The following is a 72,089-nucleotide window of genomic DNA, read 5'->3' as shown; positions in this document are numbered from 1 at the left end:
ATTGAGATTATGGATAATTATCAACAGACTACTTTTTATGACTTTTTATTTATTTTACGCCGTGGGTCCCAGGCTCGAATCCTGGGTCTGGCAAGTCACATATTGTTTTTAAATTTGTGTGTGAGTCAGGGAATGGACCTAATGGGTTGAGCTAGTGGCTGACATCCATTTCTCGTAAAAAACAAAATCTGTTAATACAAACCTCTACTATGTGGAGGCCCATAATATGATCTTATTATTACCGGACATGGTCGAAAAAAAAACTTTTTATGAGGAACGGTTGTGTCAGTGACGTCCTTAAGCAAAGTGCTGACTTTATGCAGACTTAGAATACCACCCCTTTTCATTTTTACATTTGGGTAGATAGATACGACCTATTGTATAAGTCAGCATCTAGGGATGATTAGAGCATTTTCACGAAACAAATATCACAAATAATTACAAGATCAAATGGACTTTTTATATACTTACCACATTTTTAAATGTTCTGTTAAATCATATAAACTTCAATTCTATGTATTAATAAAAAAAATATTGCAAGTACTTGATAGAAATAACTGAATAAATATTATAGAATACTGAAATGACATTTTGACATTTCATAATGATTTCCATAGTAACGCACGTATGTATTAATAATTTAGTTGCTAGGACCCACTTAGCAACCAATAATAGTGAGTGGTAAATATTACTTTTAACGATTTTTTTCCGAAACATAGGAAATAGAATTAACTGAAAATGTTCAATTCTGCTTAAAGATGGCCAAAAGTATTAAGAGAATGCATTGTCGCCGTGTTCTGATATATTCTAAAAGCTTCAAATGTCTAGCTAGTCGGGAAGTTAGTTAAAAATCTTGGACAAACAAGAAAAACTCTGTACCGGACAAACAAGAATACGAGCTAATAAAAACGTGGTTAAATCAGCGGTGTTTTTAGGAACGAGGAGGTCTAAGGCGTTGTCAGGCTTGGAGCCCCCCTCGTGATTTTCATGCATTGTACCGCCATTGTGTATAACAAGTAAAATAGGAATACTAGCATATTATGTTATTAAGATATCGGTACTTTCTAACGAATCGACCGCATCGACTGGTTCATGGAAAACCGCCGCTGCTTTCAAAAGTTGTAATTCTCGTGTTCAGTCTTTCATTTTCCTACTCCCACCCCCACCCGCACGGGACTTATCTGGTTGTTGTTATTCGCTCAATACTTTGGGTTCTTCAACTCTTAGTATGTACCTAGGTACTTGTACATTTTCAAGCCTTGGCCTCATGTAAGTAGATAGGTAGATACTACTTAATATTTATATTCGATGTGATGGATATCATCGAAACAGCTTTATCGCAGGAGATTTAACATTTCCCAGAGACTTGAAATATTCATTTCACATAATATAAGTTGGTACATAAAATACAGAAACTTTTCAAATCAAAAAATCCGTACCTGGGTACTTAACAGTAAAATGTAAATAAACATGATATATTATAATATACCTACTACTAAATATATCGTTAAAATAAAACCGAAAGTTAAAAATATGCTGTTAATACTTATAGAGGGGTGGTCACACTTTTTTTTCTAGGATCGACTAGTTGAAAAAAGTGTTCTTCACATGAGTGTATTTTCTTGATAATGATAATATGTTGCGGGGCGTTTTACGTGGGCGAAGTCACGCGAAACGTTGAGTGGCACGCCAACTCAAACGTATAACCGTGTGTGAAAATTTTTGTAAATAGTCTTTTTTGGTTGTACGTTTATACGGTTCGTTTGAGTTGCGCGCGCTGCTCATCGCTTCGCTGACGTCGCTCACGTAAGACGTCGAGCCGTAATGGTACGTTTACATCTGACACTTATACCGTTATACTTATTTTATGTGTCTGACATAAAAATTCACTTACTGTTTACACCTGCATGGATCTGACATAAAATGCTCGTATACTTCTCGTTGAAATAAAGTCTCGACACTTTATTCAATGGCAACATTTGGAATAAATATATGCGGTGTTTACATATGGTAATGTAACTTATTCGGACACTTATTTCGTATACTTCTCAAAAACGTTATGTCAGTTGTCAATATGGGAATGTTAAAAAAGAAAGCAGCGAGTGTTATTATTTTCTATCGTTCTATTTGGCAACAAAAAGGAGGAAAAAATGGTCTAGATGGATGCGGGAATGGATTCAGCGACGAGAAGAACTAGGTGCCTTCCGTTTAATGTCAGAGTTTAAAATCGAAGATCCAACTCAATTTGTGAACTTTAGTTTGCAAGATTGGACCTTTTGCCAAAAAACAAGACACACAATTCAGAAATGCGTAGAAGAACGATTAACAGTAACATTGCGATATCTAGCACTTGATCGTCATTGCATATTCAATATAATATTATCGTACCTAATACGAGTGCAGGTGTGGGCCAAAATGAATTAGGTAATACCATTTGAAGGGCATTTTTTCTTCACAGAGTGCATCAGAATTAATCGTATGTGCCGAGAACAAGCGATATTTTATTTTCGAACAAAATCCATAGAACACGGCACATCCGATTTATTTCTCATTGTCTATGATTTTTGACAGATCGCTAAAGTACATTTATTAACGTAAACGTTGGGCATACATTTATGGTGTACCTATGATAATTGATTGTCCGTTGTTTTAGAAATATACATATGCAATTCACTAGGTACCTGTCAAACTACGAATAATGTGTCAGGTACTTGACATAAAAGTAGACGGTGGTCCAACTTCGGTGATATATCGCTCCAAGTTCGAACTTGTCGAATACGCGGTGTTTACATTTGCGTATATCGTAGATTGAATAAGTGGCAGGTGAGAGTCGACACACGCAAAATAAGTGGCAGATACAAATATACTTACTGTTTACACTTAAGTGAATATGGTGTCATACATAAATATGACGATATTAGTGTCAAATGTAAACGTACCATAAGAGAAGAGAATAGATAAGAACTAGCTGATTTTAAGAGCTGGAACATCGAGTAGTTTTGACTCGTTTGAACAATAAATACTACAATATTATTATTATGTCCGAGATCGACCAAAAACAACTTCGCGATCGACGCACTGGCCATCTTTGACTTATAGGAACCTACCTATTGTGCAAACACGATTTCAAATGTTAACAAAGCCCAAATACAATTTCACTGCTGGCAATGTTTGTTTTATAATAATTAATGCTGCAATGTCAGGACACGTGGCTTAAGAAATTAGTTTTTTATAAAATCTCATATTGGTTAGTTTTTCTTATAATTTGTAAGGATGCAAGGAAGAAATTTCCCCAATTATATTTTCTGTCACCGTCTCTATGTTATTTGAATCGGTTGTTAGTCATTCTCTAAATCAGTGGTTACCAAATTTTATGTTACTACGCCTCCCTATTTAAAAAATCTAATCTTGGCGCCTCCCCCCCTTTATTTCATTAAATAATACAGACAACTTTTGAAATAACCAAAAAATGTACTAGGTACATACAACAAAGAAAAAAAACTTAATTAAGTATAAAAATAAACAAGATTTTAGTAAGTATTTTTATTATAGTATTTTTAAATTAATTTGTTTTTAATGCGGTGGATGTGCTTGTTTCTTAGCACAAAGTGCTCTTTTTCTACTAAACGGGGTCGATTTTTGGATTTCATTGCAGCTAATGCAGAAAATCCCGTTTCGCATAAAAATAATATGATGTTACAAATGGTATAGCAGTACCTAGTTTACTTACAACTTGCATTGCTTTTCTTGACAAAGTATTACATTACTTCTTCACTCCAGTTCAATCAAAATTGGACTAAGTAGGGTTTTTGTTTCAATCCTTTTTTTCCTCTTCAATAGTAGTCAATTAAAATTCATCACCGTTCAATGACAAATGGATTCTATCATGGGCCACACATGATAGAATCGGGCCCTCAGGCCAAAATCTTTGGCGGGCCCACCTACCTATCGCTGAGGTTAAGGGCAGTGTGGTGCTCTAAAGTAGTGGTTCCTAAATTATACACGGGAGTTATCATTTAAGTACCTATAGCAATCATCATATTATTATAGCTATCACATCAAATTGCAATGCACACCTACATATTTAAAATATTTAATAGTCTTAAAACGAATTAGCGCCGCTGGCGATTTTTTTAAACTATTGGATTAAATTTGTGATGTCTGTTATGCTCGGGTCCCAGACTCTTTATAAACTATGCTTTTGCAATCTGCAAACCTATGGCTACATTTGTGTTAACTTTTCGCCCCTCCCTTCGCAACACTCCGCGCCTCCCAGTTTGGAAATCACTGATCTAGCGATTGCTTGCGCTTGTCGCGCGACAGACGTCATGCTGTGAGTGCATGTGGACGGGTCACATGTACCTACTTACCTGAAATGCACGCAAGTTTTTACGCGCGGATCAAATCGCGCCATCTGGACAAGGCCTTAGCATGCGTCGACGCAGGTCTTATTTGATTCTAAATGCATCAAATTTATTGGATTATTGGTGTGTCTTAGCCCTTAATTGCGATCTGTCAAATGTCCTTCAATAGTACCTACTGTAACATAGTTTTGATACGTCATGCTCGATTGTAATGAGTCTGGTTATATTTACAGGACACGTACTTACTTATGGGTGGAATTGAAACTGATTAACGGCCCACATGCTCGTCGTAGGCTAAAATTGAGTTTTTATTGTATTTTCAAACCATGATCCTGGACACTCCTTAAACGTTGTAGATAATCTATTTTTATAATTTTGAAGCCTTATTATCTCTCATATTTATTTTAAACATTTGATGACTGTCTCAACAATAATTAATAGTTGGTTTATATATAGATAAGTAGCACTCGGTGGTGTCCCGTGGGGGGAGGGGTCATCTCTTTCCGATAATAAAGCTCATCGAGAACTGTGCCACGGTGAAATGTTTTACGTACAATTTACATGTAATCAGTGATCAAGGGGATCGGAACAGCCACAATGCATTATGAACGGCTCCAACATTTCGATGTAGGAGGTTGAGGAGGTGACGGACCACCATATCAAAATCCACGAAAACCACATGAAATGCAACATCAAGATATGTAACTACTTATTAAAAACTAATTTATAATTGTTATCTAATAAATAAATTAATAATAAATAAGTATTTGGCCCACAGACTGCGACAGAGCCTAATGCGAATGATAGATACCTAGTAAATGTGTTCTTACAATAACCTCGATGATTTTATTTTACTAAATGGTTATCCTAATGTTCAATAATAAATGCTAAAATTATTCATATTATAAAATAGGATTTTTAACTGAACGGGTGTAGGTACCTACTCGAGTGGCGAAAAAGAGGTCGTACAAATATTATTAATACCTATCATTTATGACAAGATTCATCCGACTCAAATCGTTAAAATAACAGTTGAGCTTTCAAACCCAAAGAAATATCTAATACCTACTCTTTGAAATCATTCGAATGAATATTAATTATTCATGATGGATGAAATTCACTAAATACTCATTATTATGATGCATCGCTATTATATTATGCATAATATCATCTGGCAATTTCATTGTAACATGTGACAGAATAAAAGTTAAATAAATTTACCTCTTCACCCTTTCTGTTATCCGGATCATTCCTGTATATTTTCAACGAGCTGTTGCTATGCAGTCTGTACTTTGAGTTTTACTCGTGTTACCGGAGTGTAGCAATTCTCGGAAATCAAATAAGTACATAAATATTACGAAACATTCTACATTATTATTATTATTATTATAATTATCATGCAGTCAAGCGAAGTGATGTCCCATGTGGGTAGGCAGATTGAGCGTTGCTTGGGGGCGGCAGTTACTCGAAGGGCGGCCGAGGAGAATCATTTGGTATATATAGAAATAGCTACGTAAGCTGAGTACCTACTTAATAACGAAGATATCTTTCCTTATAAAAAATCAGCTCACTGGTTGGAAACAAAGCGTATTGATTAACATAAAAGGTTTTACACGACTGTATTTTTTTGTCGGGTTTGCGATGTCTAGTTTACTTCCGTTGCCCTTCGATGCCATTTGTGACCATAAACGACATGAGCACGGATGATAAAAAATATTGTATAAAAAATAGGGTGGCATTTTGTCTAGGGACGTCCCGTGGTGGTAGGCAGATCGAGCGTCGCTTGGCGGCGGTAGTTACTCGAAGGGCGGCAAATCGACATTTGGATAAAAATAGCTAAACATATTTTGTTTACATGTTGTACCTACCTACCTACAATAAAAGCTTTGTAAAAATGGTGTGGAAATAACCAATCTGTGTATTGCTAAATGGCACAAACCAAATGTGTCAGAAATATCAACCAAATACGACATCAGACATTGATGATTTGGATAAGTGTCTAATCTAATTATATTTTTATTCGCTTTTAATATCTAGATTTAATTTTGTATGCTACATTGGTGTATATTTTGTTGGCAATGTATCAATACATCACATTTTTTAGATACTGGAGTCATAAAAGGGTGATAAAAATACTGTAAGTATACAAAATGGGACGGCTTTTTGGCGCTGCCTAGGTGCGGCATTTTACATAGGTAGGTACGTCACTTAAATAAAAATAATGCCTGCATTCGCCGGTACATAAAATTTTAACCCGGCCTAAGCTTAACTTTACTTTCCGTCACACTAAATTATTGAAACTACGCGTATTATTTCTCCGAATGTTTTTTTTTGCCGTATAGGAATGAATAAGCTCGTTAAAAATATTTGGTGTTTATTTAACGTCTTTCTTTGGTTGCATTGTATCTGCGGACTAGAAAATAATAATTATCAACGCTTTGAAAGAAACATGGAACGAAAAATTTAATACATTATTTTGAGAGGTCGTTTTTTTACTTATTCACATACCTAAGCACCCCGCGATCATAAATATAAGTAATTTATTTCACCCACAGAAATCCACGTGCATAAACATTATGTTTGAAGCAAAGGGTATGTGTACAACTGTAAACATAGTTATTAAAATATATTATGTAGGTAGGTTATAAATAAAGTAGAGGATACCGAGATGGTTTGACACATTTTTTTACATTTCTGGTCATAACTTGCTCAGTTTCACTACTAAGGCTATGAAAATGTACTTTTTGGATAGCATAATATTTATTTCATCCATCAAAGCAGTACAGTTGCAATTAATTACTTATTAGTGAAAAACCCATTTCGAGTGAAGCGTTCCAACATGGTTCCAACTGTTTCAGCCCACTTAGTACGGAGGTGAGTTGAAACAGCAAGAAAGGTGGGTTGACGTATTAAATGTTAAGTATATAATATATATTTACATCATAATTAGGCTTTTTAGTCGAAAAAATGGTTTTATTTAATTTTCTGCACTTCTTTGACATCCATTAACGCAGCACATAAATCAATTAACATAACAGTCAAAACAATTCTATGCGATCAATAAATTCTAAAAAAAATGAACAATTTAATCAAAATTTATTTCTAGTTCAAATTATTTATTTCTGGTCTAGTCATAGTATACCAACACCCAAATGAGTAGTCTGCACTACCACAAGAATCTGATACCAGTATACCTACATGTTTAATGATCATCTCGCATAATATTGTATGTACCTACCTAATATTCACAACCGAGCTGAGTTGAAACAAAGTGTTTCAACTCAGCTAAATACGGTACAGTTTGGTTATGAGGAATACAGCGGAAAATACATTTCGTAAATACCCGATATACTGGATTATTTGTTAGTTTGGGTTAGTTTAGGTTAGGTTGGGTAAGGTTTGGTTAGGTTAATCTAACAAATAATCCAGTATATCGGGTATTTTCAAAATGTGTTTTCTGCTGTATTCCTCGTAACCGAACTGTACCCAAAATAATGTACAGAAAAAAAAAATATTTTCATCAAAAAAGTGGCCGAAAATTTACTTTTAGTAGATTTTGCAGCAGATAGGTTATATTATCATTACAACCGCTTGTCACACAGACTTGGCATGTACCAACAGGTCGGTTCACTTGTTAATAAAAGGGTTCAAACTGCAATATTGTTATACATTTTGAGATACGTCGTTGTATCAACCCACTTGTCTTGTTCTCTCCTTAGCAAAAAATAGGGTTGACACACAATATTATCAAAGTTTCCAAAAGCAATACGTTGGTAAAACGTTAAACGGTAGGTGGTAGAGATGATAAGAGATGTCAGCCATGTGGCACGATGTCACGTGACAAGATTTATCTCCTTTTTATCGTTAGAATAGCCCTGCTGAATTCAGAGCCAATTCACACGGCGCTGTAAGTTCGCCAATAATTTTATTGGTGTCAGGCAAGATCGGTGTTGCGGTGCCGGTAGGTACCTACCAGTGGCGAAGGGTGGATGTAGGCTGTTAAGATCTGCCATAAATAGTGCACATTAAACTTTGTCAGTCATACATATTTGTTTTTATTGAACTAAGACTACAATTTATAGATGATGTTGTTTAGTTTTTAAAAATCAATTAAACCGTACCTAAACCATAGGTACTGTAATAGTTTTGGTAGGTATATCTTGGGCGATACGACAAAATTGTGCACACGTTTTCATTCATAATTATTTGTTTTCGTTGGATTAAGAATACATAATACTACACATAATATTGTTAGTTATTTTTTTTAAATTCGTTAAACCCTGCCTAAACCAAACTAAAATAGATAAAAATATTATTCTATCAGTTTCAGTATTGTATTCAGACAAGTATTTTTGACTATTATCTATTATGGCTTGGATTTCGCAGGGTTTAATTGAATATTGAAAACTAACCAGCATCATCTGTAAATTGTAGTATTATTTCAATGAAAACAAATACGTATTACTGACGAAATTTAATGTGCACTATTTATGGCGGATCTTAACGGTTCCACGACAAAACAGAACATGACAAAACAGAACGATAAATATAACTATGACCTTTCAGGAAAAATATAAATTTAATATTGAAGTTGTCCTATCTCTATTATGTTTATAGATTTTTAATAGCACAGATTTTCAATACGCCATAATAAATCAAATTATATAAGTAGGTAGGTACTTAATTTATGTATTCCTAATCGCTAGAAAGCCTCAAATAAACGGGACTTAAATCGGTGTTGCCGGCAAGCTTAGAATATCTCATCTTAATCAATAAAATATGTACCTATCAAAATCTAAAAAATATGGGGAAATCACAAATGTATTTTTTTTAACAATATCGATTTTTGCGCAAAGCGTAGCCACACTCTATTCTCAGGTATAATACATATCATGTTTACAGACCTACAAACTTATCTGTAGAATGGTCAAAAATCGAACTACAAACTACCATAGGACACAATTTTGAAAATTTCATTCGAATGTCAGATTTTGTCCAGTTTCGAGTTTTGATTGGGTAGTTTTCGACAGTGGCTCCCCCATCCCATTCTTCAGATAAGTTTGTAGCTCTGTAAGTAGGCATATGTAGTTAACCATTCCAAATTCAAAACGCATTATTCTGATATCCGCTCATTTTAAACAAGATTTTTAAAAAGAAAACCGAATGATTACCAGATTACCTATGTATTCCTATCTTATCTTCTGTCACTTTCATACAAACTTTGTTTATAAAAATATGACGAATCTATCGTCAGAAAGTGCCATTTAAAAAGTATTTTTGTTTATTGATTGCTACGAATTTGAAAACCTACCAGAACAATGGAATTTATTAAGTGTATTTTCTCCCTCTACTCTACTTATGACAAAACCGACAAGAACCGTGTTTTATTTAGACATGAATTGTATGTCAGTACTATACGACCCAAAGAGGTTGGACGGTCTTTAATATACGGTCATATACATATTTCCGATACAACATTTCACGGTTAAGTGTGTTATGGCGAACTGTAGACGTACAAGTTTCCGGACACGATATGGAAGGCAATTTTCGCGTCTACATCGATGTAGTTTTTGGCGACCGTATTTCAACATCGCCCATACGGACTATAGCTAGCCCCTGCTTATATTATGAAGAAGTATTAAGTATATTATTATCGCAGTAGCCTTTGGGGCGAACCACATCACGCGTCCAAACCCATGGTGCGGGGATGTGAGTTGTTCGAGCCTCGATTCGACCGTTGAGTACTGCATATACGGAACGCCCAAATTTGTGTTTTTGATAATCGATTTTCAAATGCAAATTACACGTTAATTACAAAATAATTTCCCGAAAGCATTGTTTAAATAATTACAAGATAAAAAGGACTTTTTATATACTACGTTTTTAAAATTTCTGTTAAATCATATAAACTATTATATGTTAAACTTTTTATTGTACTTGATAGAAATACTGAATAAATATTATAGAACACAGAAATGTCATTTTGACATTTCATATTGATTTCCATAGTAAAGCACGTATATATTAATAATTTAGTTGCTAGGACCCACTTAGCAACCAATAATAGTGAGTAGTAAATATCACTTTTAACGAATTTTTTTCCGAAACATGCAAAACAGAATGAACTGAAAATGAATCCAATTCTACTTAAAGATGGCCAAAAGTATTAAAAGAATGCATTGTCGTCGTGTTCTGATATATTCTAAAAGTTTCAAATGTCTAGCTAGTTGGGAAGTTAATTAAAAGTCTTGGACAAACAAGAAAAAAATTGTACTGCACAATAAAAAATCTGTGCCGGAAAAAGAAGAATACGAGCTAATAAAAACGTAGTAAAAAATAAAATTAATTGTGTGTGTTTTTCAAATGGCCAGCGATCATAATATAACATTTTATAAACCGAAGCGCTCGATAACTTATTGAAAATATTATTAATTTATCAAATTGTATGTGTATTATATAAAAATATATATTTTTATATAGGTATGTAGGTAACCTACCTAACTCAAACGGTTAAATACAATATAAGTCTACGTGTTGCATGTTGTTATGTAGCTATTGCAATTTTTAATTTTGCTTCTATGTGCGCCTCTCTCCCATCTTCTTCTTTTTTAACCATTTCCGCTGGAGACCACGCGACGTCTCCAAGAAAATCTGTCGCTCGCTTGTCTCTCTTGTGTCATATTCTTAACTCAAACACACGAGTCAGTGACGTGCCTAGGCTTTGTGTCGCCTTTAATCAGGTTGTTTGTTAATGCTTTGGCATTTTATTAGATCACGTCCGATCATAATACGATCATATGGGCCTCCACAGGGTGACCGTTTTGCATAACAGATTTTTGTTTTTACAGAAAATGAATTTTAGACACTTGCTCAACTTAGTAGGTCCATAATCTGAATTGAAAAACAATGTGTGTATTTGTCAGACTCAGGATTCGAACTTGGGACCCACAACATTATAAACCGATGCGTAAAACCGTCCACTTATGTAGGTACTACTCTATGGCAACATCTTCTTGGCTACGGGTTAAAACTGTGAACTAACATGCTCCTCCCATTTTAACCTCACTTCCATTATAAACTAACAAGCTCCTCCCATTTAGCTGACAACAGCGCCTTCCTTCACGTAGCCAAGAAGATGTTGTCGTACAATACTTGTTTTATTATTGTTTTCGGCTTTCAGGACTATAAACAAACAAAATTTAAAAATTACTCTACACCAGGGTTGGCGAATCTTTTTACGTACGTATGCCAAAATTTCCCAAATATTATTTTTCGACTCTTTGACATGCCGAGCAGTTTTTTATGTGGAAAAAATATTTTTTTTAGAATTCTATTAAAAAAAAAGTTTAAAAATTACAATCGAGTTGTTGAGATTCTTTCTATCTTTCGTCGTGTTTCTAGCCTTTGTAGGTATATCTTTTATTCTTTGAATAATTTTTATATGTTCAAAAGAATGGAAGCATTTTAACCACGCTTCCTTCATATACTCTTCTTCCATTTTTAGCGATTATTTTTGAGGCAAAATAACAATCAGCTGTTTGTATTTGAATAACTGCCGATAAATTTTATCAGGTTTGATGATTGAATATTTTTATTTTAAATTGCCTGATTAGTCTCAAGCATTGTAAATTGATCGAAATCAGAGGTTCACGGCGCGGCTTCTTCCGCCGCCCGAGGAGGTCAGTGCGATAATGTTATGTGTGACGCATAAAGCTTCAGGACCGACCTATAAAATTATTTATATTTACATTAATTTTACAAGAATAATGCTTATTTTAGTATTTGGCTGCTATTTTTTATATAGCTAATGCGATCTGTCATTTATGCATTTCGTCGTTTCCGTTTGCTCACCGATCGGTAAATATTATACCTAAAAATAATATAAAAAACCGAAGAAAATATGCATGGGTTTGTCGTCATTATTTTGTATCTAATATTAGTGTCATTATTTTTGTAAAACTCTTGTATTTTTTAATAGGTCATTTTTTTCTTCAAAATAAAACATTCGCCTGCCATTCAAAATCATGTCGCTCGCCACTTGTGGCACGCGTGTCATAGGTTCGCCATCCCTGCTCTACACAATCTACTAAGAATTAGAATTAGAGTAGGGTAAGAGCTACTATTATGGGCCAGCTTCAATTATTGGCCACTTGCAGATAAAATCTAGTTTTTTAAGATATTAAATCAACATTGCCATTTGTTAAGTTATTAAAAAATCTCGTCAATTATTCCTCCGTTGGTAAAACAGATAATTGTTACTTTTAGCATTATAAAACAACCTCAAAACCGCATTTGTATCTGACAGTTTAAGCGAAACCGTGAAATAAGTGCGATTTGTTGTAAATTGTACAAGGACATGACTTCTGTTAAAAGGTATGTTAAACATTTAATATCATACAAAATGCTAATCCAATTGACAAGTATCTATGTATTTGATTTATGTATACATCATTAGACATATATTTTGGAAAAAATAGGTGGGTAGGTATATTATGATGGTGGCCAATAACTGATTCCAAAATACGTCGATTTTCCTTTATCGGCCGGCCTTGCTAATAATAGAATAATATGTGACTAATTAGTAAAGTATTACATTTATTTTTATTAGTTGAATAGTGTTTTAACAGTATTATTAATCATCTTTGTTTTTATTAAATTTCTCCGACATTCGTAGATAAATGTTGGCCACCTGGCCCACAATTGTAGCTTTGATGGCCGATAATAGAAACTTTTTTCTTGATTGTTCCAGAATAAAAATGCATCAAAATAAACGAATGAAATATAGTCAAGAACTGAAGAATTAAAGAAGCAATAGAGTATATGAAAGACCATAGTGAAGAGTCTTTGCGTTCAGTAACAAGAAGATTTGAAATACCAAGAAGCACACTAAAATTCAAAACTAAAATTCCTTCCGCAAAAATTCTCTACTGAAACTTCAATGATTCTCATTTATCCTTTATGCTACGTCAAGATGTTTGTTAACTTCTATTAGCTAGGTATTAGATTTCTTTTGAATTTTTGAAATCAATTTTCAACAAGCTCTACGTATTTAATTAAATATGCCTATCTCACTGTAACTCAATGTGAATGTGTTCTTTGTATTTTTAAGTAATATGTTACGTATGTCTAATAAAATGACGATAAAGTTGCATTAAGTACTTGATTGAACACTTAATAATGATGTGTGATCATAATATTACATAAACTGTTTTTTTTAATTTTTGTTTAAATAATGTTATTACAGCAATTTCGGGGTGGCCAATAATTGCATTTTTGGTGGCCAATAATTGAAAAAAGTGGCCAATAATTGTAGATTTCTGCCTTTTTTTTTGATTATTTTTTTTATGGTGTAAAATATATTTTTTTAAATGTTCTGATAATTGATTATTATAAATAAATAAACAATTTAACAAATAATATTTTTTTATTTCACCTTCCTAATGATATCTGTCCACAAAAAATTAACAAAGTTGAAAAAATCCTTAACTGGCCAATAATTGTAGCTCTTCCCCTATTTCCACTAAATCTACTCTTAAACAGTAGTAGTTTTATGTATGTGCAGGTCTGTGGCACTGATAAGTTTGCAGGCACCCTTGTGAAAAATTTCCCGGTGGCATAAACTGCCATTAGGTACTGTTTTAGGTACAATACAACAACAATAGATTAACAGGATCTTTTATAATTCAATATTTTTTTAAATAAGATGTCGATACCTTTAATGTAGCAACCGGATCAGTTGGTTTATGGAAAACTGCCACTGCCACAGGAATGCTCTCAAAAGTTTTAATATTTGTATTCGTTCCTTTATGAGCCACCATTTATAAGTTTATAATATGCCGCCCATGTGCAACGCATAACCTGTCCAGGGCTCGAAATGGAACGGAACGCACCGGAGCGCCGTTCCGGCTCGTGAAATTTGTAAAATTATCGCTCCGTCTCGTGGAAAAAATATGTTGACCGTCTGAGCTACTCGTAGATAGGCCATAGAATAGAAAATCTGACACACTTATTTTTATAAAATACACATACGATTTAATGACAATGTAAATATCTTCAGAAAATTTGTCGAGCCCTCCGATTCGTAAACTTTTCCATTTCGAGCGCTGAATCTGTCTCCATGTATCATTGTGTAAGCAAGGCATTGCAAACAGTTTTTTTTTTTATACTAATTAGTTTTATTCGTAACTTTGGTAAGCTATAATATACTCGTACCTAGTTTATTTGACAAAAATGTTCGTTGATGCTATAGATATGTAGGTAATTCTAAGTTCTCTGTGTGTTTTGAGCAGATTCGCGAGGCTATAATACACCAGTGCCTTCGATGTCATCAGCATACAACAACGACTCTAATCGGCTACCCAAAATGGGCGAAGACCGATCCAACTATTTTGGACATCCTATTACCTCCATCATACAGACAGCGCCAAAAATTGAGAATCGCGATAGGGAGAGTTCAAACAGGTAAGTACCTACATAATATACTAATTAATTACTATTAATTACTAGGTCACCAAAGCGCATTCTCACCCCACTGACTGCGTGCGAACCCCTGTTTCTCGTTTGACTTTAAGCCTTTATGAGTCTGACATACCTACGCAAATAGTTAATTACTATGCTTACAAAAATATCTTTATTCAGATTTGCCTACATACCGAAGAAACCTAATGTTTCTTCAAACGGATTCATGAATGGGCGATTCGTTTAAAACAAAGTTCAATTATTCAACACAGAAAAATGATTGTGGAAGGTTCCAATTTGGAAAAAAAATCATATAATTTTAAGGCGGTAAGAGGGCAAGCAGCAAGTGCTACTCACGTCTACATTTACCCCACCTACTACGCATGGCTACTCGAAGATTCAACTGCGGAATACCGCAATTTCCGGGAACATTTCCTATACCCAAACACTCCGGCGTTTGAGTCTATATTCTATAAACACTCGGTCTGCATGTATAACTAAAGGTGTTCACTTAGGGCTATTGCGAGCTGTCGTAATCACAAGTGTTTATCGGATATGCATGACATAATAATTATTTGGATCATTTAGAAGGCTGTTCGATAGTCAAATCATCCTGGTCACGGCCCTCACTTAATCATGAGGTTGTTCTAGTATTAAGTATTATTCCATTTACCTAAATTATTTCACCTGGTTCCAGTCGATAGTTCCGACCTGCCGTTCTACTGTAGGTACCTAATGCATTGCCTACTATTTTTTCAGCGCGTCGTCCAACTCCAACATCCCTTCGGCGACAGACCAGCCACCGTCGTCCTTCTGCGTCGAAAAGATCGCCAGTCCATCAGATCCTCTCCTCGCGAGCCTGGAGACCGGCGCGACTAATAAACCCCCCTATTCCTACGTCGCCTTGATAGCTATGGCTATTCAGAACCAGTCGACCAAGAAGGCGACACTCAGTGAGATCTATGCATTCATCACATCAAAGTTTCCATACTTTCAAAATAATACAAAGGGTTGGCAGAACTCCATTAGGCATAATCTGTCTTTGAACGAATGCTTTGTGAAGCAGCCAAGAGAAGGCGGTGCTGAAAGGAAAGGAAACTTTTGGGTGCTCGGTAAGTCATTTTTATTAAAAAAAAAAAAACACACACAAATTTCTCAACCATTTTTAGTAGAAACTAAAGCACCTATATTGTATTATTCAACATTGTAATACCATGTCCAGACCAAGCTACATATTGTGTATGTGATGTGCCTTGTAAGTTAGTATGTAAATTTGGCGGCTCTCGTGGAGCTGTGCGTAAGATCCGGGTCACACCGGGCGACTCTCGTCTTGAGACCAGTCGCCAAGACGAGACCGATGTATGCAGTTATATGGACCATGCCACTAATTGGGCTTCACGGCCTGTTGTGAAGAAACAATATTAAAAAAATGCATAATACAGATTATGCACCGTAGGTTGGTACATTTAAAATCTATTTTTTTTAAATCATGTTCAATACATAGATGATCATAAATGGACGGGACTCCACTGAGTATTACGAGAAATGGATGTTGGACACTTTTCGAGGTTCACAATCTGGGTCCAAACACACATTGGAAACCAACATGTGAATGTTGCCAAAACTGAGATTAGAACCCGGGACCCGTGTCATTAGAAGCATTGTTAGAAGCTCGGCCATCGTGGGGTAGTTATACTTGATAAAATTAGCAATCAAATAGAAATCTGGATATCTCCATTCATGTATCTATGTGTGTAAGGAATGCAAGCAATGAATGGTCTTTCAAAATCCGTACCTAAATATTGGATTTATATCACGTTCATTTTCATTTTTGATTGTCAATAGTTTGGGAGGTCTATAAATACTTTCCTACTTACCTGCGTAATGTAGACTAATAAAGTATGTACTCATCAGCAACATCTTGGCTACGTGTTAAAACTATGAATTAACATGCTCCGCCCATTTTTAACCGCACTTCCATTATAAACTAACAAGCTCCTCCCATTTAGTAGACAACAGCGCTTAAAAGCGTAGCCAAGATATTGCAGAAGAGTAGGTATTGTCATTGTACCATGGCCCCCACATCATGAAACGGGCCCCCAGGCTAGGATGTTTGGCAGGGACCCTTACCTATCGCTAAGGGTAAAGTCAGTGTGACGCTGCAGTATCGTTATCCATATGGTGTATTTTTAGTTTTTTTATATTTTTAATATGTACGAGTACATCCATTTGAATTATGGAGCTGTCGAGTATCGGCACATAGTAAAAATTTGCATCATACAACCAAATAGTTTTAATTATTTATATTATCAAGTAAAATAGCGCCGTAGGCGAATTTTTTTACTATTAAAGCAAATTTGTGATCTGTGTTTATCTCACTTATCTGGTCGGTTCGCCACGCCGGACCCTTCCTGAGCCCGGGCACCCAGGCTAGAGCCCTGTCAGCCCCCCCCCCCCTTGTGGGGGCCATGCATTGTACCTACACAATATGACTATTGTATTGTATTGTCAATTTTTTTCCCTACTCCATCGTATATTAATAATTAATAATACTCAGGGAACAATCTGTTCTGTGATTCTGATTATAGTGATTATCAGTAGCGAAGAGTGGAGGTGGGCTGTTAAGATTCACCATAAATAGTGCACATTATACTTTTTTAGTCATCCCGCATCCGTATTTGTTTTTATTGAGCTAAGACTACAATTTACAGATGGTATTGGTTAGTTTTTAAAAATCAAGTAAACCCTGCCGCAGACCAAACCATAATAGTTTTGGTATATTTCTGGCGTAACGACAAAATTGGGCACACTTTTTCATTAAATTTGTACTTATTTGTTTTCCAAGTTATTTTTTTTTTAATTTTAAGCCCTGCCTAAACCAAACTATAATAGATAAAAAATATTATTCTATCTATAAAATATTCAAAGGTATGTATGATTTAATTGAGAAATACGAGTATTTTTTGACTATTATGGCTTGGTTTTCTCAGGGTTTAATTGAATTTTAAAAACTAACCAACACCATCTGTAAATTGTAATCTTATTTCAATGAAAACAAATACGTTTGACTGACAACGTTTGGTGTGCACCATTTATGGCGGATCTTAAAAGCCTACCTCCACCCTTCGCCACTGGTGATTATAAGTACATACTAATATAATTGATATTTTGTCCCTGACGAAATAAAATGACGAGCTGCAACTGCTGGGCAATATGTAATTTATTAGCGTGCCGCTAGGCGTGTTCTATTGGTACATTACCTACAAACTTTGATAGAGGGGCGCGGTAAAAACAAAAATATGGAGTGGGTGCTCAAGATACGCAACGCATTATGTAATAAAATTAATTAAATCTATTATTTAATAATTACAAGATTAAAAGAACTTTTTATATATTTACAAGATTTTCAAATTGTCTGTTGAATTATTATGCTCAATATGCTCAAACTTGTACTTGATATGAAGTAAATAAAAAACAAACACATATAGAATACTGAAATGTCTTTTTGATTTCCGTAGTAACGCATGTATATATTAATAATTTAGTTGCTAGGACCACCCCTTAGCAACCAATAATAGTCTTTTACTTTTTACGGATTTTTCTGATATAACTTTCTATACAAAACAGAATTAACTGAACATGAATTCAATTCTGCTTAACGGCCCACATGCTCGGCGTAGGTCAAAATTGAGTTTTTATTGTATTTTCAAACCATCATCCTGGACACTCCTTAAACGTTGTAGATAATCTATTTATATAATTTTGAGGCCTTATTATCCTTTATATTTATTTTAAACATTTCATGACTGCATAACGTATTTTTGTTACATAAAATAGTATTCTTTTAAACCTCTCGCTCTAATCTAATGTTTTGGAATATAGTCATATTTCGGTACATGAATTGGTGTTAAGATTTTTTACATTTATTAATTTTTAAACGCATTTATAAAACCATTAGTATAATTTACGACGAGATAATTTTAGTAAAATATTAACGTTAAAAAATTATATTGATAATCTCTGTGATCCCAAATTTGACAAGAATTAGGCATTTTATTATTCAAAAAATCGGCAAGATTAACACATTTGAAGATGATTCTAAAGATATTTATTATAATCTATGTCTTTGACCATTCAAGTGTAATAAACACATTACGAATAATGATTGCTTTATAATAATTATTGACCTAAGAATAAGGTAGTGTTTTTTTGAAATACGCCATTTCTTTTGTCATTTCCCAGTGGTTAAGCTACAACATACGGCCGTAGCCATACATTGAAAAACTATAATTAAAGTAGGGAGTAAAATGATATTGACGCGCGTGTTTGAACATGTACTGTTTAAAAAAATAAAACAATTTGGTTAGGTACATGTTCAATCACGCGCGTTAACATAATTTTACTCCCTACTTAAATTATAGTTTGTCAATTAATGGCTACAGCCGTATGTTGTAGCTTAACCACCGGGTAATGCCAAAAAATTGGCGTATTTCAAAAAAACACTACCTTATTCTTAGGTCAATAATTATTATAAAGCAATCAATATTCGTAGGATGTTTATCAAACATAGCTTACAATTAATATCTTTAGAATTATCTTCAAATGTTGCTTATCTTCAATTTTTTGAATAATAAAATGCCTAATTCTTGTCAAATTTGGGATCACAGAGATTATCAATATAATTTTTTATCGTAAATATTTTACTAAAATTATCTCGTCGTAAATTATACTAATGGTTTTATAAATGCGTTTAAAAATTAATAAATGTAAAAAATCTTAACACCACCGCACATTCATGTACCGAAATATGACTATATTCTAAAACATTAGAGCGAGAGGTTTAAAAGAATACTATTTTATGTAACAAAAATACGTTATGCAGTCATGAAATGTTTAAAATAAATATAAAGGATAATAAGGCCTCAAAATTATATAAATAGATTATCTACAACGTTTAAGGAGTGTCCAGGATGATGGTTTGAAAATACAATAAAAACTCAATTTTGACCTACGCCGAGCATGTGGGCCGTTAAGCAGAATTGAATTCATGTTCAGTTAATTCTGTTTTGTATAGAAAGTTATATCAGAAAAATCCGTAAAAAGTAAAAGACTATTATTGGTTGCTAAGGGGTGGTCCTAGCAACTAAATTATTAATATATACATGCGTTACTACGGAAATCAAAAAGACATTTCAGTATTCTACAGTATACATCAATCGATTTATCTGTAATTGGTAACTATCTACCTACCTAGAGCTACAAGTTTTAAAAAGAAAACTTTGATTTTAGTAGGAGTGTCTGTCTTTCTTTATTTTTATTTATTAATTATCAAGTAGGTACAGTAAAAATAAAACAATGATTCGGTTCGTGGATTGTATGCGTACGTAGTATTTGTTAAAAATGATATTTTCTTATGAAACGCCAACACTTTTTGATTTTTGAAAACTGAAGATGATAGGCACTTACTTGATAATATGAAGTAATTATATACGTCCGTATAGGTAGTGATATGTAGGGGGTTTATTTATACTTATTAAAACCCCAGATTCAGGGGTCATTCAATTAATTATTATGAACATTTTTTTTACGTTCACGTACATTTTGTCGCGAAAAGGTGGCAAATTGAATTCAGACGCGATGGTCAAGGCTCGAGGGTATGTTACTATAGTGCGAAAACATCTTCTTGGCTGCGTGTTAAAACTGTAAACTAACATGCTCCCCCCATTTTTAACCGCACTTCCATTATAAACTAACAAGCTCTTCCCATTTAGTCGCCAACAGCGCTTCCTTACGTAGCCAAGAAGATGTTTTCGCAGAGCTACTAGTACCTACTTTCGGTCCTTAGTCCACTCAGAAACAAATAACGGTATCTTTCTTTTTGATTGTTTCGCTGTCCATTTTGGTCTAGCCTTGACACATTTACAGTTAAAATAATAGTATTATCTTCCCAACTCTCTGGATTGCAGGATATTTTATGGGGGATTTAGGCATTGTGATATTTGGTATCAGTAGGTACTAAAATATATAGACTAGTCACTACTCAGCAGCAACATCTTCTTGGCTACGTGTTAAAAATGTGAACTAACATGCTCCGCCCATTTTTAACCGCACTTCTATCATAAACTAACAAGCTCCTCCCATTTAGAAGCGTAGCCAAGAATATGTTGCAGAATAATAGACTGAGGACTCTATTCTCTAGTGTAGTCAATAGAGAATAGAGAACTCAGTATGTATGTACATTGTACATGGATGCCGTTATTACAAAAACAATAAATTGAAGCCGAATTTTGAAACGCTTAGGCTTAGATTATCTGCACCAGGTTATCGTTATTCCTTTTTTTCACCAGACAACCATTGCCTAGGTATGTAGGTATACAAATTGTATAACACAAAATATCTTGTTATACATAAATAATAAACAGGTTTCTGTCCCCTCCCATTTTACCTGTAAGATACCTGTGGTGAGACAAGAATACCTGAGTTGCCTTATTCCTTATTGGCTGTTGTCCTATAAGTGATGGACTGTATCTACCTATTATAGCAGTGGTTCTTAACCGGTGCACCGCTAGCTTGTTGCAAGTGCATCGCGAAAAAATGATTAAAGCAGAAAAATTCGCGAAATAGTGAAAATCGAAAAAGTCCTTTGCGAAATTGTGAAAGCCGACGAAAGATTTAACAGCTTAACGTCCGCGGACTCGTATTTGAGTCCTTGAAAAACATAGGGTTACTGTCCGTGGACGCGTATATGCGTCCTACGTCATACATTACATTCTATTGAAAAAATACTGGGTTATAATTGAGTTTGCTTTCAAATGTCGATGAGAGATGGTGGTGTACACATCAACGTATTATTTAACAAAAAATTAAATATTATTTTTACTAAATAGTTTTGTAAAAATAATGCTAGATGGTACACTGACGTGTGTGAGAATAACACGTGCCTTTTCATTATAATATTTTTGTATTTTTAAATTTTGCTGGTGTAGTTCACTGCTTAGCGAGGTTACACAATAATATGCGTAATACATACAAGCATACGATGCATATGCATAGCGTGCACCTAGGGGCCCCATACGCAACATCGTAGTATTGGTTAGCAACACTTTGCGTAGTGATTTATGACTAGGCCGAACCATATGGCAATTTTTTATGGTGCTCCGAGTCATTCCGAAAACAATTATTGACGTGTTTATGGGGAAGTTGATAATAGTATCGTATGACCTATTCAAACGTGGCAGAGGTTCTCAACATATGTTTACGAAACAAATTAAAAAATATTTCTTTGAAATATATTATTTTATGTTACATAGCAGATATAAATTTATGGGTCATAACTGTTAGGTTACGTAAGTTTTATTGCGGTAAAGATAGAATCTATCCATTTAAACTATAATATAATTTGTACTTACCACTCATTTGGCATCCAGTTTTTTGGGTCACATAACAAACACATATTATTGTTTATAAAATTTTCTAAATATGTTTCATCTCCTCCGCCCATTTTGAGGTGAATAAAAATAAAATTTATATATGAAGATTACAATCATAAAAGATTAGCAAGAGAAGAGCAATTTTCGCGACGTTTTGACCGATAGTTCAGAAGAGACTAAATACAATTTACTTATATAGATTGTATAAAAACTTATAAGACACTACCCAGATTTCTTTAATACCTACTAATAAGAGTAATATGAACCTATTATTTCTCAGAATGACTGAAAAAAATAAGGAAACAAACTTACATGGGGATGGGGGTGAATCTGCAACAGGGATGATTGATTTGAGAAGCAGGGATTTATAAACTTTGGGTATTTATAATATGATATAACATTATCGTATTTGTTCGATTCATCAAAACAAATATGGTTTCAAGTAAAATAATCTATTTACAGCTAAATTCTTGAGAATAGTGTACTTTTTCATGGTTTAAATCGTTCTAACTATCTGGGTTTCACCTTTCGGCATCTTCAGATTCAATATAGGTCTATCGATGACGTAAACACAAGTTGCAATTGTGTATTTACCAATCAACCCATAAATGATAGGTAGAATTTGTTATTATCCATAATTTATTTTTTTATGATTTTCTAAAATATTTGTATTCTACAATTGTATTGAAAGAGTTCATCCAATTCAATTCTCACACATATGAACATAAAAACAAAGAAAACAATGTGAAAAAGTAGATTTTACATATTTAAAAAAAAGACCTTTCAGTAGATTTAAGTTTTTTTCATTACACCACATAAAAATGCAACCCACAGATATAGAACCACTGCTCAAATGGCATTGATTTATGCGGCGAAGTATCTGGAAGCCATCAAATCAAATTCGGTTAAGATATCTCAATTGGTTTACAAGTTATAGTGAATTTAGTGAAATGGCAGTTTTTTGCAAATTTTTTGCAAAATCGCCCGGCCGCCAGGTGTAGTTCAATAAAAAAACATGCGGACATTTTGCCGCATCGATCGCACGCGTCTTCCGTTGGCCTCACAGGCGCATTTCTGAAATCTGCAAAATCCGACAAGCTCAGGTATTTATATCACGTCATTACCTAATTGATTTTCACATAAAATAAATTCCATTTTGTTAAGGGTAATTTAAGTTACAGTTTTTCCATTATACCTATACATATTGATATATCTTTTCTTTGATATTTTTTTACTGTTTTGCCATCTGTTTAATTTTTAATAAAAGCTATGTCCGCTTATTTTTCTTTGTTTTCTGACCGTTTGGTTTTGGTGCACCGCATTTTTTTATGATCAAAAGTGCACCGTGTCTTCGAAAGGTTAAGAACCACTGACCTATAGTCATGGCCCCCACATACTGAAGCGGGCCCTCAGGCCAGGGTCTTTGGCGAGCCCCCTACCTATCACTAAGGCTAAATGCATCTGACGTTCTACAGTGGCGTTTTCTAAATGGTGTTCGAGGTTAATAAAAATTCAGTGTAATTGTCGACTATCAACATACATTAAACCAAAATTGCATCGCACAACCATATATTTTTAAATGGTTATAACTTCAAAGTAAAATAGCACCTTTTTTATTAGAGCATATTTAAGATGTCTGTTTATCTCAATTATGTGGTCGACCCGCCACGCCGGGCCCCCCTGAGCCCAGGCCCCTAGGCTAGAGCCCTGTCAGCCCCCCCCCCCCCCCCCTTGTGAGGGCCATGCCTATAGTAACACAAGTGTGTGAGCATGAAGTCATTTATTTCCTTTTGGAAACAGCTCGTGTTCAGCAGCTGCTGTGCATTATTTATACCTATATTAGGTAATTTTTAAATCGACCACATAATTATAATATCTATATGACGTGTAGGTAGTAAGTATGACGCTTTATATCATAAATTTTATTTACTTATATATAAAAGGAATCACTCGAAAAAAATATCTACCACGTCGGTACTTAATAATCATTAGTCATTACCATAAGTGGATACTAATACCAAAAGCTATTTGAAATAATATTGGTATTGTTTCGAATTATCAAAACAAGTAGGTACCTACACAAACTGATATGGTAAATAAAACCAATACGTACATATTCTCGACATTTACATTAACAATAGGCAGCCCCATGGCCCCCACATCCTAAAACGGCCCCCCCCCCATTCCGTTTATCATTATTTCATTCCGTTTGATATTCAATGCAAGAAAGCATCTCTGCTACATTTATATTATTAAATGAATGTTTTGAGTATTTACAGTCTATATCGTATAAATGTACAATGTACGTACTTTAGTATGGTACAAGTCGGTTATGTGGAATACAGCAGCAAACACATTTTGAAAATAGCCGATCATCGAATCAATGATCGAATCATAATCAATACCTACACATCAAATTTAAGACAAATCAAAGACCCGCCACACATGGTGCACACTAACCTTTGTCAGTCATACGTATTTGTTTTCATTGAAATAAGACTACAATTTACAGAGTATGGTGTTTGTTAGTATTTAAAATTCAATTAATGTCTGTGAATACCATAATAGATAATTCAAAATATATGATTAGTCAAAAAATACTCGTTTATCTATAAAATATTTAAAATTATGCAATCAAATCATAGATAACTTTGGATATTTTATATATCGAATAATATGTTTTATTTATTATACCTACATAGTATGAATAAGGCAGGGCTTAATGAATTTTAAAAAAATGAACCAACAATATTATGTGTAATTTGTATTCTTAATTCAACGAAAACAAATAAGTATAAATGAAAAAGTGTACAAAATTTTATCGTTTCGCCCAAAGTATACCAAAACTATTATGGCTTAACAACTAACCGACACCATCTGTATAATCAAGCCTTAATTCAATAAAAACAAATACGCATAACCAACAAAGTTTAATGTGCACTATTTATGGCGGATCTTAACAGCGTACCTCCACCCTTCGCTACTGGTATGTATTGATTTATTCAATGATTGAAACTAAAATTATTGAGGTCAGTGAGGCTGGAAATGGTGTGAATTCGAGTGGTTTATTTGATGAGATTTCTAGCATTGTTTCACAATGTTATTGTTTGGGAGTCACACTCCAGAAACATCTATTCTCTGCTTAGAAAATAAAACAGTGTTTATTCCCTTTTTAAAATAACAGTGTTAATAATTAATAACATATATAACATACATAATAATATTTCCTCATGAATGAGTCCATTTGCATCAAAGTTACATAGTTTTTTATTTTCGTTCTTTTAAAATCTTCTGCTAGACAATTTATTAATTGTATCTGCTAGATGAAGGCCTTTCAAAGCTGATTTCGTCCCTCTTTGTCCTGTATGTTGCTTTGTTACAGTGAGAGTTTTTTTTTTTTTTTTTACTGAAGACATGTTTCACTTATGTATTTGTTTACGGGAGTACAAACTGGTTGAACCTTACATTCTAGGCACATTTAGAGATCACATTTGACAGTTTTGATTGACCGTTAAATGCACTTCTGGTTTCAATCTTTGTCAGTATTGAGCAATTTTATATCTACATCGACACTAGTCCAAGGAAGATTAATAAACTTTTATATTAAAATACATTATCTAAATCACAGGTTCTCAAACTTATTTCGACCACCGCCAACTTTGAGATTTTAAAAAAAATTAGTGCCTTCCATATTTTTTACATTACCATCTGTTGCGTATCTTATTGCAAATACAATTTTTAAACATGCATTATTATACGGATAGGATGGATAGGGTGTGACCCATATCCTATTTCTGAAATCAAAGAATGTTTCAATGAGAGGAAATAAAACTCATACTTAATCATATTTAGAAGTATTTTTATTAACATTATGGGGGGGGGACATGCTCAGTATAAGTCAAAAAGCAGCTTTTGTTCTATTTTCAAAGCATGATCCTTGACATTCCTTAAACGTTATAGATAATCTATTTATATAATTTTGAAGCCTTATTATCCTTTATATTTATTTTAAACATTTGATGACTGCATAAAGTAGTTTTATTACATAAAATAGTATCCTTTTAAACCTCTCGCTCTAATCTTTTAGAATATAGTCATATTTCAGTACATAAATGTGCAGTGGTGTTAAGATTTTTTACATTCATTAATTTTTAAACGCATTTATAATACAATCAGTATAATTTATGTCAACATTATTATAGTGAAATATTTAGTAAAAAAAAAATATTGATAATCTCTGTGATCCCAAATTTGACAAGAATTAGGCATTTTATTATTCAGAAAATGGGCAAGATTAACACATTTGAAGATAATTCTAAAAATACTAATTGTAAGCTATGTCTTTGACCATTCAAGTGTGATAAATATCCTACGAATAATGATTGCTTTATAATAATTATTGACCTAAGAATAAGGTAGTGTTTTTTTGAAATACGCCATTTCTTTGGCATTCCCCAGTGGTTAAGCTACAACATACGGCTGTAGCCATAAATTTACAAACTATAATTGAAGTAGGGAGTAAAATGATGTTAACGCGCGTTAAAAAAATCTTAACACCACTGCACATTTATGTACTGAAATATGGCTATATTCTAAAAAACAGAGCGAGAGGTTTAAAAGAATACTATTTTAAAAATACTTTATGCAGTCATCAAATGTTTAAAATAAATATAAAGGATAATAAGGCTTCAAAATTATATAAATAGATTATCTACAACGTTTAAGGAATGTCCAGGATCATGCTTTGAAAATAGAAAAAAGCTCCATTTTGACCCACGCTGAGCACGTCCGCCCTTAAAAGAAGGCTTTGAATTTAAAACTTATCTAATGTGACAGATAAATCTGATGCATTTCGACAAGTTTGTTAATAGCAGGCTCGAATTCACTTAAAAACAGCCGTAAGTCGCGTTCAGTAACTTGCAGCCAATTTCTCTTTTTAGTTAGCTAGGTTGCTACAGCATCAAATCCACGTTCACACAAATACGACGATTTGAATCAGAAATCGTTCAAGTGCCGTTGCCCCTCTAGATTTCCTTAACGCCCCTTAATTTTCTTTGAGCCTTCTACTGCCCCCCTGAAAGCCTTCAGCGCCCACAAGGGGGCGTTATCGTCCACTTTGAGAAAGGCTGGTCTAAATACTTAAAATTATAATGTATTTAAAAAGAATAAATATCTATTCCTTAAATATATATTTTTTAATAATAAACATTGTGAATTCAATAATTATAGGAATACAATATACACAATAAAATTGAATGTAAATCATAATAGTGGTATCGTATAGAATATGGTGAAAATTAAAGATTATAAAAAGTACCGTTATAAATTAGAGGTGTTCTTGGATACCTCACCTATATTCTATGTCACTGTATTTCCTTTTTGGATGTTTATGATTATTTGCTGTCTAACGTGCTCTTCTTGGGCGCATCAATAAGAATAAGTTCATCAATTTCTGGATATTTCTGTTTCAGGGCGTGGTTGGCACATCCAGCAAGAGACGAATATTCTATAAGCGGAAGTGTGGGCTTATACGAGAACAATCCAGGATTACAGGTAATATTTTTTACTTTTGCTTAGCGTCACATTTACACCTTGACCATCCTTATGTGCCCTCACTGGTGTTATAAAACCCTTTATACACATTTGCACAACACTACTGCAGTGGCGTACTTTGGCAAGTGGGCGTGCTGTATAGTATACAAAATAAATTGTATTAATTCTTGAAGAGGTTTCTCTGAAATGAGTTAGATTGAGTGGGATTTAATGTCGAATAGTCACTAAATACACTTTTATGTGTGTTTAATCGGCTGTATTTTTTTATTGAAGTTATACTTCTTTTGGCGCGTTTGGGAAATCAGATCAGTGTATTTTTGGAGCGTGACATGTAACACATTATTTATTTTTTCACACGAAAAAAAACGCAATCGATTGGATTCGAACCACCGATTGTTCGGTTATCAGCCGAATGCACTACCTTTACTTTTGATTATACAGTATAATATTATAGTTTAATGGCGTTCCAATAAGTGGTCCTTTTTCTTGAGTGTGTAATTTAACAAGATAAGAGCTAGTCAAAGAATCTAGTTTATCACAAGTTTTGTTTTTGTTTTGTTACGCCAAAGAAGTATAACTTCTAACGCGCGTACATAAGTACACACTGATTTTTTTTACAACAGATTAAATTAGGTACTAAATTGTAACATTTGCTTGTTGTTTTTTTTTTTTGTAATTAAACCAATTTATAAACTAAGTTTATTAACTAAATATTAAACATTAAATCACTTCACACAACCAGTTGTTCAGTGAGGCAGATATTCTTGAATGGCTTTGGATTCCTAGCTTTCCCTATGACCAAAAGCTTCATTTTGTGTGTCCAGTTTGCATTGGAGCACGGCAAAATTATTGTAATGCGGTCCTTGGGCACTTTCCAACCTGGTACATTACGTTCTTCGCGATGAACGTACATTTTACTAAGGAGAAGTTTCCAAAATAAACCCGTCTCATCTGCGTTGTATACTTGTACGTGGCGGATTACTGAATTTGACAATCGAATACCGGCGAATTATAGAGTTTGATTTTTGCTTTCAACTAGTAAAAATAACGGCGGATTACAGTAGTTGTCAGATAATCGAGCGGCGGATTACTGAGAGTGTACTGTAATTCGACCTCTACTTATCTACCTATTTTCTTCTGTTTTTCCATTTTATTACAGTTTTGATCTTTACTATGCAGTCATCTATTTCCGATATATTATATCGGAGTGAATTGTGATACGGCCAACTGCATACGTATAAATTTCCCAATGGTGTGTAGAAGCTAATTTAAAAATAAAATCTTGTCAAATTTTTTATAAAACTTATTAAGTAATTTGGATTTGTTTCATTTTTTTTTCAGTATCTGATGACGATATCCTTCTGTTCTATTTAACATTCACAAGCATATTTGAACGCGCGTGCGAGATCATTGATAGACCCGACGCAAGCACTGTTTATTCGCTAGAAGACAGCCTACGTATCGCTGCCGAAATCAAGGGACACTCGGACCAAAGATAAACAACTTACTGTCTGTGTCCCGCGCTTCAATACAAAGTGTTGCCGTCTGTACTCGCCTAGAATATTTCGCGGGTGCTTAGGAAGTGCGTGGAGCAGAGCGTTACGCAGATCCAGTACGGTACCATAACGAATTCTATATATGCAATTGATGATTTGCTTCAGAATTAAATAAAACACTGATAATAATAATAGACAATTAATTTATAAAATATCAAGATGGTGTTTGATACGCAAGATGAATTTCTGGGAGGTCCTGAATACATTTTTACTGCGCTTCTCAACAATGTGAAGATACTCTATTCTGTTCTGAAGGCCATCAATTTTCAAGAGGTCAGTAAATATTCAATATTATAATACAGTCAAACTTGGTTATTACGAGGAAGATGGGACTGATTGAATTTGCTCATTGTAAGCGTTACTTGTTATATCAGAGAATAGTTATTTTTAAATGAGGGGTCACATTACACAAAAAGTAAAAAAAGTCGAAAATAAAAAATCTGAAAACCATCGTAAAAATCCCCGAAACAAGCATGGCATTCATAAACTACAAAAGAAGTTTATTGTACCTACTGACTTCACAAACTTGGATTTTTTACTTATTTCAACAATTTTGTCTGCGAAAACACCATTTAGGTAGCTAATTAGACACTAATGTCATAAACGTAATGCAATCCCGGCGGCACCATGTCAGGTCATATTTTATTGGTTAGGGACGAAATCTTTTTAAACGATTGACACATTAACAGTTTGAAGAAAATTTTTGACGATAGTTTAGCTCGGTATAAGCTCCGATAAGTTGCTCATTATAACAGTGAACCAAAATGTCAACATAGTTTCCTCATTACATCCGAGATCTTGCGATATCCGAGATAGTAATAACCGAGTTCGACTGTATATTAAATGGGCAGTTTTCATGTGTGTATTGATCAGGATTCAAACATTAAACTGCTTTATATGAAAGAATATAGGTAACTTAGGAATTTGAGCTACCTTGGAGTATATCCTATGGACCGTGTATTATATGTCATTATTATTTTCATAAAAACAAAGGTTGGACTAATTAATGGGTATAAATTATTGTTCCTCGTAGAAAAAGTTTTAATACAATCTCCAACCTGTGGAGGACCATTTGCTCCGCTTAGGATCTATCATGGCAATTTATTTTTACTGTCCTTTGAACAAAACTTATCAATAATTTTTTCGGGAATAGAAATAAATGATCATTTGTGAATGAAACCTCATCTGCCGAATGTTGAATATAAGAGGGGTAGGCTCCTGCGTGTGACTGTAAGTATGTGCGATTCTCGAGTGTGGAGAAATTTAAATATGTGTTAGAGAATATCATGTTATTTATTTTCAATGCATTAAAGTCGTGTCACGTAAATGAAACTGTATATTAGTAATATTTGAGGACATTCGCGTTTTATGGCCGGATTGTCATAAAATAATAAACCGAATCTGGCTTCAAACCGTTTCACATTTTTGTCATATTTAAGATGAAATTTTACTCAACTTAGTCACCAATGCCCTCGTATTTGTTCAATTTTCAACACTCATTTTAAAGATAAATTTGGTATTTAGTGAAGAATTAGGACTATCATGGAAGGTTGGCCGTTCTGCAAAATGCACTAGAACCTCGATTTTATTATTATGAAGTTAACTATGTAAAGTTATACCATCGTGTTGCTTCTCAGTATGACTACCAAATTTAAACACATCATAGTTAACCATATTTTCTACTAAAATAACTAAAAATGTATACCACCAACTTTATTTTTAACACAAAAACAATAAATTTCAGCAACACAAGCTCGCAGTTTTTAAATGAATGTAATCAGTTAAATCCATATTTACTGGCGATGTTTACAAAGAATATAATTCAGCCTTAGAAATTCTACCTTACTCTAACGCATTATGCGGAGCTATAAGCATGCTGAATGCTTACTCACTCGCACTTATGGTTCGTTTTTGTTCAGGCCTTGATTCCAATTTTAGAAGATAAAAAATACTAATAAAATTACATCCATTTTTCATCAGGATCAATTTTAAGTAGGATGTTCATTGCTTTGAAATATGCGGTTATATTTTTAGAAATTTTTCCATTACATCCCATTACAAAAATAAATTTATTTCTCTGATGCCAGAATACTGTTCAGTGGTTTCCAAACTTTTATGTTACTACGCCTCCCTTTAAAAAAAACTAATCTCGGCGCCTCCCCCCCTTTTTTTTCATTAAATAATACAGACACCTTTTCAAATAGTCAAGAATGTACTAATACAAAAATGAAATAATTACAAGATAAAAAGAACTTTTTATAAACGTTTTTAAATTTTCTGTTGAATCATATAAACTTGACTTGACTATCTTACACGATCAAAAAAAATTGTACTTGATAAAAATAATACTGAAATGTCATTTTGATATGTCATATTGATTTCCATAGTAACGCACGTATATATTAATAATTTAGTTGCTAGAACCCCAGACCCATAGCAACCAATAATAGTGGATTGGATTACGGATTTCTTCCGAAATAACTTTTCATACAAAACAGAATTAACTGAAAATGAAGTCAATTCTACTTAAAGATGGCTAAAAGTATTAAAAGAACGCATTGGCATCGTGTTCTGATATATTCTAAAAGTTTCAAATGTCTAGCTAGTCGGGAAGTTAGTTAAAACACGATTGCAAGATTTGTACTAAATAAACAACCACCGGCCAAATAAGAATACGACTTAATAAAAACGTAAAAAGATAATTATAAAAATAAACAATGTTTTACTAACTACCTATATTATATGAATTTTTAAATTAATTTGATTTTCATGCGATGAATGTGCTTGTTCATTAGCACAATCAATTTCAATAGTAGTCAATCCAAATTCATCTTCGTTGACAAATGGATTCTATCGTGGGCCCCACATCCTGAAGCAGGCAGCCAGGCCAGGATCTTTGGCGGGCCCACCTACCTATCGCTGAGGTTAAGGGCAGTGTGGTGCACTAATGTGTACCTAAATTATATACGGGAGTTATCATTTAAGTATATCATTTTTACTATTAATGAAATAATGTGAAAAGTGCATTAGAAAATTAACCAAGAACTTGGTAAATAGATTTTTGGTTGTTTCAATATATCTGGTGCAGAAATCATTTAAAAGTGGAAACATGGCGAACTTATTTTTTCGAAAGCTCCATTTTTTTATGAATACCTTCACTTTGTCTTTTTAATTCAGTGAAAGCATTAGTGGTCCTTTCATTGATTTATATTTATAACAAATTTGCCTCAAATTTCAACATTACGATTTGACCCTTTTATTTCATTTTATCACGAGATAGCCAGCGCGCTTTACAACAGTATTGAAGTGAGCTATTATAAAATTAGTTTCCATATTTTCAGACAAGTTTGCAAACAACCTTTTATAGGACTGTTTTTTATGTAGTTTATAACTAGCGGCCGTTTTATAAACTATGTATTTGCAAACTGCAAGCCTGTGGCTACATTAATTGTGTTAAAATTTTCGCGCCTCACGTTGCTACCCTCCGCGCCTCCCAGTTTGGAAATCGCTGGTTTATGCCGTTAACACTACAATAATTATTTTTTTAATCCTCTACAGTGGGCCACGTTCTGTGCTTCGCAACAAGGCCTCAAGTTCACGGTCGAGCAGAGCAAGTGCGTGCAGGCCTCCGCGTACATCTCTGTGGCCAACTTCAGCCAGTACCGAGTGCCAACCTGACAGTGCTAACGGAATGTCTCAACATCTTCGGATCGTCCGAGGACTGCAGTCTCAAGATGTACTACAAGGGCAATGGGGGACCTCTCTTCCTTTTGTAAGTCTTCTTCACCGATTCTTTGGCATATGATTTAACCAAGAAAGATTTCAATTTATTTACATGTGTGAACATATATCAAGATAGAAGTTTTAAACATTCGACATTATATGAAACAATATACTTAACTGAAAATAAGTTATCTTACATTGGTGCAATTAGTGAGGTTATACGGAAAGTATACAATCCAAAATTTGGGCAAAAATGAATCATGTTTGGCGATATTTTTGATTGGACTCTATTATTTGAGGAAGCTGTAGTTTTGTGGAGAATAGAGAACACAGGGATGTATTCTAGGCACTAACATTTTCATGATTGACTGCTGGGTTACAGGAGCGCTTCCGGTGGATACCGGATCACTCACTCGTACACTTGGTTTGATTTTTGTTATGTTTATCGCTTTCGCGAAGAGTCACCCTGCACTTGTTTCTGCCAATTGTTAATGAGTTTATCTTCTTCGTCGTGTTGGGTCTTCACTAGCTACAATGTGTCGCTCCAGAAGTTACCAAAAGCAACATCATTTTTCGCGGCTTGTAGGATCTCGTCGAAGTTGTAGCTTCAAGCCTTGCATGAAAATAGGTGCTCCATGCTTTGCATTTCACCTCACTCGCTGGTTTGGTCATCAAAGAACCCCCATTTCACCATGTCTCGGATGCGCCTTACCATGGTTCTCAGTCTGTTCTGAGACTGGCTCCAGGTGGGATATGATGCTCTTCTGGCTTTACCCAAGTTTCGAGGCCCTCAGATGCTAGGTTTGCCTCCCATGCGGATAGTCTATCATCTACGGGTGGGACCATGGCCCCCATAAGGGGGGGACTGACAGGGCTCTAGCCTGGGGGCCCGGGCTTTGGGAGGGTCCGGCCTGGTGGATTGATCAAATAAGTGAGATAAATATACGTTATAAATTAGAGTTAATAGTTTTAAAAAAAAGTCGCCATTATCGTTCATGATCGGACATTAACATTTTAATTCATATAATTGTGCGATGTAATTTTTAATAGTGTGTGTGGATACTCGACAACTCCATGATTAAAGTAGATGTAATAAAAATCGCTAATAATACACTGTAAAAGTACCTTTAATTTGACCTAAAACACAATTTGAAAAACGTTAATATAGTGCGTGACACTGCTTTTAACTTAACCGATAGGTAGGGGGGCCGCCAAAGATCCTAGCCTGAGGGCCCGCTTTAGGATGTGGGGGCCATGGGTGGGACAGTCAATGGTATAGATGTCGCCATAAAGTTTTTTCTGGAAAAAACATGCAATGAGTTTATGATTGAAAATTGTAAACGCGGCGGCGGTTGAATTGTAACTAAACAATTATTGGTGATGTGTCTTTTGACATTAACAATTGGAGGGGTTTATGGTCGGGAATGTTTGGTAAAAGTTTTATGACAATATTGGCGCAAACAATGTTTATTTTAAATTTTGCATAAATAGTCGAAAGTCCCTTTTCAAAAAAAAGAATATAAATGCCAATCTACATGCTAAGTAAATCTTGTTTGTTTAGGTTGGAACCTCTGACCGGTGACGATGTGGTGACGATGTGGTGACAGACTGTGAAATAAAAACGCAAGAAGCGAATGAGTTGATGTACTTCAAAGGGGACGAGGACGTGTCACAGCAAGCCACTCAGCTGGTGAAAGGACCACAGCTGCTGGCCGTGCTCAGCGACCTGGAGAAGTCTTCCGAGGTCATCCAGATGCGAATATCTTCTGACTATCTGCATTTCACCTTTACCACGGTTGGGCCTCAGGTAAGAGATATTTTTATTCATCTAATTCAGGAATCGGGGAATGAGGTAAAAATTTGATTGCCCAAAACAATGCAAATTGACGTATTGGAAATATGTACCTATCTGTCCAACTTTTAAAGTTGTACGTGTCATGTGAAAATGACTGAGATGCTGCTGCCTTTTGCAAATAACCTACCTACCTCTGTGTACAATATCTTTTCCCTTTGAAAACAAAGAACAGAAATCGCTAGATCTCGAAGACAGCATCCGAGTTGCAACACATTAAAACCAAAAACTATACATATTAATATTACTGTATCAATGTAGTTTTTATCAGACACTATTCTTCAAAAGCCTGGAGTGAGATATTTCTGGAGTTTATAATATCTAGTTTTGTGAAAAATTGATGACGCCCTACAGAATATATTAGTATTAACATTGATGATAATTTTGTCTCGTTTCCTTGATATCGGACACATTGCACAGTTTTTTCTGCGAGGTCGGCGAAGTCGTCAACCTTCTTTATAAGTTCTCTCACCTCCAGGTCATCATGAGGGCCCTCGGTGGCTTCCCAGGTTTGTAATTGTACTTCGATCTACTTCAGTGGCGAAGGGTGGAGGTAGGCTGTTAAAATCTGACATAAATAGTGCACACAAAATTTTGTCAGTCATATGTATGTTTTCATTACCACAAATTGCAAATAGTGTTGGTCTTAGACTATAGATACATCTAGACGCCACCCGTTGCATTGCTAAATGAAGCCGCGTGCCTTGCGTTTGGTTTGTGGGCGAGCGAACGCATTCGTCTACAATGTTCGAGACCATAGACCATTTCGCTAGTGCTCGCCCAAAGTGCTCGCACTAGACGCTCTGAATAAAATATAATTTTCTATTTTTTTACGTTATATAGTATTTTTAAGCGGTCAAAATGCAACCATTAGATAAAGATATCCATAATTTAAATTATTTTAAAGAAACACTAGGTCACTGATATTAAAATGTATAATAATATACAAATAAATTATCACGAACATGTATCAACTTACCTATGAAACGTAATACCATCTTCTTGCTTATCAGTACGGCTACCACATTTTAAGACAACACACAGAACCATCTTTTCTACTTAACAAAAAATAACAATTTTAGCAACACGAGCTCGCAGGTTATCGACGCTATGTGATGCGTTTCGCCCCGATTTGCCGGCGATACTTTTGGAAACTAGCTCACACATATGTAGACCTTTTATCTTCCTCTAGCGCGTTTCGCAGAGATTGTAAGGGTGCCGAATACGGCTCAATTTACCGAGAGTACACCGCAGTGAAACGTCAGATTTTTTTACTCAATACTTGAAAGCATCTAAGCGACACTTTTTGAGCATAGACAATCATCGGAAAAATTGCTATTATATGGCTTAAACGCTATTATAAGCATAGACAATAAGAACAAATATAAAAATCTTTTACAATGAATAAAATTCAAACATTTTCAATTACCTAATAAAATTCGACGTTTTCAAAAATCAGTATAGCATATTAGAGTTCGCCAATGCATTTCATAAAATGGAGTGTCTAGCATTAGTGTTGTATAGTCTAATTCACTACCGGCCTGCACAGCAACTTTCTTTCAGTTTATAAAAAAAAATGAATTATTATTTCTTTCCGATTACACTGTACGCGGATGGATTTAAGTGAAAATATTGAAAATTTTCTTCATTTAGTGGATACTACCGGCATTTATTTAATTTAATAGCTAGATTTACTTAAAGCGCATTAGATATATTTGGAAACGGAGGAACGTTCAGTAATCTACAGCTTCAACGGGTGAGCATGGTGCATAAAAAATGACACAATAAAATCAGCGCAGCACACTACACCCTCATTATAAAATAACTTAAATAACATCATTGACATACCGACACCCCCTACATAAAAGGTCAGAACTGCGTTTTTGGCTATTTTGACTTGATCGCCTTTTATTAAATAATTTTAATAAAATACAACAATGATAATTGAAAAAAAAAACAAAAATTCAATCAACTAAAAAATTAAGATTCCAGCATTAAATATTAACATTGTGGTGTCATTAAAATCGTAATAGGTACTGAAAAGTACCATTTTGCAGTTCCTACATTATACGTAGGGGTTGTCAATACTATATAGGATAGGTATTTAGCTAAACTCACATAGGTTTCATGCATACATGATTGCTAAAAATTCTGTAAAGCAATTCGGCTGTGTTCATTGGTATTAGGCGGTAGGCAGTCAATCAGATGTGGACTGATTGGTATGAAGCAGTTTTATATCCCTACTTTACAAGTGAGTCCAAACCGAATATAAACTGTACAATTTTGGTAGCTTCACTGGCAGGTATATGAGCTTGGTCCTGTTAGCCGTAACATATCCATTGGCAGAGTATACATAAATTGGATTGGACCCATTGGACCGTCCAACGGCCACAAATGCCAATTTTGTTACATTATGAAAATTTGCTGTGTCGTATAGTCAACATGAAGATCTCTTTACTTAGATTGTTTGGCAGTTTTGTGAAAGCTTTTGTTATTTATTACAATTTTTAACTTTAAATCTACGTGTTCCTCTCTTCCATGGGCACTTTTAACTTGAGTAATCTAAATTCAGTCAAAGCACCTAAGTCTTGTGTAACTGTTTCTGAAACATTCTCAGTCATAAAAAAATACTGATGCTTCACATCAAAATGCCGGGTCCTGTGACAGGCTTGGTTAAGACCGTGTGGTTTGGTGGGGTCATTAACGTCAATGTACAATTTTCACTCATTAGGGGATCTCCAGAGGGTAGCAATAAACTCAAACCTCATTGCCTAAAAAAAATAATGGATCTGATAAAATCATGATTTTAAGTAATATATCGCACAATCAAGCAAGAGCTTATTTACAAATTTAATAGTTTTATGCATTTTTCTTTTCTTTCAAGGGACATTATATTGATTATATTGACTAAAATACAAACAATAGTATATCTACATTATTTAAGGTTGTACCTCAGTTGAGGCACGGTCTAAAAAGATCGTGGCTAGGCGATGCGCGGATTGCGGGTACAAATGACGCGTGCCAAACGAAATATAATTTGTCATATAAATCCAACATACGTCCATTTTATGTTATGTTTATTGTTCTATTAGTAACAATAATAATATATTCATTGACATGTTTTCTTTTTAAAGTAAATGGGTAACGTTTTTAGTCATCTTTACCCGATTTAAGAATTTATACGCCCGTCGCCATCACGAAACAAAGTGACGTGTTTCCAGCTCGACGTTCTCTTTCAGAATGCGAGCGAGTCCAAAATTTCGTCGCGCCTATAGTTGAAAATTATTTGCCATTTCACTTTATTTTACTTTTACCACAATAACTAATTAAATTAATATTTACCTATGACATTACTGTATGTACTTAAGTCTTCTAGTTACTCCAGTTCTTATCTGAAGTCCTGCATATCTCCAGTTGGTAGTTTCTCAACGGCGAATGTGGCACAGTCGTAACTGCGGAACATGTAATGGTCTGTCCCACTCATTGCATCCAACTGAACCATCAATGATATGTTTAAAGCCCAGGTGTGGTTGGGAAGAGTTTAGGCGCATCTCTCGCACATACACAACATAAGAAGAAGACCTAAGTCTTACCACTCTGAAGGATGCTGAACGTTTCTCCGTTTCCGAAAATAATAATGCACCTTAACTAAATGTAGCTACCTACCTTGATGCTTCATTATGAGGTCCTAAATACATTCTGCAATCTGCAGTATTGGTACAGGTGTACATATCTGATGCCCTGGTTGTTGGAATCAACTTCAACTTTTTGTCAAGTCCATAGACAAAGTCACCGTACTCAGCGCTCGAAATGGAAAAGTTTACGAACCGGAGAACTCGACAGTTTTTTTAAGATATTTACATAATTATCAAATTTTATGCGTACTTTATAAAAATAAGTGTATTAGATTTTCTAATATATGGCGTATCTAGTTCAGACGGTCAAATTACTTTTTCCACGAGACGGAGCGATAATTTTACCGATTTCACAAACAGGAACGCCGCTCCGGTGCGCTCCGATCCATTTCGAGCCCTGACCGTACTGCAACTTTACAATACTTTTTGAAGTAAGAAAAAAAAGAATGACCAAAGTACACATTACGAATAGGTAGTAAAGATATCTATACTTAGTATATTACCACGTGACCAGGTATGGACATCATCAGCAGTAGACGCTGTCTTACCTCCAATAAATTAATGTATTTCTTTTCATAAAATACAGACCAACTTTAATTTTCAACACTTTCAAATATAGGCTTTGATTGAAATTGACAAATTAATATTGGCATGTCTATAAAATCTGTTAATAGTATGAGTTATTTATTATGAAAGAAAGTTTTTTGTATTTTTGTATTGCATCTCATAAGGCAAGATAAAATGATATTTTAACAGTGGATAAATAGGTATTTAATTTATCTTGGAATCAGTTCTTTCCTGATACGTATTTGCCAATGCTCTCTATATTGGTAATAATCTAAAGAAAAACATAAATCATAGCAAATATTATCAGTTTCTCCATATATGTAGACGTATTTGCATACTATATTATAGATATTTTTATCTAATAAAACAAGTTAAAAAGTCTACATATGACACAGAGAAGTAAAATTTTTAAGACTATTTCAAATTTTAAAATTATTTTATCTTGCATTTGGGATTCTTAACATTTAAATATTTCTTTAAGTACATAAATATACAAAATTGCATAAGTAATATATTTCATTGGTATGCTCAAATATTGGGGGAAAAACTATTTAATGGTAAATAAATATTACCTACAAATAACAGTTTCATTGTATTTTGTTAAATCTGATTTTTTTTTTGAATAGATGCCTGCAATATACAGAATGTGTATTTTATCATGTATACATAATATTTTATTTAATCTATGGTTAACAATTACATAAACACCTAGTATTATATAAGTGTTTTTTGCCAGTTAATAATTGTAATTTTCCAAAAAAGTAAATCAAATGTCAAATAATTGACAACTCTATGTACATTGTTTGTTGTGTAGTATATTTATCTCTCAATACATCTGTGGATGCTGCCTAGCAGAGTGGAGGCAAGTCTTCGTAATAAAATTACACAAAACACTTATCAATTTATGTATTTAAAAATTGATTCATTACTATATAGATGCAAGAATCTATATGATGTTCTACTGTAAAAGTATCCTTTGGAACATAAGAAGAATAAAATTATTTATGGTTGAAATAATTTTATTCAATTGTATTAATATTATATTTCTGGACCCTAGAGGTAAACTGAGTTATCAAAAACTATAACAAAATTTCGTTTTAGCCTTCTCTGAAATATTGGTGTTATTGTAATAAGCCTATTCACCTCTCGAATCCAGATATGATTTTATACACTATTGCGTTTTGTTTATCTACCTAAGTAGTTTGCATAATGTTTAAATACCTTTATGGTTTATACGTAAGTGTAATAACTAATGTTGAGTTGCTGAGGTTACATGAATTTGATTTGCGACAAATGTATAGGGCATAGGATCTTGAAACTTTTTAAATAGAAAAATAATAAATCAAAGATGTAGGAATCATTTTTTGACAATACAATATTCAACGAATATCTATAGAAATTAAATTCCACATACCTATTCATCATGATTGTGGACTTTCATGAAATTATGCAATTAAAGTATATAATCATCATATCATAATTGTATTGAATTGGTTAATTTGCTGCCTTCATAAAAGTTTTGAACATTCATTAACACCATCTATAAAATCATATTTTGATAGTTTCTATAAAGGAAAGTTTCTTTGGTATCAATAATACGCCATGCTATCTATATAGATGTTATAAAAAGTCAACAAAATCATCAGAAATTTTCGTAAGAACTATAGGTTTTACTATAATATTGTAGACATGGCACCATTCTAGCTACATTAACAACCATAAAAAGTTATCAATTTATGACTCCATTTTTATATACAAGAATTATTGTATCTTCATTTCTAAATTAATGGATATATTTGAGGGTTTTTTTAAAGTAGGTAAGTATCGGAAATGGATTTAGGTAAACGTTTTCGGTTCATTACTAAAGTTTAAAAAACAAGTTAAAATAAAATTGTATATTTTTTTCTCATTAGCCCTATAAGGTAATTATTTGGCTGTACTAGTCAAGTTAGTGAAATAAGTAAATATTGATATTATGAACAATGTGCTGAAGGGATAAAAATATAAATAAAACATCACACAATTATTTATTGCCAAAGCCATTCTTTTCTGACATTCCACATAATGTGAATAGTCAATCAAAATTATAAATTATAAATAATATAATTATAATAATTATAAAATAGTAGAATTATTTACTTGCTTCCTTAAATCACTTTATCAGTATGTCATAATATTATACTGTATTAGTTCAAGATTACACAATCAAGTAAAATTTAACTGGGTTTTGAATGAAAAAAATATTATTTTATTTAAACTTTTATTTTTGTCTATGTGTAATGAACATTCTGATGGTATCCTAAGTCACAGGATATTAAACCTGCTTTTCATGTTAATTTCACTTTGTAATGGTGGCATTTAATGTAAGGAAATATCAAGAACACAAATACTTAGGTATATTAAAGTGATCGCCTTTTCATTGTCCAACAATAGCTGTTAAGTAATGCATTTAGTAAACACATTACTTCCCTATACTTATAACATACAACATATTGTTAGATTTATTTAAATAGGGGAATAAAGGGCCTATGGTAACATTAAAAATTGCATATATTTAAATAAAGTTGCAATGAAGTACATATTATTATATCCTATTATTATATTTTGCTATGGTTATTTATTTCTTATAATAGGTTACCATAAAATGAATGACACTACATATTACTATTATTAGATAAGATTTTATAATACATAATAATTAGATATGAATTTATTGGTTTACATAAATAATATTATTATATATTACTTAAGCCTTTTTTATAATTTATTGTTTATTTCTCTTTTGGCATAGGTATTATTAATTAGACTGCATTATGCATGTACAGATAAATGGAATAATTGGTTTTTATTAAATATGTTATGTAATCTGTGCAATGAATTTAGAATTCTCAATGGAACATGTATGCATCATATTTTTGGATGGTTAAATAATTAAATTAAATTATCACCTACGATGGCCGCGCGGCTTAAGCGTCGGCCTATAGTGTCGTGGGTCCCAGGTTCGAATCCTGGGTCTGACAAATATACATATTGTTTTTCAATTTGTGTTTGAATCAGAGTATGGACCTAATAGGTTGAGCAAGTGGCTGACATCCGTTTCTCGTAAAAACAAAATCTGTTAATACAAACCTCCACCCTGTGCAGGCCCATATGATCTTATTAGGATCGGACATGGTCGGAAAAAATAATTATTATTCAATGAAAATGTTTATCAACAGTAAGTAGCTGTCATTAATAGCTTTATGAAGTGAACGTTTAAATGATAGAGAGAATACCACTTATGCTGAATGTAAAAATCATCAAGGAAAATCCTAGCATCTAACGATTCTAGAATATTGCCAGAATTTCTTGATAAGTACCTATATGACATTCTGATACACCAATAAAACTACATTTCGCCAAATAATTAATTGTGTTGACTATTGAGTCGAAAACCGTTGCATTTGATCGACAGATTGAAAGAGTATAGCGAATGAAAACGTACAAAACCACCTATATAGAATGAGAAATCGCTTAATCGTGAAAAACAGCATATCCGAGAATGGTGAACAAAACAAAAAGTTTCATATCTGTATCGTGTGCTCGCCACATACTCATTTTTTTTATATAAATCATACTTACATATAACATTGTCCAATTAAGTATCATCTTTTAATTTTTCCTAAAGTGTAAATATATCTATGAAAATATTATAGCAAGAGACTATCAAGTTTGAAGCATTCATAAATGAGTTCAAAAGAAAAAATTAAAGCGAATTCACAGGAGATTTGTTAAAATAAAATGATCAAATTGTTTATAAAAATATTATATGTATTACCTAGTATCATTCAGTAATAGGGTGTCATTTTCAAAAACTGATAAGTCATCCACAAATCAATATATGCATGTGCTAAATGGCTTCGAGTGTCGAGAGTAACTGGAAGGTTTTAATATTGGCTTCTTTATGCAATTGTATTTTCAAATTACAACAATATACTCATGTGAACATAATATGAATATTTCTTTGTATATTTTTTAAATAATCAGTTTCTGTATGTCGTTGACATTTTACACATTTTTTTCGTATGATTTTGGCTGGTCTGAGATGTTATACATCATTACTAGACACCGGACATCTGGAGTCCTTTTTTTTTTGGGACGGACTCGAATATTACAACATTTTTTAATTAAAAAATGCGTTAATAATTTATGGAACCTATGTTTTTCAGAAAAATAAGTTGTACGATGTAGTAGGTACAATGAAATATGAAATAAATGATATTGATAATATGTGCAAGAGACTTTATCGATACTTAATTATATAGAAACGCTGCTATTAGTAGATATACTATACTATTTAGAGAAATTAATGAAGCGCTTACGTATAGAGTGGAAGAATTAGTTGTTAATAGTAATATCTATAATATTTAATAATATTCCACTTTTTATATACCTATTATTGAAATCAAAGTTTAAAATTTCTACTAAACTACTTTTATTTTCACTATCAAATAACAAATCACACTTGCTCCCATAATGAGAAGGACCTGACAGCTAGTGTATTATTAAAATCGTACCAAATCTGAATGATTTCGTATATTATGTTGATACTACGAAAATATATAATATGAAAACATATTATTATATTATATGGATTTATGGATAGGTAAAATGGGGAATATCGGACCTACGTGGTTAATGAAACCCTTTAGAAAAAGTTTCGTACGAAAGATACTTCAAATCGTACTTTTGTGTTTCAAGCAAGTGGTTGGACATATTGAGATATTCAATTTTAATATATAGGTAGGTACTGATGTTGTAATGTTTTTTTTGACATTTTTATAGGCCATTTTCAAACACTTTATATTCATCATGCAAAATATGTAAGTACATGCGTTTTCTGTTAATTGCTACTCCCTAATACTATAAATTATATATCATAGTATTATTTCAATGAAATATATAAACCCGATATAATTATTTATTTCGGAAGTTATCAAAATGATACAATCATAATTAGTCGACATTGATACATTGTGTATATATAGTACATAATACCATTGATAATAAATTATTTTATCAAGAAAATATTAGATATAAATAGGTATAACACAGTTGCAGTGCCTACCATTTGCCTTAACAAGTTGACCTTGGTTCTAATAGTTCATTGCTTTATCCAATCTGGGAGTTCACACATGAAACTATAATTTGATGTTATAGTAATGTGGTAGAAAAAACAAAAAAAACTTAACCTGCGCGTTTGTTAACTGATCTACGTATTTTCTTAAAATCCGAGATCACTTCAGTTTTGACGATTATGGATTATAGCTTAAAATTGTTTATTTGTTTTTATTTAGTGAGTAGGTATATTTCGTGATATTTCACATTAGCTGGTTCCATTGTTTACGGGAAATGACGTTTTAACGGGCTTACCTATTGAATGTATTAATAGTATGTAATATATTCATTACGGGTTTTCACAAACACTTCAGATAATCAAAATTTGTTTTTTACTTGATCCTTTACTAATAGGTAAGAAGGTTTTAACAATCTTTTATTATGTCAATGTGCATTTACGATCGGTGATGCGCATAGTGCACGAAGAAGCCAGAAGGCATAACCCGGTCGTAAATAATGACTAATAGAATACCTAGTACAAAACATAAATCAATTAGAATTTATTGATTAATATTTTTGCCACTCGTACCCGTTAGATATAGGGACCATTATACCACTTTCCTCTAGAAGGTATATAAGGTACTTTTAAACACTTTGTACATTTTGCATTTTTGTTTATTGTTATTAAATCTTAGTTGATATTATTCTTTTGACTTATTAACTTAAAAATAACAACAATGGATGAAATATAATATTAATAAATATTATAATATGTCACATATATAATATTGTGTAAGTATATAATATATAATTATCAAGCCTCGATAGCGAAGGCTGCGTGACTAGCAAATGCACTTACGACCTATGTAAACCTGCCGTTCATATTGTTTTAAAAGCACATTGCAAAGATTATCCTTTGCTTTGTAATTTTATTCTTGTAAATCCACGGTATTATAGATGGTTGCACTATTATATCTAAAATGTAAACATAAATTTATATACAATATTGGTATATACTACAGCTGATGATGATACATACTATCGTATGGAAAATAATTCATTTTTAAGTTGTGGACTTCTTGTACGTATCATGCGACAAAAGCAATAAAATCGTCTTCAAGTTTTTGTCATTGGTCGGGAACCTTTTTTGATACATACACCTATGTGGAATTTTAAACACAGCAAATTTTTCACAGTTTTGAAGTTACGCTATTTCTTAATGTATATAAATCAGTCATTTAATAAATAAGGACAAATATCACCAACAAGTTAGTTCAAGTAAACAATCGACTCCCACGTCCTCTATACTTAATTGACTTTTTATGCAATAATATGTACCTACCTATATTTTGTACTGTTATTCAATTGAAAATGTCCATTAGGATAAAATCGGTTGAATATCAACATTATGGAATAAATGTGGAAAAAGTACGAAAGTACATATAAAGTGTTTTAATGAAATATGTATCTAGATTCTAGGTACTAGTCGTTTTATGTGATGAATAGTTCTTTACACTTTATAATATGTAAGTATTTAAATCAAATACATAATATAATCATATATCAGATAATTACTTTTTAATAACAACATTTAAATATAATGCTAATTATGTCGAATGGCCACCTAATCGGCGCGCCTTTAGCGTACAATGAATTAAATGGGATGGCGGGACTTTTTTTAACATTACACACCTACAAACTTACCTGTAGAATTGCCAAAATGGAACTACGAATTACCATAGGACGCCATTTTGAAAATTTCATTCGAATGTCAGATTTTGTCCAGTTACTAGTCTTGATTGGGTAGTTTTCGACAATGGCTCCATTTTTTTTTTGTAGTACATATTCCACTTTTAATCAATAAATTAGGACCGGTTTCGTCCGCCTCAGAGGGACATTTTCAACTGAATCTTCCCTTGTTCAGTTGAAAATATCCCTCTGATGCGAACGAAACCGGTCCTAATTTATTGATTAAAAGTGGAATAAGTACTACAAAAAAATGCGTTTTTTTAATTAAACAACAATAAATATTAACGCAATACAATCACTAAGTGAAAATCTGAAGTATTAAATGGGACGGCGGGACTTTTTTTTAACGTTACACACCTACAAACTTACCTGTAGAATGGCCAAAAATGGAACTACGAACTACCATAGGACGTCATTTTGAAAATTGGTCAAAATTTGAAAAATGTCAGATTTTGTCCAATTACGAGTCTTGATTGGGTAGTTTTCAACAATGGCTCCCCATCCCATTCTTCAGATAAGTTTGTAGGTCTGTAACATGCATTTTATCTACTCAAGGTCTTATAACTAATTTAATCACGGTGAGTAGTTTAGTGTGTGGCATTGCGGATTAGTAGCTCTGGAATATTCTAAATCTAAATATATTAACGTAATACGTAATATTTATAATAAACCTATTCAATAAGTGAAAATCTGAAGTAATATTATACTGCAAACCTTTTAGAAAAATGCAATTACGGCTTATGCAATACACAATATTATAATAGTAGGTATTTTAATTATTCAAACGAATATTTCCAGGGATGTCTCGCATCTACATATGTATTCTATAGACCGTACGCCACTGGTATTTTGAAGAGGAAATTTCTTACGATCAATTTGATGAAATTCTTCAATGTCAATAGTTTATAATCAAATAGACCAGATTGGGCAGAGCATCCTCAAAATACTTAAATATCTAAATAAATAAATAAGTATATGACTTTTTTATCGATATGTAGGTATTGTTGTTTAATTTAATAAAACGCATTTTTTGTAGTACTTATTCCATTTTTAATCAATAAATTAGGACCGGTTTCGTCCGCCTCAGAGGGACATTTTCAACTGAAGGCATAAAGGCTGAACTCATTTCCCTCTGAGGCGGACGAAACCGGTCCTAATTTATTGATTAAAAGTGGTACAAGTACTACAAAAAATTGCGTTTTATTAAATTAAACAATTATACAATGCAGTTCCACCATGAATTAACAGTTAACAAAATAAAAGATATGTAGGTACTTTTGCGATATCGGTATTGTCACTTGGTAATACTAATAGGTATCAATATGCTACATTTAGAACATAAAACGGGTCAGCGGACAAAATCTTTCAATATTTGTATTTATATTAATGGTAGGTACGCAAAAGCTATTCGATATTTAATTATGAAAAACATATTCTACACGCAGTTTATAAAAATGGTTTACCATTACTTACCTGCAATAAAACAAAACATCAATTTTGTAATGCGATCTTTTTAATTGCGATTTGCGAATTTGAATTCGTTTGAAGTGGCCACACTTCGCATTATAATATTGGCAAGACGATTATTTTAATTACAATAATTATCATCGCACCTGAGCTGCCAGAAAAAACAACTGACTAATTGTAGAAATCCATACTAAGAATCATTTGGGCAAAAGTCTCCTTAGGATATTGGATTCGTCCACCATTTTAATGTGTTTTTTTATGGGTTGACGGTTAAAGACTCGAAAGATCCGGCCTTTAATCATTACATATTGTGAGAAATTACACATCTAATATGTACGTATATTATGTTGGATTTTCGGTTTTTTAAGATAGAATGTAATCTGTGAAAATTTTTGAATTCATATATTATATTAAAATATAGTGAACTGTCAGTAGGTACCAAATGAATTAAATCTATTCCTTAATTATTGTAACCAGTGGCGGCTGGCCTTATAGGTCAAAAAGTCAATGACCTCCCAAAAATAAATATCTTATAATCTATATACTTACATTAAATAATGTCAATTGTCTCCTATATATTATTATCTTACGCCTTTTCCCGTTTTGGCGAGCGATTGTAACGTGACGCACACTAATGTATATGTACATGTATCTAACCACCATAAACACACACGTATCTCAACTCTCACAGTCATTCGCTGCTCGGTCAGTTTCATAAATGCCGAGATTCATATTTTTTAATAATATTTCTTTTTCTCTCATTTGTCATATGTGAGACAGAAAGAAAGCACAAAACACGCCTTTTTTCATATTGTTTTATCGCTTGCATACACAAAATTTTGGTCATTGCTGGAAACGAGATGGCTATACTATTTTCAATATGTAAAATGAAACAGAATGATATAAAACATCTAAACAAATATTTAAAGAGTTTTGTTCTGTGGTACAAGGTCTTATTTGAGCGGTAAACCTTTTTATTCTTATTTGTTATCGCTTATTATTTCAAACTGACCATTGTTCTCTGAAAGTTTCATATGTTATTAATTGTAGTTCAGTTTAAATCCAACCTTTGAGTAAAACCCATCGACTGCATTTTCTGTATTAAACCATTGTATACAAGTTACCGATTAAAATGTAATCTGCTATATTAATCATAAAGTTACCTTCTAATAAGAACAGTGGAAATATAAAAAGTGTTTATATATAAATGATCCCGCCATTCCATGACACTAGGTATTATAACTGTGATTTTATTAAATATGTTTGATTGTTTTAATCGTATGTACTTAAATAGTATTAAGTACAACAGTTATTAGGTGTATAAATGTACACACAACGTTTGGTTTTTGACCTAATTTACAAAAAAATATAACGTGTTGGGTGCAATTTCGGTTAACGATGAGTTGACAACTTGTTACTTGGACAAATTGAAAAATGGAAACTTTTTTAAGGGTAAGTAACCTACCTATAACAATTTCTACCACTTCTTTTATAATGTATAAAAAGCTAATTTGCAATACGTCTTCTAAGTATACAACGAAAAGGCAAATTAAAATAATATATTCAAAATTGACCTACTCCGTTTTCAGGCTTAAAGCCGCCAATGATTGTAACAATATTTTAATTTATTTGATATTTGTAAATAAGATGTAAATCAAATGTCCTGCATTCCCCTAAAGTTAATCAACTGCTTTTTTGTAAGAGTTATGTTTGTTACTGTAATGACAGGATATTAATTAATTAGGATCAAAGAGAATCTTTTCAAACATTCCTTCATAGCTGCTTTTGTTGTTAGTTGAAAGAGAAAGAACGTTAGCCATTAGAATAACAAAGTGTTTTTTCAAACCATATAATAAAATAAAATTTAAAAAAAAACAACCTCTAATCAACATGCATGCATGCCTGTTATTTCTTTTTGCAGCATTGAACAGAAATGAAAATATCTGCATGGGATGTTTTAATTGATATAATATTTATATATTTTTAAGATGTTGATCAAACAATTTTGTTTTGAACTCCCAACGCCGGCTGATATGTATAGCATTTAAAGTAGATATGAAACAATAAGCAAAGCCTTTTAGTACATTAAAATATCAACAAAAAAAACTATTTGTATTTGTATACATATATATATATATATATATATATATATATATATAATGAAAATATTGTGCCTATTATATTTTATTATATGCTTGCATACTTTTTGCTATGCATGCATATTTAACGATTGCACGAAATAGTGCTTTGTGGAATAATTATTCTTGCATAATAATTGTATTAATATACTGAAGTAAAATTGACACACATCAAATAATCATGTTTGACACATGCATCATACAATATTACAATTTATTTTAAATCCTTGTATCATAAATATTTATGGAATTGTACTGTAATTCTCTTTGAATAAATGTGTGAAGATTTATGCTTATAATGTTTGTACTTACCCTTTTCTCCCCCATTTCCTAGTAATTAGTCTATTTTACTATTTTACTATTTTTCCAAATATCTTATTCACTCTTTCCAGAAAAACTCAACTAACATAAAATAATAATACTATCGACGGATAGAAATTGGTGCCATTCAAAAAGTTTTCTACTAAAAAGTATTATGACCTTATTTTTTGAATGGAAAAGAATGGACCTTGAGTTAATATTATCTAATACTATTGTTATCCTAAGACATTTTAGAAAACGCACTAACTGCTCAATTAAACGTTTTCAAATGTGTACTGAGGACGTATTCGATAAAGCTAGACAACACTAATATTAGAAAAGGATAAAGCATCCGTTGACCAATCACGTAGTAGAGGCGATGGTAACTGTATAACAATACTCGGCGCTCTATGGCCCTCACATTGGAGGGTATACTTCATTACGATTGTTGTATACCATGGTTTCTTGGACATTTTTTGAAAAAATACCTGTTTCTAATGAAAACTATAATATTTTTTAATGATTTCGATGCGTTTATACACAAGAAAATGAACTGCATTAATAAGTCAATTTCGCCATAAATGGAGCTTCACAAAAGTAAAACTATAGTAACGATTTTTTAATTAATACAGTTGAAATTGTAAATTATCAAAAAAAAAAAATCTCATATTGCAAGCTTCGTATTTTTCCACTAGGTTCTCTGTTGGAATATAGCAGTGTTTCCCAAACTTTCGACATCTGTGTACCCCTTCAATAATTTTCGTAACACTGAGTAGGTACCCCTCGTCAAAAAAAAATGCATATACTTTAATAACAATCAAAATATTTTTTTTTCTTTTTTAGTACCTACTGATACACCCCTGTTACAGGCGGGCTTCTCCCGGTGTAAAATAATCATTTAGTAGCTCAAGTCGAAACGTAACCCTGACCTCTAGAAACGGCTTCATAAAACATCTAATCTGATTCCTTGCTCAACCACGTAAGTATTTTTTATTCATAGGTAAAGGCCTTCGTCCGGTGTGTGAAAATCGCATATTGGGCGGAGGTGTAATTAAGATAAATTTAATTTAATTTAAAAAGTAAAAATGATGATGGATGAAAGAGATAATTTTAAGACTAAATATAAGGATTCAAAAATAATAAATTTTGCCGCGCTTGTCGGCAACGTCCAAATTTCAACGCGCCTGCGCCAGGGTGGTCCTCGTGATTCGTGAAATCAAAAAACATCACGCGATAAAATTTGGCCAATCACGAGAGTCCTTTTTGTGGAATGGCGTGGGTACGCGAAGTTTGAAAAAGAAAAAAAAAAGTTAGTAAGCGTCCCCTTTCCGATAGGATAGGACCTGCGACTATAATCGTAAAAACCCAGATATAAATTTGTGAAACTAAAAAGGATAAGAAAATATAAGACCACGTCACGAACACGAAAGACCGAGTTTTATTTATACTCCAACCGTTTAAATTTTTTTCTTTTTTTGTGAATCCGGGGTTCGATGGACACCCTGAGCTAGCCGCTGGAACCCCGGGGATCTCAATGGCGCCTTGGCAACGTGAAGCTAGAAGAATCGCATGGATTCTTCCGAACCCGCGAAATAAAATTTACGTCCGCGAACGCTAAATAAAAGTTTATGATCCAGGAGCCGGAACAACCAAGAAATGGTTAACTAAAAAGTGGACTCCGACGTGACCCTTATCAAAGAAGAAGTGCTGTCTCCAACATCAAACCGGGAGAGCCCTCCTCTGGTGTTCGAAGACAGTCCACATACGGAGCTGACCGCGCCTAGCGTCGTGCTGGAGACCGTAGCACCGGCGCGTCTCCAGTACGACGAATGGCTGCACAAATCCCACCTATGGAGACCAGATACATCATCGACGGTATCCAGCGAGGAGGGCTCGTAGAGGCCACGGCCCACTCGCGACGAAAAACGGCGAGCAAAATGCCAATTTTCCTAGGGTATCACTAACATGTCGTGTACCCTAGTCGACCACGGGATGTTCGGTGAGGAGAGAAAAAGGAAATGCGAGGCCAGGGAGCCTCACAAGAGGGCTGAAAAGGCGCGCAAGCTGAGATGAATCGAAGCTGTGCGGGCGCAGGCTCGACCACGAGGAGATGAAGCAGGACCAGTCGCCAACCCTCGAGTCAAGGGTGAACGCCGAGTTGCTGTTAGAAGTGAAATGTGTAGATTATACGAATAAAACATCCGGAAATTCTTCTAATTACGGATATAAAGTTAATTATGGACAAATTTTCTGAGCCTTGTAATCTTAAGTTCATTAGTACGAAAAATGTACATTCTAGTTTTAAAAATAACGCTCCGCAAAGTGACGCCAATTCTTTCCGTTCAAATAAAGTAAATATGAATGAATTCGAAAACATTAACATTGAAAATCGCAAACAATTTTATAAACGGGAAAGACGATATTCTACAGTAGCGCGAAACCTGTTTCAAAGTTACGCCGTGTTAATAATTTGAATCCAAAGAGAAACGAGGAAAATAGTATACGACCGTCACTATTATTTCTTTACAAATTACCAATCGTAAATTTAACACAGCGAAAACGGAACGGGAATAATAAGGCATCACTCGACGAAGTGTTAGTTGTTATGTTAAATGTTAATAATAAGTTAAAATTAGGTATAAGAGGATGAAAGTAGAGATTGTATGCTTGTGATAAAAAAAAAAAACAATAATGAAAAAAAAAATAATAATAAAACGTGAGAGGCACCGCAAATCGGCGCGGCGCGCCTTTGGATTAGGATGTCGGGCGCGTAAAACGAAACAACAATTTTTTTTAAAATAAAATGGGTTTCACTAAAAATAAAGTTAATTACACAGTTTTAAGTGTACTGATTCAGAAATAAATATAATGAGAGGGTGGAATATTTCAATTTTTAATATCAATGTGATTTATACAGTCAATACAATGTTGCAAAATAATTATGGGTATTAGGGTAAAATATTAAAAGTGATAGTAAGTACCATAAGTACAATGGGAAGATTTTATATAAAATTAGTAGCTATTTAATGTATGGGGTAGGAGTAATTAATAAAGTAAATTCGAATAAATTTAAAGTAGAGGAAGTCTAATGAACGAATAAATTACTAAAGAAAGAAAGAGAATAAATACAGACGAAGACAATTTGGAAGCACAAAGGGAGCCACCTCTTGAAGTAAGCGCATCCAAAGGCTGCGTAGCCGAAAATTCATGATACCAAAGCTTGATGGTGTGGAGAGTGCGCACTCTGCTTTCTCGCGCAGGTTCATGGAGAGACTAGGGACGTGACGCCTGAAAGATATCGTGAAACAACAAGAGGTACCTCCGAAGTGTAACCATCTATAAAAAAAAGAAAGGGAAAAGGATACTTATTGTGAAAATCCATCCTAGTACCTGTGAGAAAGCCGTGCCGCCGTCAGCGAGCCTAGCCGTTGTACCGCTATACGATGCCTTGCCCACAGTAATAGGAACAGGTGGAGACACAGTATCTGTCCGTGAGGTGATACTCCAGAGACCAGCAGATGAGTGGAAAACTTTCAACAGAAGGATATCCGCTGCTCGAAACGAGCCTGGCTCAATAGTAACGCCACTACCACGCCCTGGTTGCAAAGGCAGACGACGCCAAACGAGGTACGCTCCTATTGCACCAGAAGAAGAAAAACGTAACACGAAATAATAATTCCGAACGAGGGCCAAACGTCTACAAATGTAGCCTCTCGGAATACAAAAAAACTGGACAGCCCAAGAGTCGAAGACTGCAGCTCCACGACCCCTCCGCTGACCAGTATAAAAGAACGAGAAGAATAACAAAAACATTACGAAAACAAAATAAACGCACGACATTACAGGAGAAAAATAAAATAATAATAAATTATGACAAATGATAATAAGAAAGGAAAATAAATCAAACTCTGACTTATTCAGGAGCATTGCTTTGAGCAGGAAAATAGTAATTAAAATAAATATAGAAACAATACGTAAAGTTAGTTGTTTTTTTTTTTGTTAGAATAGTTAGATTGTAGTTGAATTTTTTTTTATAAACTGTTATCATGCCATGTACTTAACGGATGAACAAGGAATTGGATGGGTGGCCGATGAGATCAGGGCGTACCTTTCGACTTTAATCCAGATGGGGCGAATTGATACACCCCTGTTACAGGCGGGCTTCTCCCGGTGTAAAATAATCATTTAGTAGCTCAAGTCGAAACGTAACCCTGACCTCTAGAAACGGCTTCATAAAACATCTAATCTGATTCCTTGCTCAACCACCTAAGTATTTTTTATTCATAGGTAAAGGCCTTCGTCCGGTGTGTGAAAATCGCATATTGGGCGGAGGTGTAATTAAGATAAATTTAATTTAATTTAAAAAGTAAAAATGATGATGGATGAAAGAGATAATTTTAAGACTAAATATAAGGATTCAAAAATAATAAATTTTGCCGCGCTTGTCGGCAACGTCCAAATTTCGACGCGCCTGCGCCAGGGTGGTCTTCGTGATTCGTGAAATCAAAAAACATCACGCGATAAAATTTGGCCAATCACGAGAGTCCTTTTTGTGGAATGGCGTGGGTACGCGAAGTTTGAAAAAGAAAAAAAAAAGTTAGTAAGCGTCCCCTTTCCGATAGGATAGGACCTGCGACTATAATCGTAAAAACCCAGATATAAATTTGTGAAACTAAAAAGGATAAGAAAATATAAGACCACGTCACGAACACGAAAGACCGAGTTTTATTTATACTCCAACCGTTTAAATTTTTTTCTTTTTTTGTGAATCCGGGGTTCGATGGACACCCTGAGCTAGCCGCTGGAACCCCGGGGATCTCACTACCTACATAAACAATATAATATTAAATGAAAAATAAAATTCATTCATAATAAAATATAAAAAAATTATACCTAAAATAAATATAAAATACAATAAAAAATAATCCAGTACATCGGCTATTTTCAAAATGTTTTGCCATAATGAGCAATAAAATTATTTATGTAAAGGAATACATAATGGCGGGCAGTTGAATGCACCAAAATGTAATCAGAAATATTATGTTATTGTTTCACAATGACATTTTGACCCTGATACAAGAATCCATCAGGGAGCAGCATTCACGGACTCTGCAGTATATGGGAGAGCAGAACGCGCTACGGGTAATGAATCTTTATTAAAATTTCTATCCATATTAATTATAGGTTTACTCAATCTTTTTAATCTCGTAGACTAGAGTAATAGAGTATACCTATTATTACGCTTTATAACGCTCTAGGATGAAAATGTTATAATATATTCTAAAAATACTTTTTTTACATACCTATCTATTTATTTAATTTATCAATACAACTGAATATCATTTGATCTAATTTTAGGACATGTGTCCGGATGTCGCCGTGACCGGCCCTTCCTTACTCCTTTTCCGCAAAAACCGTAGAACTGTCCCTGGGGTGCAACGGCCGACCATGCACTCCGGCTCCTCGGCTTCCATCTAGTGTCCAAATTATGTCGAAATCCGACTGCACGTGTGGATTTGTATAAAGAAAAACCAAAGGACGGTACAAACATACAAATATAGTCTTCAAATTATAGTGTAGATATTGGTCAGAAACAAGATTGTAATTTATTTGTAAACAATATTTACATTACAACTATACATAATATCAGGGGCGGCTCTACCTTAAGGGTTCGTAGGGACCATCCCCACATCGTTATGTCAAAAATACACGTTCGATATTTTATCACTGTCATAATATACATAGGTACTTTATTAGATGATTAAATTAACTATTTAATTTATTTTATCATACTGGGGAGCGAATCAAATGACCCCATGGTATTACTTAAGTTAATATTTTTAAGCACGCTTTTTAGATGTGATTAATAGACGACTCAGATAATCATTTTATTTATTCCGAAAAATTACTCATTTTCTCATTATTTTACATATTATTATAAGCATCTTGGTATATAATGTATAATGTGAGAAAGTAGGTAGGTACGAGGGTGGGTCAATAATTCATTAGAAAAAAGCATTAAAACAGTTTTTTTTTTTATTTCTCAACATAATCTCCTCGGAGCTCAATACACTTGGTAAGACGTTTCTCAATTTTTTTTAAACCGTCAGAAAAATAAGTTTTCGGAAGGTCCTCAAAATAAGCATTTGTCCGATCGATGACTTCTTCATTTGAAAAAAAACGTTGTCCACTTAGCCATTTTTTTAAGTTTGGGAAAAGGAAAAAGTCACTGGGGGCTAAATCTGGCGAATACGGTGGGTGGTTGACCAATTCGAACTTCAATTCTTCAATTTTAGCCATTGATCGTAAACATGTGTGAACACGGGCATTGTCCTGATGAAAGAGGATTTTTTTCCTGTTTAAATGAGGCCGTTTTTCTTCAATTTTGTTTTTTAGCTGGTCCAATAAAGATGCATAATAATCCCCTGTTATTGTTTTTCCTTTTTCCAAATAGTCAACGAAAATAATTCCACGTGCATCCCAAAATACAGTAGCCATAACCTTACCAGCTGATTTTACGGTTTTCGCCTTCTTTGGACATGGTTCGCCTTTCGCAATCCACTGCTTTGACTGTTCTTTCGTCTCGGGAGTATAGTGGTGTATCCATGTTTCATCTACAGTCACAAAGCGACGAAAAAATTCATCCGGATTGCGTTGCATGAGCGACAACAGGGCTTTAGAGGCCACCACCCTATTGCGTTTATTGTCGACTGTGAGCAAACGCGGCACCCATCTTGCAGAAATTTTTTTCATGCCTAATTTGTCATGTAAAATAGAAATGACGCTACCTTTTGAGATCCCTGTAACCTCAATTATCTCACTCAACTTTAATCTTCGGTCACTTAACACCATATCGTGGATTTTATTGATCATTTCTGGTGTAGTCACCTCTACAGGACGTCCTGAGCGTGGTTCATCCTTTGTTGATGTACGACCACGTTTAAATTCATTTAACCAGTTATAAATAATTGCAAGTGAAGGAGCAGATGTGCCGTGAACTAAATCCAACTCATTTTTTATTTCCTTTGCTGTTAACCCTTTTATATTAAAATGTTTAATAACAGCTCTAAACTCAATTTTCTCCATTTTCCATATTTCCATTTTCCACAAGCAAATTTTTTTTTTAAATGTACGAGAAACACACAACAACCCGACCAATCTGATTGAAACTTCGCAGCATACTGAATCGGTGGTGCCGCTGCATGAAAACAAACCGCTTACAGTACTAGTCGCGGCACCTGTCGGCTTTTCTAAGGACTTATTGACCCACCCTCGTATGTATATTTATTTTAATAATAAGTGGCTAAACCCCACCACCTAGGAAGTCATCGAGCCGCCACTGCATAATATACTTTCCCCCCTCCCCTTCAATCGCTGTGGTTTGGAATTTCGCACTGATATGCAATCCTGTATTTTTCCGTATCCTGCCAACAATGTGTTGATAAAGCAGTAATTTTCAAACTTATTTCGCAGTACCGATAGTGTACAAAAATTCTATCACGGCACCCTAATAATACAGTCGAACTTGGTTATTACGAGGAAAATGGGACCGACTAAATTTGCTCGTTATAAGCGTTACTTGTATGGGTATTTTTAAATGACCGGTCACATACACAATAAGTCGAAAATAAAATATCTGAAAACCATCATAGAAATCCCTGAAACAAGCGTGGCATTCATAAACTACGTATTGTTACAGTTTTTCACCAGTATGTGTCATTTTATAATTCAAAGATGTAAAAATTATAGTATTTTGAAAAAACTAGAACACATGAATTCCTTGAGCAGACTTAGAACATTTTTAGTCTCAAATTGAATGCAAATTTGTTGTTTACCACCGACTTATTTTATTAGTCAACATCTACTGAGGATTAGTACATTATTCCACAAAATATGATCTCAAAGAGTGGTGTTTTAGGTACGTGGAAGTCTGGAATAATATGGTAGGTTATCAGGATTTTGAATGCTTCCATTATTTTTTTAAAACTAAGATGTCAATACTTTTCAACGAATCGTCTGCTTCACAGAAAACCACCACTGCTCTCAAAAGTTATAATATTAGTCCACCGCCGACCAAAACATACGACCGTTAAATGAATGATGCATAGCATATGATTTTTTTAATCATATTTCATGTACTAAATATAAAGATGTCACTGTTTTTTTTATTACTTTTGTGTTAGGAAAATATGAATCAAAATTATTTCTTTTTCGAGCGCAATAATATAGTTTTCAAATCATATTTTACTATTACAATTATAATTAAACGCATGAAAAAACTTGGTACGGATTATTAACGCATGGTCACAAAGTGTCACGGTCAAATAATATTGAAAGTCTTTTAAATTACTTAGCAAGATTAAGAAGTAGTCCCAGAATATTGCAATAATATATATTAAAAAAATCGGTGTGTCTACTTATGTACTCGCGTTAGAAGTTATACTTCTTTGGTGTAACAAAACAAAATATTATTGCAGAATGTACTTACCTTCTCTCGAAAAAATCTCGAAACCTGTGTTTGAAAAATTTAGCAAACCACTATTTCAACCATCTTTTCTTAAACAGACTGAACACCTATTTTCGTTAACAATAATAATTTATTACAAATCAAAAGTAAAACATAGCTTATTTTTTAATGGTTTAACTGAAATGCGATTTGGCTTTTGTGATGAAACATAATAATTATTATTGTTTTCAATTATTATAAACCGCTAATAAATAAATTGACATAGGATATACGACAAATATTATCCTAAACTGTAAAAATATGTATTTTTGTGTATGAAGTATCTAAATATTGTAAATTTACAATATACCATTGTTTACCAATTATTTACCAACTCAACATTCACAAAATTTATTTATTTATTGATATATAATTTTACTCATAAATATGGCCTCAAATCTTGATACACAACCTTTACAATGAAAAATCAATATACACCCCAATATAAATAAAGTTTTATGAATATAAATTAACATTGTAGAATGTTAGTCTGCAGAAATTTGTTTATAAATACATATTTTTATTATGACACAATATTGGTTATGTTTACAACACGTGCTGTTTACTTGGTTGTAGGTATAGAACGACTATGCGCATGTACGCTTGAGACCGAAATGAAAAATGAATAATCATAATAAAAGTTGCAACATTCAGTCTTTACCCAACCAGCCCATGCCACAGCTGAAAATTACAAACCTCCAGCATTTAGAACACCCAAACGTCGCCGCGCAAAATAAATTATGTCGCATCAGCGGGCAAAACTTCCGTCCCATGCCAAATTAATGCGTTACACTTACGCGCGCAACTTTGTCACACGCTGAAAATGCACTTGTACCTGTTTTCCCAAACGCGCCTAAAGAAGTATAACTTCGAAAACCTTTTATTGCATGGAAATACTATCAAAATTATAAATAAAACCAAACTGACCCTGAAATAAATTATTAGTAATTTTTCACTGTTAAATCTTGATGGAATGATATTAAAAATGACTAACAGTTCAAAATGTTTAATTACTATTTTATTAGTACATCTTACACATATAACCAGTTTCATCCTAATCCAAAAAAATATTAATTAATTATTAAATAATTGAAAATATCTGTCGGATGGAATCAACATTTTGAAGTGTTACTATTTACTATTCGTAATAATTAAGTATTTCCTTTGGGATTCAGTAATTTTCAAAAAAGATTTGTATATTTGTAGTCTGTAAATTTACTTAACATAAAATTATTTGGGAAGTTAACCTTACTTTTAAAAACCTTCATAAGGGCCTTCAGATGCGCAGTTTACATAGTGCACCAAAATTCTCATCACAGTCTGTCTATTTTTCCTAGGAATAAGACCTAATATTTCCAACAGGACCAATCAAAGAAGTCGGTATACAATATGATGAGTAGGTATAAGACTTAAATAAGTGAAGAAGTGTTGGTTCAATTAATAACAGGCGGATACAGAAACCATAATTAAATCACACAGTAAATACACTTATGAAAAATCGTGTAGGTAGGTAATTACAGTTAACAAAGATATTAAAAATGATTACAAGGAAAATAACATGTTAAAGTACATAAAAGAATGAAAAATAAAATATATGACAAAACATAAAAATACAATTAACAATTTACTTAGTTGTATGTGAAGTTATAATGAGTGGTAAGTTTGGAGCAACTTAATTTAAAAGAGGCAAGAGAACAAACAGTTCCACTCAATTATTGTGATGGTTAATTAAATAGTTCTACAGAGTCGAGCCACCGGATGATAGTTATTAGATTGGTTTTATATGTTTGAATAACCTGTAGTGAAAAGTGAAAAAATGGGACGATGAATATTGACTTACGTTACAATTTCCTTCCCAAATATGTTATTAAAAATTACAAAAACGTCTCCTTGGTTGTTCTATATCCGAATACAAACAAATATATAAATTTTCCAAATTAAACATAAAAATTATCACTAAGAGTTTATTCGCGATACGTTTATTTGAGCTGAGTTATGAGCTATATAACTTGAGCTATATAATTAATGGTATGAACCCACAATATACCTACACACATATAGCGCAAATGGAAAAGCAGTATTGAGACATAGTCAACGAAAATTTTAGATTGTGTTTTCATGTCCCTAAAAAGGACCAATGTGACCAATGTCACATTTTCAAAAACTTACAAGTAGCATCCACAGAGCAACTCCAAGTTTACGACAAACATTTAAATGGCAAAAACCTTGATCGTCAGTTGAAATTATCTGATAAATATGATGCTCAATCATCATAGGGCAAAATTATAGCTGCAAATTTGGACTTCAAAAAGTCTTGAATGCCCTTCAAGGAAATTTGATTAAGTATATTTTATTATAAACGTAAATTATCAGTTTTAAATTTCACTGTTTTTGAACTCACAAAAAAGGTTGCTACATGTGGCACGAGGCTGAAGGCAAACGACATGCAAATGAGGACTCAAGTTGCTTACTTAATTTTGTAACCAAACATTGTGGTCAATGAGCAAAAGAATTCAGGTTTTGGTCTAATAAGAACAGAAATCGCATTGTTTATGACTTAAAACATGCATGTGGCCCATAAATACATTGTTAATATGAAACACACAATTTTGGAAAGGGGACATACGCAAAATGAAGAGGAATGCGTTCAAGCCCTGATTGAAAGATGTTTAAAAAACAAACAAACCTTTGCACCTCCAGAATGGTAGGTACTGTATAGTTATATGGGAAAACAAGAGGGTGTGGCAGAGATTGATCACGTAGACATGTTTGATTTCAGAGCTCTATTAAAATATATATGGACTAAAAATATAAATGGGTAAAAGATAAATTGGAATAAAAATTAATATAAACCACAATGATCTGTTTAAGATTAATTACAAGTGCGACTTGTCTAGCACTGTCTACTGGAGCATAGTCGTGAAAAGTAACACCTAGTGCACGCAACGAGAAACTTTATTATCGGTAAAGGTTCTTTATTCACAAACATTGCCAATTCCAAAAGCTAAGACAGATGATTTTGATATATTAATATTTTGTAGTTGTGATCCTTATCGTCACAACTACAAAATAAAAGAGAAAAGACGACAGGTAGGATGGAAAATAAAGTAGAGTTAAAGAGAGCAGAGCATGAGACAAAGGCAAAGGCCATGGGTTACTTGCATCCTTTTCAAGCTGAACAATAATTACTTCCGTAACCTCGCAACTGACAACTGTAAAAATTAAATTAGAATACAAAAAGGAATTGCACGGCTGAAGGCACGTGCAATCTATGATTAAAGATGTACTTATTAAAGTCCTGGACGCCACACGGTCTTGATACCGTGAAAAATTATAAATTTATAACAGTGTGGAATAAAGGGGAAATAATAAATGAAAGGGCAATTTATGTACTTGACCGAAACTATATTATAGCAAAAACAAGAATATTACATTAAAAGGTTATTAAGGAAATACTATAATAAAGGCAAGCAGCTAAGTTTTAAAAGAAACATTGGAAGATAAGTGAATCAAATAATAATAGTTTTAAAATACCAAACTTGGAACGACACAGAGGCTTGTAGCACTGCGGCTGCAATCGTGCTCTTTAAGTAACGTCCATTATAATGTTGGGTAAAACCAAAGCAGAGCACGACTATACTGGATGACAGACAGAATCAAAAAGCCTGGCTGCTGCGTTCGCACCTTGCGACCTCCGTTGCGGCCGGAAATTCCAACAGCGACATCTGTTATTAATCGCGTTGCTCCATCGACGTTACCATAGATCATCGTCGGGGTTGCCAGAGGTATGAACGTTGGTTATGTTCATTTTGAACATAACAATTTACTGAATACCTATGTGCAACAGTGGAATCATTCCCGAGCGTCATCTCGAGTTTTTCAGTAATTTAATACCTGTTGATGTACCAGTGAAATTCCACCAGCAGATTCTGATGAAGATTGATTTTATTATTTGCGAATACGAACACCTACAGCAATTTGTATTTTTGTAAGATGAGTCAGTGTAAACCAAAGAGATTGAAAGACTTGCATCATATAATAATTGAAAATTCATTCTTAACTAAAAAATAGATGCAGAATGATTTTTTTTCAGTTTCATGTATATTCTGACCTCCTGAAGTGCACCCTACCACCTAATAACCCTTTGTTATTCCCTTGTCTAATTTAGTTGATAGTTGACATATTATTTACCAAGAATTCGGAAAAACGAATTTTTCTCTTTTGCTTTTAATTCTATTTCATTATTTATATACTTCCTTGAATTGGATTTTTGATTGAAATTGATTCTTCTCTATTCTTTTCTGTATGTTTAATTTTTATCACGTCATGAGAGTCTTAAATTTATTATGTTTTATGAAATGACAATAATAGCAATTTTATATAGAGTAGTTTTTCTAACCTACCTATCTAACGACCCATACTATAACATTTAGGAGTTATTACCGTATTACAATTTTAAATACAAAAAAAATCTTAGGTAAAGAATTGTATCTATCATTTATACAATATATTTCACCAAAACCATGACGATGTAAATTATAATAAGTATCACATACAACTAAATGCATGTAAGAGGTTCCGCCGTAAACTATTGTATGTGCTTTATACAATACTTGGAACAAATTATTTTCCGCAGTATAATGTTGTAACAGCATTTTCAGATAAACCACAAAAAATATTAGATATCCTTTAATGCAAAACAAATCTATTTATAATTGAAAGTAACATCCCAAATTTGGTGTAAAACATTCAAAAGGTCGACTTACACCAAGCTTTTGTATCTTTAAACCGCTCTCCAGTAATGTTCCGATTTTGAAGTTACAATACTTGACGTAGGAAGTGTCGATATTATTAATTTGCCTGTTTGTAATATTCTCTGTGTAGTTTGTCTTATCGCTTTTACTTCTATAAATTGATGTAGGTAGGTATGTCATACTGATTTGTTTATATTTTAAATAAATTTTCTTTTAAGATGCATGCACTGTTTATAAATAAATAAATCTTACCTTAAAAAAATATATTTTTAATTGAAAGAAATAAATAAACACGGTTTTTTTTCAAAAAATATTTATTATTAAAAAATTGAAATTGTGACCTAAACTATGACCAGTATGCCAGGCTTGACATTGGATTTTGGCTTTATTTATAATATAGGCATCTAAGTCTTTTGGTTGCGCACTAAGAGTCGGGGCACACCGGGCGACTCTGGTCTCGAGACCAGTCGCGCAACTGGTCTCCTCGGGCGACCAGAGAGGCAGTCAATAATAAGAATAATAATGAATGCACACGCAAGTCTGCAAAAAATACGTTCTCCCCGTGGCGTGGCTGCCGGTGACTGGTCGCCTAGTGTGGCAGTGCTCAATACATAGCTATATGTTTTCATGCATCGCAACCGATCGCCCGACCATAGAGACCAGAGAAACCGGGAGACCAGATCAAGCGCAAGAATGAAATTTTACTGATCGCCCGACTTTATTGCTGGCTGGGAGACCAGGTGTGGCATGGTCCATATAACTGCATACATCAGTCTGGTCTCGCGACTGGTCTCGAGTCTAGAGTTGCCCGGTGTGGCCCGGCTCTAAGTGATAATAATAATTATTAATATACTACAATACTATATATTTATATCAGTTTTTGGAACTGCTGAATAAAATATTTCTGCCTATGGCAAATACGAAATAAGACTGACTAATAATCTTTGGGACCATTCGTATTAAGGGGGGACATGCTCAGCGTAGATCAAAATAGAACTTTTATTGCATTTTCAAAGCACAATCCTGGACATTCCTTAAATGTTGTAGATAATCTATTTATATAATTTTGAAGCCTTATTATCCTTTATATTTATTTTAAACATTTGATGACTGCATAAAGTATTTTTATTACATAAAATAGTATTCTTTTAAACCTCTCGTTCTAATGTTTTAGAATATAGTAATATTTCAGTACATAACTGTGCAGTGGTGTTAAGTTTGTTTACGTTTATTAATTTTTAAACGCATTTATAACACCATCAGTATAATTTATGTCGACATTATTATAGTGAAATATTTACGATACAAAACTATATTGATAATCTCTGCGTTTAAAAATTAATAAATGTAAAAAATCTTAACACCACTGCACATTTATGTACTGAAATATGACTATATTCTAAAACATTAGAGCGAGAGGTTTAAAAGAATACTATATTATGTAATAAAAATACTTTATGTAGTCATCAAATGTTTAAAATAAATATAAAGGATAATAAGGCTTCAATATTATATAAATAGATTATTTACAACGTTTAAGGAATGTCCAGGATCATGCTTTGAAAATACAATAAAAGATCCATTTTGACCTACGCTAAGCATGTCCGCCCTTAAGAAAAGCAAAATAAACATTTCAACATTTTATTATATTATCTTAACACTATTTTTGTCACTTAAGGGGGGACATGCTCGTCGAAGGTCAAAATTGAGTTTTTATCGTATTTTCAAACCATGATCCTGGACACTCCTTAAACGTTGTAGATAATCTATTTATATAATTTTGAAGCCTTATTATCCTTTATAGTTATTTTAAACATTTGATGACTGCATAAAGTATTTTTGTTACATAAAATAGTATTCTTTTAAACCTCTCGCTCTAATGTTTTAAAATATAGTCATATTTCGGTACATAACTGTGCAGTGGTGTTAATATTTTTTACATTTATTAATTTTTAAACGCATTTATAAAACCATTAGTATAATTTATTACGAGATAATTTTTGTAAAATATTCACGATAAAAAATTATATTGATAATCAATGTGATCCCAAATTTGACAAGAATTAGGCATTTTATTACTAAAAAAATCGGCAAGATTAACACATTTGACGATGATTCTAAAGATACTTATTATAAGCTATGTCTTTGACCATTCAAGTGTGATAAACATCTTATGAATAATGATTGCTTTATAATAATTATTGACCTAAGAATAAGGTAGTGTTTTTTTGAAATACGCCATTTCTTTTGGCATTCCCCAGTGGTTAAGCTACAACATACGGCCGTAGCCATAAATTAATAAACTATAATTAAAGTAGGGGGTAAAATTATGTTAACGCGCGTGTTTGAACATGTACCTAACCGAATTTTTTTTATTTTTTTTTAAACGGTACATGTTCAAACACGCGCGTCAATATCATTTTACTCCCTAATTCAATTATAGTTTGTCAATTTATGGCTACGGCCGTATGTTGTAGCTTAACCACTGGGGAATGCCAAAAGAAATGGCGTATTTCAAAAAAACACTACCTTATTCTTAGGTCAATAATTATTATAAAGCAATCATTATTCATAAGATGTTTATCACACTTGAATGGTCAAAGACATAGCTTATAATAAAAATCTTTAGAATCATCTTCAAATGTGTTAATCTTGCCGATTTTTTAAATAATAAAATGCCTAATTCTTGTCAAATTTGGGATCACAGAGATTATCAATATAATTTTTTATCGTGAATATTTTACAAAAATTATCTCCTAATAAATTATACTAATGGTTTTATAAATGCGTTTAAAAATTAATAAATGTAAAAAATCTTAACACCACTGCACAGTTATGTACCGAAATATGACTATATTCTAAAACATTAGAGCGAGAGGTTTAAAAGAATACTATTTTATGTAACAAAAATACTCTATGCACTCATGAAATGTTTAAAATAACTATAAAGGATAATAAGGCTTCAAAATTATATAAATAGATTATCTACAACGTTTAAGGAGTGTCCAGGATCATGGTTTGAAAATACGATAAAAACTCAATTTTGACCTACGACGAGCACGTGGGCCGTTAAAAAAATATAATATCACATATCATTATCATTTTTTAAAGCAATGAACAAAAGTAATGATAATAATGCAAATACAGATTAATCATTCTGTAATAAACTAAAAAAGAAAATCGCAATGCAATAGATATATATAGACCAGGGGGGGCAAACTGCGACCCGCGTGGCCCGCCGGGTATTTTTTTGCGGCCCGCCATCATTAATTGTACTTCTGATTACGAATAACTTTTTTTTACATATTTTTTAAAAAATATTGACAATAGATTAAAATTTGAAGAATTTCTTGTTTCGTAAATGTATTATCTCCGTACGTCTTCCTTGCGTCTCGTCTCACACTATGTAACCACTATTTTCTACGTTGAACATCGATTTCAATAGATATTGATGCCCATTTAGAAGCAGCTTTGAGAATATCAACTACAAAATTAACACCTGAATTTAAAAAAATGTTAAAAAAGGTACATCAGTTTCATTCTTCTCATTAATTTTTTGTAATGTTTATTTTTCGTGATAATAAATAGTGTATATCTAAAAATGGTATTTTACTTGCGGCCCGCCGCTCATTTTTAATTCTTGAATTTGGCCCTCCATCCAAAAAGTTTGCCCCCCCCCCTGATCTAGACCATACAAAACATTTTTATATAGGTACATACAGGGCATGAGAAACAAATATAATCTAATTGTAACAATAAAAACATGCTTAGCAGAGTGCTTATAATAAACTTATTTAAAAATCAATACGCAGCATTCTTAATTGTAAGATAATAATATAAAGAAATAAGCGGAAGCAATAACTTGGTAATATTAATATTATCGGCCCATGTGCGCCAAAATAAGCAACGTGTTCCGTTAAAATTTTAGGATTTGCTAAGTGTTCCATCACAGGAAAAGTTTGCGAAACAACTCATAATAGCATGTTCTAAGGTAATGGTGTTTGAAAATATTAACCAAATGCTCATTTCAATGTTAAGCATTGATTTTTAAAGTAAATGTGTTTATTTTTAATTTAGTTCAAATGAACTTAACAATATACAATGAAATTTTACAGTTTAACATCCAGACGTTCCCGTTTATTATTGAATTAACGATGAATCCCATAAAGGGTTATTCGATTTTATGACCCGTTGAACAAATTGATAATATTTTTTATTTAATTATAAAGAAAAGACATTTCTACGTTGAATGGCATTATTTACACAAAAACATGAAATGTTGAGTTGTTTTCCTATAGAGCTAGGGTATCTAATTATTATCATCATATCGGTTCTTCAAACCTCTGAACAAAATGAAGTAGGTATTTCTGCTTTAATGGCAGGTACAAAATAGAGCTGACTAAGTATTTGGGACCATTCATACTAAGGAAATGCAGATTAATCATTCTGTAATAAACAAAAAATTTGCAATGCAGTTTGTATACCAGCACCATAATAAACATTTTTATATACACACATGGGCATGAATGAAAAATAAATAATAATATTAAGGGCCCACATGCCTAACGTAGGTCAAAATGGAGGTTTTATGGTATTTTCAGACCAAAACCCTGGACATTCCTTAAACGTTGTAGATAATCTATTTATATAATTTTGAAGCCTTATTATACTTTATATTGATTTTAAACATTTGATGACTGCATTAAGTATTTTTATTACATAAAATAGTATTCTTTTAAACCTCTCGATCTAATGTTTTAGAATATAGTCATATTTCAGTACATCCATGCGCAGTGGTGTTAAGATTTTTTAGATTTATAATTTTTAAACGCATTTACAAAACCATTAGTAAAATTAATGTTAACATTTTATAGTGAAATATTTACAATAAAAAATTATATTTTTTAATCTCTCTGATCCAAAATTTGACAAGAATTAGGCATTTTATTATTCAAAAAATGGACACGATTAACACAGTTGAAAATAATTCTAAAGATACTGATTATAAGCCATTAGTCTTTGACCACTCAAATGTGATAAAACATACATTTTATGTTATAAAAATACTTTATGCAGTCATCAAATGTTTAAAATAAATATAAAGGATAAGGCTTCAAAATTATATAAAAAGATTATCTACAACGTTTAAGGTATGTCCAGGGTTATGCTCTGAAAATACCATAAAATCTCCATTTTGACATACGTGGCGCACGTGTGCCGTTAAGTAACATACATCAATTACATGCTAAATTACATATCTTATATCAATTTCGTGGTAAATTACGGAATGAAAAGTCTCTGCAAACGCTTGCACATTTCAGCCAACACAAGTAAACTTAAAATTCAACACAGACCAACCAGTTTCACGCAAAAGCAAGTTATTTGGTCAACTTAGATATAGCTTCACCCTAAAACGTCACAATGAACAAAATAAACCAGAAGTCAGACTTTTAATTGGACATAGTTATGCAGAAAGTAGCCAGTCCACACAAAAAATGAGATATGATATAGATCAGATACGAGAAGGTTTTCTCTACGTTCTGCTGAAAATACCCAAGCTGCATAAAAATTATTCATGAAATAAAATAGTATTCATAATTTCACATTTTACATACATTTTTAATATCATGTTGTTGCTAAAGTGCCGTTATCTTAGCTCGACATTATTGTGGACTGGGTACATTCTGCATAACTACGTTCAATTTAAGTTATGACAGTAGCACGAAATTGATTCATGAGGACTCAGCAACCGGTGTTTGAGGTAAGGGAGCGGGATGATGCATGCTCAACGGTTGTGCTGTCATATCGGTAGAGAATGACTCGTAGCTGCTGATTCATGCCGGCCGGAGCTATTTTACGTGGGCCGATTATCGTCGTATTGATACCGATATTGTATTAATGCTGTTGAAAGAACTCGGGCTGGTTCATCGGGATGTCTCCTATCTGGTTGGCAGGTTGCACTATCTTCGGGACAATCTCGGTTCGATTGAGCGGCCTAATGGGGGGTGGGTTATTCTTGTAATGTCCTCATTTTCGGTTGTTTGGTAGGCGGTTCATCGCTGGTCAGATCGATCACCATGGCTGGCTCCAATATTTTAAGCATAAAAAGTTCTTCCAGCTTATTTCTATTTAAGTCTGCGAGATAGCCTTGAAAATTAAAGTCGAAAGGGATTAATGGAAAACCAAGTTTTTTTTCAATTTCCTTTTTATCTGTCATATCGTATATCGTCCCTGTTCTGGCAGAACACATTAACTGGAGAATACTAGTTTTGAGTAATTTGACTTTGAAGTTGTTAAAATGTTTGAAATGGTCTATCATGTGAGTTTATTGAATAATCGTTAGAAGGATGACTTTAAAATAAGCACGGTTTATTTATTAAGAAGGTTTCCAGTCGGTAAAGTTTGAAATAAGGAACATTTTGGTATAACTAATTCAATATGTAATTTTTTCGAATTAGTGTCTTCTGCCAGAACAGTGACGATATATCCTTAGGTGATTTGGTTTCATCTAAATGAAAATAAAAAAGAGATTGTCAAATTGTGAACATTATTTTTTAATTCTCAATTTGTAATGAACCAAATAATTTACTATTAATATGCATGTAGAAAAATCTTGAATACGTAATGTACTTTTGAATTTGTCTTACTTACTTGATATCAACTACCTCATGGAATAACACACCAACTCAAAATAGTGTGTTTTATGTTTGTTGAGCTATTGTTGCATAGAAAAAAAATAGCACACCAGCCACTTTTTCTTGGATTTTTTTCTCGAAAACACCAAAAATACTGTTTAAAATAATACTCGTAAGTAGAGTTATGATTTTATAACATTTTTTGTAATATCTTAAATAACATGGAATAATAATCCATCTGTAGTTGTTATCACAAGTTATTGTTATTATTTTTTATGGGCACTGAATATGACACTATACCGAGTTGGTGTGATATTACTCGGAAAAATATGCATGCTCTCTACACAAATCATTTTAGTGTATCATTTAGATATGATTTCACCATGGAATATGACACTAATTAAACTTTCATCTTCAACTCTCGGCAGCTGACAATAATATTAATATCATTTTTAGTTATATCTCCAAATAGATCTCGGCGAATATTACAATTAGCTCGAGGCAAATAAAATAAAGGATGGGAACAATAAAGGTAAATAATATTATGTAGCTTTAATAATCTCCTACTTCAGACAACACATTTATAGGTTATAATTATAAATGATTCAACCGTAAATATTCTGTCGGTACTATTGGCCCCTACAGGATTTTCAATGTTTATATTATTCTGTGTCTCATATATACTATAAACTATAACGTCTTCCTATCATAACTTACTAACTTCCTATCGTAACCATCGTATAAATGCATATTTGCACCTTTAGTTTCTAATTATTTACAACCTACATTAATTATTCTTCTTGTTTCGATTCAATGACAACTTGTGATAAGTACGTAATACTTGTCTATTTTTGCATATTTATTGATAATTATTTTTATTATACTTTTATGATAAATACGATAGTCAAAAGAATTTTATTACAAAAAAACGAAACTAAGTGGTGAGTGCTTTTGAAAGAGTCAGAATTGCTATTGGATAATCAAGGCAGGCACAACAACCGTCCTCATGCACTCAATGAAGCAACAAAAAATAGTGTAATTGAACATATTAATATGTTTCCTAAACAAGAATCCCACATATGGTTTATAAGTTTATATTAAAGAAATTGGTCGTTCAATCAGGATAAAAACAACGTATGTTGGAACAAGGTAAAAGATATCCACATTCCCGTTGGATATTATTGTGGACTCTTGAAATTACGGTATGATTATGATAGTACATATCAAACTATTAATATGAAGTATATCCGAAAAACTAAAAGGCGGCCAGTTAACACTTTTCAAAACAAAACACTGAAAAAAGCCTACACAAAACCGATCCCCATAAGTAAACCCTTACATAAATAATATTTAATGAGTCTTTGTACAGCTGGTGCAATACCTAATAATTATCATTATTTTTACAAAAACTTAACAGTTGATTGTGTGGGATCAGAAGAAAATTCACAAGAGTAAATAATTGTATTATGCTATCTTTCAAATTCTATAACCTTGAATGAGCGGGCGAATTAACCGAGGTAATAATGTATAGCTTAGTTTTTAGTTTTAAAAAAAATGTAATCACTTAGGTCACTTTGATTATTAATATAACATTGTAGAATTTTTAGCTTCATAATAAAATAATTAGTTATTGGAATCACTAAGCAAGGATTAAACTCTTATCAAGATTTAAAACTTTAGGCTAATATTTTTCATCAATAATAAGAGTTAGGTACTAGCGTTATCATTGTAATTTGTATCATAGCAATGAATATGTATTAGATATAAGTCATATAAGTAATATTTTTAATCTAATTTTAAGAATACAGTTGTATGTGAGTTGATAGTTGTCCCACACTTAAGGTGACGCATCAGTGAAACGCCAAATAATTTTCAACTGTACGCGCAACGAAATTTTGGACTCGCTGCCATTCAGTGAGAGAATGTTGACCCAGGAACACGTCACTTTGCTGCGTGATGGCGACGGGTCAATTAATTCTAAAATCGTGTAAAGATGACTAAAAACGTTACCCATTTACTTTAAAAAGAAAACATGTCAATGAATATATTATTATTGTTACTTATAGAACAATAAACAGAACATAAAATGGACGTATGTTGGATTTATATGACAAATAATATTTCGTTTGACAGGCGTCATTTTCACCCGCCACCCGCAATCCGCGCATCGCCTAGCAACGATCTTTTTAGACCGTGCCTCAACTAATGCATGGCCTTAATATAAAAGAAGATTTATTTATATAACGTTTATAATTTTTATCTATGTATGTACCAATATACTTGACAGTGCTGCAAGGCAAACATA

General features: G+C 33.1%; 1 pseudogene; it reads left to right on the top strand.

The window, feature by feature from the left end:
* The first annotated feature begins 29,520 nt into the window (after positions 1 to 29,520).
* Positions 29,521 to 51,788, top strand: LOC147076041 (DNA repair protein Rad1-like; annotated as a pseudogene).
* The last annotated feature ends 20,301 nt before the right edge of the window (positions 51,789 to 72,089 follow it).

This window comes from Rhyacophila brunnea, unplaced genomic scaffold, assembly GCF_057557595.1.
Source record: "Rhyacophila brunnea isolate RB1 unplaced genomic scaffold, BYU_Rbru_1.0 scaffold_134, whole genome shotgun sequence".
Lineage (NCBI taxonomy): Eukaryota > Metazoa > Arthropoda > Insecta > Trichoptera > Rhyacophilidae > Rhyacophila > Rhyacophila brunnea.
Note: the sequence above shows the minus strand (reverse complement) of the source record. Positions and strands in the feature narration are given on the sequence as shown.